The following is a 72089-nucleotide window of genomic DNA, read 5'->3' as shown; positions in this document are numbered from 1 at the left end:
CAAGGATTCCTCTGATATGATGAACAATGACTTTGGGATGAGCATGATGGGAGAACTAAAGTTCTTCTTGGGGCTTCAGATCAAGCAAGAAAGCAAAGGTATATACTTACATTAGCAAAAGTACACCAAAGAACTTCTGAATAAGTTTAAGATGAAAGATACTAGGCCTATAAAACTCGTATGCATGCTTCTAGTTCTCTAAGTAAAGGCAACTTAGGTATACCAGTAAATCAGACAATCTATAGAGGTATAGTGTCTGCTTATGTGCTAGATTTCAATATAATCCTCAACAGTCACATCTCAAAGTTGTCAATAGGATCTTACATTATCTAGTTGACACCACTAACCTTAGTTTGTTCTATAAGAAAAATCAAGATTTCAGGTTAGTAGGATACTATGATGCATACTATGCTGGAGACAAAGTAGAAAGAAAAAACATAGGTGGTGGATGTAACTATGTTTAAACTTGTTTCGTATCCTAGACAAGCAAGAAGCAAAACTCCATTGCTCTATTTACAACTGAGTTGAATATGTGTCTGCTATTAGTTTTGCTCACAACTGCTATGGGCAAAATACCAACTAGAATATTACTCTAGTTTTGAGAATATACCTCTATATTGTGACAACACTAGTGCAATCACCTATCTAAAATCCCCATACAACATTCAAAGGCTTATCATATTGAGATAAGATATCATTCCGTAAGTGATTATGTGAAAAAAGGTGTTTTTGTATAAAAACCCATAGACAAAAATCACCAATGGGCTAATATCTACGTTAAGCCTTTGTCTGAAGATCGCTTGATATGTATAAGGAACATCTAAGTATGCATAAATTATCAGACTAATTATGTGTACTTTTATTCAACAAATGATATCAACATCTTATAAGTCTTCATTAATCTGTTTTGATTAGTGTGTTCAAGTGTACAAATGGTAGGGAAAACATGTTCACAAAGATAAAAACTTTTCATTTCTCTCTTAAAAGACGTGTGTCGCCCTGTTACAACTCGCCTCGTCGCTACGATGTCACTAACTCTAAAACGCGACATTTTGGTTTTTAAATGAAAACTCCATCAAAATTGATTTTGAAAATGAGGTAAATTTTTTTTCGTCATATATATTCACCAAATAATGCACAAATACTTAAATATATATATATATATATATATATATATATATATATATATATATATATATCTTTAACCATTATACATCATTTACATGACAAAAAATTATTTAATTTTTACAAGTATCTAAACCTGGGATTTACATGCCCAGTTCAAAAAGAATTAAGGAACTAACTACGGAAGAGTTGATAACAAAACACAACACTCTCCTAAAATAATTCCAATGTTATCACGTCGGCTTGGTAGCTCCAACAAAGAAACCTCCCTCCATAACATTTACTTATTCTCATCTACTCACAAGAACAAAAGTTCACAATCATCACAGGTACCAACTACATGATACAAAATTGCAAGGGTGATTTTATTATAAAAAAAATCAACTAACACTGGATGACAATGGTTAGCAAGAAAGCAATAACAATAACCATAAACATTCTCAATAACCCATCAATTCATCATACACTTAACAAACTAGTATTCAATTTTTCAACAATTCAATCAATTATGCTCAGAATAATGCATGCACCTGACTCAACTCTCAATTGCAATGTGGTACTGTTCATCAATAAATAGCCTAAGCATGTCCACGTGACACTCTCACTTAGGAAAACTAGGCAGCAAGTGTCGAGGTCACTCTATCATGCACAGGTAACTTCCTCCCATGGTGATTAGCCTGAGTCTTAATGAAGTTCCAAACCAAGTAACATGCCACCAAGTACAAGTATTTTTCCTCATGAAAAACTATGAGTACTTACTGACAAAGTTTATACTATTTCCATGCAATATGAAGTATGAAACATAGGCACCATCAATTCACTAACCGTGGATAGTTAAAGATTCTAAGCCATCTCCTTCCCTCTCCAAGGATGCTTAAAACTCCTTAACCACTCTATCTCCCCCTCCAGGGATATCCAACTTGGTCACTACACCCCCCATGTACATACACAACATACATTAATCACAATGACATCATCAACATCAACATCAATATCATTACATCTCAATGTCATTATCAACATTAACATCATTTCATCTCAATATCATCATCAACCTCAACATCATCTCATCTCAATGACACTATCAACATCATCTCATCTCAATATCATCATAAACATCAACATCATCTCATATCAACATTATCATAAACATCAACATCATCTCATATCAACATTATCATAAACATCAACATCATCTCATCTCTATGTCATCAGTAATCGCATTCTACATGTATACATATAAATTTTGTGCCTGCAAAACAAAATTAAAGAGGAGAACTATGGTTTGCAAAACAACAATCCATAATATCATGAGACTAGTATTTTAGAGAAATTTATAAATTAAAGAGGAAAACTATGGTTTGCAAAACAAACTCTTATGCCCATTTAAAATTTAATAAATAAGTAAATAGAAGAAGAAACATAAAATTGTGGGCAAAGTCTCCTCTGCAGTTAAGACTTTTCCCAAACATTTCAATCGTTACAACAACATCATTCACAATTTCATTCATCAATAACAAATATATCACATCTCATTAGTCAAAAGCACAGTTTTTCTTGAAAACCAGCATGCAACAGGGACAGGCATGCATCCCCATAGTTGGATTCCCTGACCCTAACTATGGTATTAGAAGTTGTAAACCAATAATAAACTCCCTTCGCCTATCAATATCTCTCTGTCAGCTCCTCTTTGCGTTGCTCAGAGGTCTCTCACGTTCACGTCTGTCGATCCAATTACAGAGCTCTATATACCATATTGAAGATAATTTAGTATAAATTTCAAGGACAAGGTTAATATCAACATTTGGAGTCAAATACAGTTATTTCCTGGATCCGAAAGAGAGTACTCGGGTTTTCCCAATAACTAAAAAATATATCATGCTTGAATCTAACTAGGGTTCGCGGTGCATCCAAATTAAAAAGGGGCTAAGGGGTGTTTTGGGGTCTACATCAAAGAGACACCATTTTGAAATTTTGATCATGCCAATGTGACAAGGGTTCAGCGAAGCTCAAGAAAACAACATCAATTTTATAAAAGGGTAACTTTTACAATGTCTCATTTTCAAAGGTTTTCAAAGGAAGTGTTAAAACATCCTATTACGGTGCCCAAATCACAAGAGATACTAAGAGAAGCTCAAAATAACTAGGATAAGACAAGAGAGTCATGGTTACCTCGAAGAAACCACCAAGGAAGGGTTGAGAGCTTCATTCTTTACCAAATCCTTGAGGTGGATTCTAAAGATTCTGCTCCAATTAAAGTGTTCCTATCTGTGTGGTGGTCTAGCAGCAAGCAATGGTGGTCATGGGTGGTGGAGGAGTTTCTAGGGTTTGGGTGAGAGTTTGGAGAGAGAGAAGAGTGAAAATCGTATTTTTCATGTTGAAGAATATATTTATAATATGAAGATCTCGCTTAGCGAGCTTGTCTCGCTAAGCAAAATTCAACTTTTGGAGTTAAGCATGACATTTTGCTTTGAGCGCAAGTTCATTGCTGGTTGGAATTATGCTTAGCAAGCTAATCTCGCTGAGTGAATTATCTCCTCGGGTTGGAATTGCACTTAGCATGCTTGTCTCACTAAGTGAGATGTCCAAAGGTGTTATTTTGTTAAATCCCAACGATCAAAGCATGCAGATATGGGTTAGGAACCTACAACTAAATTTGAAGGTGATCCAACGGTTAATGAGTCTGGGATCATGGTTTTACCGAAACAGGATTTCAATCAAACTTGAATTCTAACATTCCCAACATAAGTCAATCAAACTCCACATAACCTAACATCCACATCCAGCAATTGCATACAGATAATTCAATCAACACCTCAACTAATCCAAATTAATCAAATAATACAAGAAATACATCAAACATCTATTTTCCATTATCAAAATTTTAGGGCGTTACACGTTAGATTCAACTTATAGGTCAAGTGTAACCCAATCATGATGTAGTAATTGATATATCATCTAAGTCATCTCCCAAAGGAATAAAGGAGTGATTTCACATAATTATTTAATTCAGAACTAGGTTTTTGTATTTTTTTGTGATTGTCATGAAATAAATAACATAAAATAAATTGTAACAAAAATTAAATGACAACAAAATAATTAAGTAAAGATAGAAATACTAGACTTGAATGGTGGTGTCGATTTTGATGAATGAATGTCTAGGTTTGAACTTGGAATTCACTCGATCCACTATAACTTCACAATTCTCTACTCATCTATCTTGTTCATCCTTAATTCACTTATGTATTCTACCGCAAGTCCCGTATTGTTACAGATTCGAAACTACTTTCTCAATACCCAATCCCTTGGACATACCGACACAATCAATCAAAATTAATGGTCGAGAATTAGCGAGGTTTAACCAAGATTATTCTATCCCTAGAGATAATCGCAATTAAGTACTTGATTCATGTTCAAGTTTCAACAAGTCTCACTAAAGTGCAAGTCAATTCCTGAATTCATCTATAAGATTGTCAATCAAATAAAATAATTAACTAAGGAAACAAGTAAAGAACTCAAGATGAAGTATTGAATTGATAAAATTAAAGTGAAACAAGGTTCATCCTTTCCTCTCCTAGGTGGAAGGAATTGCACTCATAAAAATAATACAATAAAACCTAGAGTGTCTAATAGAATAATGGAGATGTCTAGTAGGTGGAAGTCTAAAATATAATTCTAAGAATTTCTCGAGACTTTTACACGTTACAATGAATGCCTAGTCTCTTATTTATAGAATTGGGGGCTAAGTTTAATTACGGAGATAATCACAAGATATTACAAACTAATAATATCTCTAATTAATTCAAGTAATTATCTTCTTCTTCAAATTATTTATCCTTTAAAAATATCTTGCTCTTCATTTTCCTATCTTTTATATTCAATTTTGGCAATTTCTTCTTCTAAATTTTTTTGTTGATTTTAGGCCTCTAGAGCTCTGGCAGAATAACATGTTTTTGTTGAAACAATATCAAAAATTCATTAAAAATAACTAAAACATAAAATTCTACCTAAGACAAAGTAAAAACTGAATTTAAAGCTAATTTAGTTCAAACAAGGCCTAAAGTTAACTAAAATGCCAAATAAACGTCACAAAATACATATGAAAATCCGATAAATTTGACATTTATCATTCCCTTTTTGCAAAGATTGAAATGACATTTTTCAAAAAGTATTTAATGTGATTTGAATCATTACTATTCATTTCTCCCTCTTCTTTTCCGAAAGTATAAAAGGCAAAGGCAGGTATTCGAGAAACCCTTTTGAAAACTTGAATTCTCAAAGACTTGTGTCTGGGAAATCAAATTTTGAAAATCTCATCTCTTTCTCTAAAAAGGTTTGATCTTTTTGATATATGGATCCTAAGAAGAACTAAGTGATTGTGATTCTTGGCATCAACAATGAAGATGATGTAGAGGAGGTATTTCCTGAAGACACCTCATCCCTGGACAGTGGGTGAACTTTAACAGTCTTTAGAGGGGTTCCCTATCAAAAATCTCTTTGACCAAATTAGGTGGACGAGTTTCCTGGAAAATTTTAGTGCTTGGCATTATGGTCACTATGAACTATTCATGGGATTGCTCATCGAGACAGCGTCAGCATCAGAGGCACCATCAAAGGTAAAGAGGTGATCATCTCTCCAACAACCATTGTTGTTGCGTTTAGATGTCTGGAAGAGGGTTTGGTGTTTGACATTGAATGGGAGAAGGAAATTTCGTAAGAGGCAATGCACATGATGATTTATGGTTGTCTAAGGCCAATTACAACTAATAAGACTGAGTTGAACATATATTTTAGGATTGCAAATATGTAATACATGTGTAGACTCATCCACGGCATTCTATTCAACATAGAGAAGCCTAGAATCGAGTCCAAAGACTATGTAAGTTATAAGGATAGTTTATGTATGTATAAGGTGATGATAGGGGAGAAGGTAAATCTACTAGAAGTCATTTTCTACTACAAGTTGCAAGCCTTTAAAGACAAATTCAGCCAAAAGAGCAAGAAGAACCCCATCCCCTATGGCATGTTTTTTACTTATATCAAGAGGTATGTTAGAGTGGCACCATCTATTGTAACGACTCAACTGAAAAGGATAACCTTTGTTAAGATAGGGATTGCTAAAAATTTCCCTGAATATGTTAAACAACACATCAAGAAGAAGGCCAAGAATGAACCTATGGAGGAACCACAATCTATGGTAGGCCAAATCGTAGGAACTCAGGATCAACCTGTAGATTGTAAGTCTACAACTACATCTCAACATACAAAGGGGGAGCATGCCCAACCTAAACCTGAACTTGCTCTCAGACTAAACATAGCCAACCCATATTCAAACTACCCACCAAAAGAAAAGACTAACCTCCTCAACCTTTAGACCAATCCAAGAAACCCAGAAAACAACCACCCTCAGATCTTAAACCATCAGACTTTAACACAACCCAAAAGAGAAGTCTTTAGACTTTTAGTATAAACCTGCACCTAAAAGGCCAACCATCAAAATCAAACACTTTGTCCCCTAACCTCAACCACCTTCACCTCCATTCAACCTTCCTTACCCCCAAAGGACCAAGAATCTAATATTGAAATTCTTGAGACTCCAACACCTTAACCCTCACCTTCATTAGCCCTTCCACCTCAATCTCCAACACCTCAATTGATGTTCTCTAAGAATATTGGGTTAGAGATGCAGGAGAAGGCCCTAGGGTTCTCATGAGCCTTAGGGTAGATTTTTGGCCCATGGGCTAAGTATGAGCCCACTTTTCTTTGTAAATATTAGAATATGTTTTCCTTCTTTTGGGCCTTGTATTTTGGACATTATAGGTTTGTAGGGTACCCTACAAATTAAGAACACTCTACCCTACGAGTTAAGGGTACCTTTGTAGTATAGGGTTTTAGCCTTATATTTTTAGGGCATTTTGAGTAGTCTTTGTAGTAGAGACTTTTTGTATTTTCATGTATTTTGGCATGGGGGTGAGCTTAGCTATTGGAGGGGTGTGTGTAGTTCCCCCCTCTAGCTTCTCAGGGAATATGCTAAGATGCCTTTGGCATATTCATGGAATATTCCTTTGGAATATTCTTATGATGCCTTTGGCATATTCATGGAATATTCTTATGACATATTCCTTTCCCATGTGCTAGAGTCACACCTTTCATTCTTGTGGCATCTAAAGGGAATATGCTAAGATGCCTTTGGCATATCCTTGGAATATTCCTGTTAGATTTACATGAAATAAAAATGAAATTCATTTAGTTAGTGACCTAGGCTATAAAAAGAAACATGTGTAACACTTGTCACAACTTCGATGAATGAGAGTCTTGTGAGACACACTTCAAAGTTCAATTTTCCTCCCTTTCTTCCATCAATTTTCTATGTCGCTTTCTCTCTCTCTCTCATTCTCTTCCTTCATTGAAGCTTCCTCTCTAAGCTTTTTATCCAAGACACTCTCTTGGTGGTGAAGCTCCTCCTGCCAAGGCTTATTCCCTAGTGGATGGCACCTCCTCTCACCTCTTCTCCTTTATCTTTCGCTGCAACTCCATGGTTGAAAATCACCATTGAAGAACCTCATTGAAGCTCAAAGTCCAGCCTCCATAGAAGCTTCTCAAGCAAGCTTCCATCATCAACCTCAACCTAAACCTACTTCACCTCCTTCAAGGAAGAAGGAAGTTTCTTATTTGGCTAAAGGCAAAAGAAGTCATTGGTTGCAACAAGGAAGAAGGCCAAGTTTGATAAATCCTTAGACAAGAAGGAAGCTATTGATATGGAGCAAGGCATTTTGCCCTTGGTGGAAGCTCTGTCTAGTGAAGAACATAGGAAGAAGGTTGTTGAGGATGCAAGGCAGGTTGGCTTTGCTAGCAAGGATTCTAAAGAAAATACAAATGATGTTGTTTTGGAATCTTTGAATACTTTCTGTACTAAGGAGGTGATGAGAAAAGTTGCTAAAGAAGCTACGATAATGGATATGGATGGTGAGCCAGTGCCTGAAGCTATCATTTTAGAATCTGCCTAGGCATAGTCTGAATATGAGTAGAAGTGAGCTAAACTTGTATACTTTGAAAGGGTTCAATCTGCAATAGAGCAGGGAGCTAAACATATGTTTTTATATGCTACTAAAAGGGAAGCAGAGTTATAGGCTAGGATGGTTATAGCTTATATGGATCCTGCTGAGATAGAAGCTTTGGTAGAAGCAATGCTTATATATGTTATTGAAGCATTTCTTAGAGATCAAGACAATGATATAGTGGAGGCAGACGTTGAAAGGTTTTATCCATGGCCAGTGTTTGAAGATGATGAACAAATTGTTACTACTGCTCTATCTGATGAAATGGATGAGGACATACTTAGAAGAATGGAAGATGAATATGGAGAGAAATACTATGTTCTTGCAATAAATTTGGTGGAGTGGGCCCCCCACTTTCCAAAAAAAATAAACCAATTAAATCTTAGATCTACACTTGTTCTTGCATTTCTGTGGTTCAAATTTTATAGATCTACTCTTGAATCATGTTTTTGTGTTGATTTTAGGTTCTATCTTTTTTCAGTCATAATCTTCTGGTGTTGAACCTTTAGATCTCAATTTTCTTGCAAAATATTGATTAGAAAAGAAAACAAAAAAATCTAAGTGTAAATCACTTCTTTCATGTTGTCTTAGACTCATGTTTAGTCATAATAATTGTCACATTATGTTCTAAAGTTTGTGTTGAATTTTGATTTTTGTTGATTGAATTCTAGATACATTTTTTCATGTATTCTTGCAATTCTTAGCCTATCATTTGAATTTTGAGTCTAATTCATGCGTGTTATTTAGTTCATAACATGTTCTAAATCAATTCCTAGAAGTAGTCTTGTTGTTGAACTTTTTTTTCTTTTCTAAGTTTCCTATATGATGCCTATGAAGAAATTGAGTTGTGGTGTTAAGTTGTGGCTGGATTTTTGAATCAAAATAAGTCTTACACTCTCTTGAATTATGTTATCTAAAACAATTGAGCAGGAGCAAACACAAATTGTAACTATCCAAGCTTTAAGGAGCATACTACTCTTGATTTCTAGGTTGAAATTCTGGTAGCTGTCAATTATGGCACATTGTCTTCTTAACTCCGCTATGACTTTAATACTTCGAGTTTTAAGCTGAAATTTTAATTGGATAAAATAGACATATGGACAAAAAAATGGAAAAAGAATGAAAAAAAGGAAAAATAAATGAGCAAGAAAAGCAAAAAAAAAATGTGTATGCTTGATTTGCTTGAAAATTGTTCATTATTTTGAGTTGTATTACTATCCTATCTAACTTCTTAGAGTTGTTCATCTTTTAGATAAGTTGCCAAATTGACATAACTAGAATTTTGCTTTGAGTCTTGTTTTTAATTTTTCAATCTAATCTAGTGCCATTCTAGGACTTCCTTTGTGTTCCACTTTGGCTTGAGGTGTTGTCCTTTTGCTTTATTTCTACTTGAATCTCATTGAATTAAAGTCATGTTAAATTTCATTTTGGTTTAGCCTTATTTCATCTTTTGGATTCTTGTTTGTCTTCTTTTTTTTGTTTAAGTGTTGCATGCAATAAGGATTGGAAGAGGAAATAAGGATTGGAAGAGGAAATTGGTGCATTGCTTGAAGGAAAATTTAAAGTCTTGGAGGTTAACCATCCTAGAAGCACCATTGGATTTGAAGCAACCAAAGCCTCACCAAATTTTGAGTGAAACACTTGAGAAAACAAACAAGCATTGAAGACAAATTTGAAGACCTTAATTGCTTTGTTAAATTTTTTGTAATAGAACAATTAAGTGCTGAATTTTTTCTATTGCAATTCCTTGTATTTGTACATTCTTTAGGGGTGCATTGGGAGTCTCCAAGAGATAACCCAAACCTCTAAACCGCCTAGATAGCTTGTTTTTTACCAATTAGCTTTTACCTTATCTTTCACACCTCTTTTAGTGTTTATTTTAGCTAGTTTCAACCATAGTTTTTTTTACCTTTTGTTTTCAAACCCCCAACAAGAAACAACCACAACTTAGTTACCAACATGAGTCTTCATTCTTCATCTAGTGTTAATGGTAAGGGTTCTACTCCTAAGGAACCCTTGTATAGGATATTAGATGAGTTGAGATCCATTAAATTGTGGTAAGAAAAACAAGAGAGAAAAGAAAAAGTAAAAAAAAAAAAAAAGTGGAAGAAATAAGTCAAGATGAAAGAGAGAAAATAAGAGAGGAAGAAAGAAGAAAAATAATGAAAGAAATAAAAAGAGAAAAACATGTCTCCTATAGAAGTCATGACTCTTGCAAGAGCTTAAGTGAAGAACTTAGCAACTATTATGGAGAGTGTTATAGGTCATATACTAAACATCACTCCCAAAGAAGAGAAAAGGATAGAAGGCCTTAAGAGGTTAATATTAGCCTCCCATATTTCCATGGAAAGCATAATTTTAAGGCCTGCCTAGATTGGGAAATGAAGGTTGAACAACTCTTTGATTGTCATCATATTAGTGAAGAGAGAAAAGTTCCATTGGCTACCTTTAGCTTTCAAGGGTATGCCCTCTATTGGTTGACTTCCCTTGTTAGGGAAAAAAAGGATTTGTAGGGATCCTCCAGTAGATTATTGGAATGATCTTAAAAGTGCCCTTGGGAAGAGGCACATTCCATCCTACTATGAAAGAAAGCTTATGGAGATCCAAAGGCGTAGACAAGGGAGTATGAGTGTTGAAGAATATAGACAACAAATGGAACTACTCCTTTTAAGAGATGGACTTAGGGAGAAGGAAAAAATAAGCATAGCTAGTTTCCCTAGTGGGTTAATATGGAAGAGAGGGACAAGGTTGAACTCCTTCCATATAGGGACCTAGATGAGCTACTCCAACTTTGTATAAGAGTAGAGTGACAACTTAAAAGAAAGCCTTCTTCAAAATCTTATGGCTTTTACTCTTATCCAAGGAAGGACCAAGCCCAAGGAATTTTGGGGGCTGCACCTTCAAAACCCAAGGAAGATAAGGGTAAGACCATAGAGAAATCCACCCCTAAGACTAGTTCCCAAGCAAGTACTAGCAATATTAAATGCTTCAAATGTCTTGGGAGATGTCACATTGCCTCACATTTCCTCTCATTGCCCCACAAAGAAAACCATGATTATGAGGGGTTAAGACATTTCTAGTAGTCAAGAGGAGACTACTTCTTCCCCTTCATCTAGTGGAAGTGAAGATGAAGTAAGGGTTGAAAAGTCTAGTGAGAAAGTCTACCCCCATGAAGAAGGTGACCTCCTAATAGTTAGAAGGCTTCTTGGAGGCCATTATTGTGAACTATCCCAATCCCAAAGAGAGAACATCTTTCATACAAGATGCAAAATTTTAGATAAAACTTGTTCTCTCATTGTGGATAGTGGATCTTGCTGCAATTGTTGTAGCACAAGATTAGTTTCCATTATTGTTGCCTTAGGGTAGTTATTTGTGAAGGAATTTGTTGAAATTATGCTAAACTTGACATGTTTGATGTGAGCAAAACTACCCATGTTGATTTAGGGTTTAATAATGATGCTTTGTGATATATGTATGCTTAAAATGTTGATAGAAAACTGGTAGAGATGATGGGGAGAGTTAACTTAGGGTTAAATGTGAGAATGGTAGTGTTGTAAGTGGAAAAGTGTGAGATTTTGAGGGTTAGAAAAGCCAAATTTGGGGTTAGTGAAAATTGGAGTCTAAAGTGAGTTGATTCTAGTTTAGAATGTCAATTAGGACTTGTAGGAAAGCTTGAGCAGAGCAAATGAGAAAAATAAGTGACAAATGTGAAAGAAAAGAGCCATTTCTAGGGTAAATTGGGTGTTGAGAGGTCAAATTTTGAATAGGTAGAGATTTCACCTTAAAACCAGTTTGAGCAAGTCTAAATCAATGTTATAGACTTGATGAAGATGAGAGTTTACCCCAAAATTACCCAATTTTCATTTTCACCTTTCAAACATTGAGAATTCACTAAATTGGTGGGTTTTGGATACCTATATTTTGATTTACCTTGGTTTGAAGTTTGTTTTTGGTTTAAACATGATTTAGACATGGTTTAGGAATTTTAGGATCCAATTTGAGTGAAATTGGATACAAGCAATCTAGAATTCGAAATCTGCCAAATTATGCAGCAAAAGCTGTCAAGTTGTGCAGCAGATTTTACCAATTATGCAGAAAAATGGTTGGGCAGCGCTAGTCACGGGAAAGGTAGTACATCTCGTGTTCTAGATATTTTCTAGCAGATCCCAACGGTCAAAATTTATATTTCTGTATTAGGAACCTCCAGTAAAAGTTTCAAGGTGATCCAATGGTTAACGAATTAGAAAGAAGAGAATGCTACTGGGGCATGTGAGTAGGAAAAACTGTGGAATTTGAATGAGTTTTGTGCAGAGTTTTCTGCCTCCACTCTGTTTTCTTGGTTTAGGGTAGTTTCATGACAAATGGAATTTAATTGTTTGGATATTGTGAAATCTTGGAGGGGATGATGGGGACCCGGTGCTGAGAGGAACGAGGATAAGGGCTACGTAGGAGTGCATGAGCTCAATTTAAAGGTGGGCAACTGGGGATGGTGTGCTTATGCCTGACTTGTGGAAATGGGATAGTTGATTTGCATCATCGCCTGATCGCCACCTAGTACCACATATGATGGGTGCCCCATAATCCAATAAGCTGATGTGTGAAAGCGTGGAAGAGTCAATCTTCCTACTTTTGTTTGTTGACCATAGAGTGGTACCTGGAGATATGTCGTGGGGTCAGGAGACCTTGGGGACGTCAAGTGGGGTGCTATTGCCCAAAACAAAGCTTGGCTAATCCCGACCCAACCCGGGCATAGTCAGTCAATGAGAACCTGTGACGTACCTAAGTAGGCGAGCTCCTGGCAGTCAACCAATAAAAGAACAAAGTCCACGAAGCAAGGAGGCTTGTGTGGCGGCTGGCCAACTATGTATCTTGGGTGGTATCTAAAAATTACCCTCTGGTAATTGATTACCATTCGTGGGTAATCGATTACAGGGTTTAAAAATGGAGACAGGATGTTAAGTAGCTTCTGGTAATCGATTACCAATTGTGTGTAATCAATTACACAGTATGATAGGGCACTGGTAATCGATTACCAGTTGTGTGTAATCGATTACATAGTGCTACCTGCTACTGGTAATCGATTATCATTTATGTGTAATCGATTACACAGTGTAACTTGTAGATTCCAATGTGCAAAGGCTGAGTAATTCATTTTTGGGCACTGGTAATCGATTACATACTTTGGTAATCGATTACCAGAGAGGAAATCCCTTGAAAAAGACATTCTGACTATGCGTAGCCGTTATGGGACGCATTGTATTGTTACCTGTGTAGTTAGATTTCTTGTGAAAGAGTCTACCCTCTTTCTTTCATCTCTTGTAGATCGCGATGGCAACGCAGTTGATCCATGATCGGGTTGTGATGGAGTGCCTAGAGGGTGTTTGGGAGACCCTCGAAGGCAATGAGAGGTGCTGATTCCGTGGCACAATTCGACTCACTGCTACTTCATTAGTACATCCGAAGGAACCCGCACGCACACTTCAGCAGCTTGTGGAGTGGATACTACCTACACCTACTCCATATCGACTAGTTGAGCCGGTTCAAGTGATAGAGGTGTCATCCTCTGAAGAGGATCTTGAAGAGGACCCAGATGAGTTACCTCCTGAACCTGCTATAGACGCCCTTGACTTACCTGAGGATGATGAAGACCCACTCCCTGATGTTGATTCTCCAAAGGATATTATGTTAGCATCTGAGGTAGACTCTACAGAGGAAAGTGGCCCTGGAGGGACAGCGAATAGTGACGACTCTTCATCATAGCAGACGACTCCTTAGACTAGGCGTACATACTTTTTGTGGGTGGATGTATCTGGTTCAGACTGCTAGGTTTACTCTTTTGATTTTTGGGTGGGTAGACCTATTGTATAGAAATTTTGATGATTGTATATATTGTGGCTGAAGCCACCACAGTTGTTACCTTTGCTCTGGATGTCACTATGTTATTTTGCAAACTCCCATATTTTGGACAGTTTTAGATGATAAAAACAATTATGTTTGATCTTGTTATTTGAAAAGGAAATGTTAATGAATTTTATTTGAAAAGAGTTTATCGACCGCATCTTATTATCTTTCACGTGACGACCTAAAATGATGGCTTGTATATTTTTAAAAGAGAAAAATAATTTGGAGGTTATGAATGATCAGAAAGAAATGAATCCGAATAGAGTTGTCAAATGGCCATTCAGGACTCTATAGTGATCATTTTCCTTCTGAATTTAATTACCGTGAAATGAACAACAGTGCGAAAAAAAAAAAGAGAGAAAAGAAGAAAAAAATTCCCATGGTTTCTGCTATTTAATTTATTACTATTAAACCAGTCATTATTTAGGGACGCCACACAATATGTTATTTTCTACTACACACACACACACACACACACACACACACACACACACAGATATATATATATATATATATATATATATATATATATATATATATATATATATATATATATATATTTGCATCTGATAAACTAGTTTATCATATAAGTCTTCTCTCAACTTTTAAAAATTTGTATTTGTTTGTCATCATCAAAAAGGGAAATATCAGATTGTATATCTTGAATTTGTGTCTAAAGTTCCAAATAGGAGCAGATATATTCCATGATCTGATACAACATTTAAGACTTCATTTAATACTCTATTAAGATTTGTTTTGCAAGAACCATATTACAAGATATTCTCCTAGGATTTTTTGAATCCCATGAAGAATAAATGAATCTCAACACTTTGGAGTTTCAAATAAGCATCAAAAGACACCCCTTACTATGACAAACATGCTTTGATGAAAAATAAGTGGTTTCCTGTTGAAGTGTTCTTCAAGGAAGCTAAAGAGAGTAGTTTTCTTACATGAAGAAGGACGTGCACTTAATGCAAGCATTAAATTCTCCAACAACCACAATCTTCAAATGTGAGCTCAGGTGAATATTTCTAATCGTTTAGACAACAGACACTTAAAGAAGAAGAAGGCCTATAAATACTATAAGCTTTGAAGAAATAGGTAACAAACCTACGCACTATCATTTTGAATTCTTCTGTAAAGCTTTATGTAAATTTCAAAATGCTCTCAAAACACCTTGAACATCTTGAGGGAAAATTCTAAGAGCTTAAATTATATATTTGTCTATGAGAAAATTAAGAAATAGTCAGTGAGCCAAACAAACAACAAATCTTCTTATTTGTTTTAGAGCCAGTAGTGGCTTGGTAGGACAAAGAATACCATATTGTTCAAGCTTGATGATAAGCTTGAGTTGTAAGAGCTAGAAGTGACAGTGACAAATACTTGTAACTTTGAGAAATTAGTGGAACTTAGTGGTTTACAAGGAACTAGAAAAAGTCTTAGTGGTTGAGACAACAATATAATTTTTTGTGTCTTATTAGTTTCTTTCTCTTTTTGTGTTAAGACTGACCTAGGGTTCGAATTTGATTTTGTTTTTGAAAATACGTTGTTTAAATATATTTGCCATCGTCTAATTTAGTCTTTTGTAAAATATGATACTTGTCTTTCAAAGTTATCGCAAATGATAGCTTTGTGTTTTCAAAAAAAGGTTTAGAAAATCTAAATCACAATTCAATTCCCTTATTGTGATATTTTCCTTTACAAATTGTAAACATAATACTTATGGAGAATATGGCCATCCATTTAACCTTGACTATCATTTTTCCGCCATCATATAAAATTATATTTAAGTAAAAGCACAATTAAGATCGATGTAACAACAAGTTAATTACACCCTCGCAATAAAGTGGTTTCAACGTCAAATTCCTAACTGAAAAAAAAAGACACTTTCTCATTAGTTCCCCAAAACATCAATCCTTGCTCTTAAAAAGCCAATATAAATTTCACTTATGAACCTTTCAATATTGAACCTTCTACAAATCTTCCAACTACCTTTTATAGTAAGTATTGAATTAAAATTAAATATATTTAATGTATTGGGAATATAAAACACATTTAAAACTTACCATAAAGGTAGTAGGAGGATTTAGAATTATTCAATCTCCAAATGTAAATTTTGGCATAACAAGCCACGAGAAAAAAAAAGTTGGAAGTGCAAGTCCCTTGGCAAATTGGCACATAAAAATCAAGTATGATGGACGTAATTTATTCCTATCAAAAAAACAATTCGTACAATTGTGTATCAATTGATTTTCTCCTCTAGTCGCCTAACAGCAAAGCTTATAAGGAGTGGAGGGGGGCCATGAGCCCGCCAAACTTTTTGTAATTTCTTGTATACTATCAATGTCCTTGTGTTAGTGTTATCATAAGAAGACTCACACAATAATTGCTGAATCCACATCCCTGGTTTTAATTATGACATATTAGCAATGTAAATTGTAAGGATGATAGTGTAAGCATGAAGATATCGTCAAGCTAAGGAAGCCTTTTTTATGTTGTTGATGATGAGTTGTAACTTTTAAACACTAGTCTTTGATTAGGATGATTGTTATTGCTTTAATACTTGATTGTGTGTGAAGTCATGCATACGTGCATCCTAGACCAGGATATGCAATTCAATGTGCTTATTTTGATTGACATATCATTGATCCATGTTGGTAAACCCATCAGAATTGAAACTCTCATAACTTAGTTTTTAAATCTCTAAGTTTCAATTCTTCATCAAGATAATTAACTATATGTTGATATAATCAACTATGTCAAGCCTTTGTATCTCAGAATTGACATTAGCTCACATTCAAATGACTATCATTAGTGCATAATCGATTATTTTAGTTTGAAGGTTATTCCCCTATCGCAAACAATTGATTATATTTTGATATAATCGACTATATTTTCTTTAGAAAACCTAGGTGATGCGAAAAACAATTTAGTTTACTATCTCTAAGGGACAATCAACTATTTTTGTTCTAAGGCTATAAAATGTGTTTTTTGAAGGAGCTCGTGTGTGACACCTATTCTCTCATATTTTCACTCTATTTTTCATTGAGAGATGTTGGAATAACCGGGAATCTAGAAAGGGGGGTTGAATAGATTCTTTTCAAAACTTTTACCTAATCATTATTTGGATTCAATTAAGACATGCACCCGTTAATGTAATCAGGATTTTCTCAAAAACATTGTTAAGAAAGATTATCAAACAACGAAAATAATGAATACAAAAACATATAAAAAATAGAGTTTTATGGCCCTTTCACATTAATTTCATTACCAATATTGATTCACAAAAATAATGTTTAGAGAAAGAGAGAATCACACACAAAATTTATATTGGTTTTGTCCTGAAGAAGACCTACATGTAGATTTTCTAAGACCCCTTAGAACTTCCATTAATAGAGAACGAAGTACAAACACTATGCACATGCAATTCCCTAATATTCTACTCTTCCCTTGAACCTTACAAGAGAAGGATCAAGATTTGAAACCCTATCAACTCACATAAACCCTTGGTAACCTTAACCAAGATTAGAATCTAGAAAGAAATCAAAATTAGATTGAATATACCTTGATGTGTTGATCACAGCATCTTCAAGCTTTTCCTTTGATTATCAACTCATGATCAAGAATGAATGAATGAATCCTGATTAACTTGAATATCTTGAAAAATCCAAACTAATTCCCTTAGATGACTCTATGAATGTTTTTTCTAAAAGATAAGATTGAATCAAGAGTCACTAATTAGAAAGAAGAAGTGAGGGTATTTATAATTTTAATAGCTAAAACTAATTTAATTGATTATTGTCAGACCCTAATTTCATCTGGGGGGCTATCATTCGTTGACATTTTGATTCTTACTAGCCGAATTGAGATACTCGACACTAATTGTTGCGCAAGACGAAAGCTTATTCAATATTTCAGTAAAGAATACGAAAATACCCCAAAGGGAGGGCAAAAGGATCATTTTAAGCTTTTTTCTAACCCCTGGCTCGCCTAGGATAGCCTCTGGCTCGCCTGGGCCCCCAAATAGCTTAGGGGTGAAGTGACCAGCTCGCCTGGGCGAGCAAGGTTACTTCACCTTTCAAAAGTTTAAAATCAACTCAACGCACAACTCTCTTGCTTTTAAAGAACTACCTAGGTCTGAGTTCCTCATCGCACTTGAGGATACGTAGGAGCAAGGGCAACGCTCTTGTCGACCCCAAAAAGATAAAAAAAATATAAAAAAGGAAAAATAAATAAATATAGAAGTCACGATTTTGCACACTCGATTAAAGGCTACCATCCCTTGTGACGGACACGTAGGGTGCTAATACCTTCCCCGCGCGTAAACAACTCTTGAACCCTTATTCTTAAAATTCACAGACCTTTTTTTTGTTTTTCTAACATTTCCCTCAAATAAACGTTGGTTACGACTCCCGCGCGTTCTTTTTTTTTAAGATGCACCCTTGAGCAACTAGTTAATCAAATCGAAGAGGAAGAAGATGAGGATTAGGGATTGCCTCTTGATTTGTTGAGAATAGTGGAGTGGGAAGAAAGAGAGATAAAATTGCATCAAGAGGAAATAGAGGTTTTTAACTTGGGCTCTAGTGAAGAGAAAAAAGAGGTCAAGGTTGGCACTTATGTGTCAGCTGACGCTCGAGAAGAGTTGGAGGCCCTATTACGAGACTACCAAGACATTTTTGCTTGGTCTTATTAGGATATGCCTAGTTTGAACTCAGAAATTGTGCAACACAGGTTACCATTGAATCCCAAATGCTCCCCGGTGAAATAGAAATTAAGAATGAAGCCTGAGATGTCCCTGAAGATAAAAGAAGTGGTGAAGAAACAATTTGATGCGGGTTTTTTAGCCGTTGCCTGGTATCCAGATTGGGTTGCCAATATTGTGCCAATCCCGAAAAAGGATGGAAAGTGTGAATGCGTGTGGACTATCGAGACCTAAATCGAGCCATTCCAAAGCATAATTTTCCTTTACTACACATTGACGTTCTAGTGGATAATACATCCCATTTTTGCCTTATTCTCTTTCATGGATGGGTTTTCAGGGTATAATCATATAAAGATGGCACCAGAGGACATGGAGAAGACGACTTTCATTAGTCTGTGGGGAACCTTCTTTTATAAGGTGAGGTCGTTTGGGCTGAAAAATGTTGGGGCAACATATCAGCGGGCCATGGTGTCATTGTTCCATGACATGATGCATAATGAGATTGAGGTCTACGTAGATGACATGATTGCAAAATCGAAAATGGAGGAGGAGCACTTAGTCAATTTACGGAATTTGTTCGAGTAACTACATAAATATAAGTTGAGATTGAATCCCACGAAGTGCACGTTTGGGGTAAAATCTAGGAAGCTTCTCAATTTTGTTGTTAGCCATAGAGGAATAGAGGTGGATCCAAATAAGGTGAAAGAAATCCTCGAGATGCCCGAGCCACGTACATAGAAACAAATCCATGGGTTCTTGGGAAGGTTTAATTACATCACTAGGTTCATATCACAGTTAACTGCCACTTGTGAGCCACTTATCAAGTTGTTGCATAAGAATCAGTCTGTTAAGTGGGACGATGATTGTCAGGTAGCATTTGAGAGAATTAAACAGTGTTTGATGAATCCTTTTGTGATCATACCACCGGTGCCTATAAGACCTCTTATTATGTATATGATAGTGTTAGATGAGTCGATGGGGTGTGTACTGGGGCAACACGATGAATCGGGGAGAAAAGAATGAGCCATTTATTACTTGAGCAAGAAATTCACAGCGTGCGAGATGAACTACTCATTACTAGAAATGACATGTTGTGCCTTGCCATGGGCAACACACCGTTTGAGGCAGTATATGTTGAATTACACTACTTGGTTGGTGTCCAAAATGGATCCAATCAAGTACATCTTTGAAAAGCCCGCTCTTACTAGGAGAATAGCTCGATGGCATGTTTTGTTGTCGAAGTTTGATATTGTTTATGTCACTCAGAAGGCAGTAAAAGGGAGCACTTTGGTAGATTATCTGGCTTAACAGCATATAAATGATTACCAGTTTATGCATCCTGAATTTCCTGACGAGGATATCATGGCCCTATTTGAGGAAGAGGGTAAGGATGAAGACAAAGAGAAGAGGATTGTATCGTTTGATGGCGCGTCTAATGTATTGGGTCATGGAATTGGGGCAATGCTAGTTTCACTAGATAAATAATGTTTGCCTTTCACGGCTAGATTGTGTTTTGATTGTACAAATAATATGGCAGAGTATGAAGCATGCGCCCTGGGAATCCGAGCAGCAATCGACTTTAGGGTTAAGTTGCTCAAAGTGTATGGGGATTCAGCGTTGGTAATTCGCCAGTTGAAAGGTGAATGGGAAACCAAAGACCATAAGATGATACCTTATCAGACTTACATCAAGGAATTGATGAAGCTCTTCGATGATATATCATTTCATCATATTCCTAGAGAGGAAAACCAAATGGCTGATGATCTTGCCACTCTATCATCCATGTTCAAAATAAGCCCTCACGAAGATTTGCAGTGCATAGAAATCAAATGTCACATTAAGCCAGCACATTGTTGTTTGATAAAAGAAGAGAAGGATGGTAAGCCTTGGTATTTCGATATCAAATGATACAATAAGGACAAGGAGTACTCGCCTGGCTAGTTTCCTTCTAAATGGAGATGTCCTATATAAAAGAAACCATGATATGGTATTGCTCCGGTGTGTGAATATAGACGAGGCTAAGTAGATACTAATGGAGGAGCATGAAGGATCCTTTGGTACCCATGCTTTTGGGCATGCCATGGCCAGAAAGATTCTGAGAGTTGGGTATTACTGGATCACAATGGAGAATGATTGTTGTGTTCACGTGAGGAAATGCCATAAGTGTCAAGCTTTTGCAGGTAATGTTAATGCTCCACCTAAACCGTTGAATTCTTGTTGGCACCATGGTCGTTCTCAATATGGGGCATAGATGTGATTGGGGCTATCGAGCCCATTGGATGCATATGCCAAAAGCATTCTAATGGCTTCTAATCTTGCAACAGGAGCATATGTTTCTTCATAGTCTATTCCTTCTTCTTGATTATACCCTTTTGCTACTAACCTGGCTTTATTTCTAATAATTATACCATGTTCATCTAATTTATTTCTAAAAACCCATTTTGTTCCTATGACAGGATAATTTTCAGGTTTTTCTACCAATTTCCACACATTGTTTCTTTCAAATTGGTTCAGTTCTTCTTGCATGGCAATGATCCAGTTATCATCTACTATGGCTTCTTTTATATTTTTAGGTTCAATCATAGATACAAAAGCCATATTATTGCATAAATCTTTAAGAGAATGTCTAGTTGTTACCCCTTTTGAGATATCACCAATAATGTTGTCGAGGGGATGATCTCTTGAAGCTTTACATTCTCTTGGAAGTTCATCATTGGATTTGACTTCTTCTGGAGGATCTTCATTGTTTCCTTTATCATTTCCTTTGGAATCTTGTTCATGAATATTCATATGTTCTAAAGAATCTGCAATATCATCTAGCATATTCTTTCTTGACAAGATAGCATTAGATTCATCAAAGGTAACATGAATGGATTCCTCGATATTCATAGTTCTTTTATTATATATCCTATATGCTTTGCTTTATAATGAATATCCAAGAAAAATACCTTCATCAGATTTTGCATCGAATTTTCCTAGATTATCTTTACCATTATTAAGCACAAAGCATTTGCAACCAAAAACATGTAGATGAGAAATATTAGGTTTTCTACCATTATATAACTCATATGGGGTTTTCTTTAAAATGGGTCTTATTAAGGCCCTATTCATGATGTAACATGCAGTATTGACAGCTTCAGCCCAAAGATACTTTGGAAGAGAAGTATCATTTAATAAAGTTCTTGCAATTTCTTCCAATGACCTATTTTTCCTCTCAACAACTCCATTTTGTTGAGGGGTTCTAGGTGCAGAAAAATTGTGTTCAATACCATGTTCATCACAGAATAATTCAAAATCTTTATTTTCAAATTCACCCCCATGATCACTTCTAATGGATGCAATCTTAAGATTTTTCTTGTTTTGTATGACTTTAGCAAATTTTCTAAATGCTTGGAATGAATCACTTTTATGTGTAATAAATAATGTCCAAGTATATCTAGAGAAATCATCAACTATAACTAGAGCATAGTAATTTCCTCCAAAACTCATGGTTCTAGATGGACCAAATAAATCCATATGCAATAACTGTAAGGGTTGAGTGGTTGAAACAACATTTTTAGGTTTGAATGAGACTCTTGTTTGTTTTCCCTTTTGACATGCATCGCATAGTTTATCTTTTTCAAATTTCAATTTTGGCAAACCAACTACTAAATCTTTTGAAATTAATTTATTTAAGTGATCCATGTTTATGTGAGCAATTCTTTTATGCCATAACCATGGATCATCATCTTTACTAAGAAAGCAATGATTGTTTTCTTGTTTTATGCTTAAGTCTATCATGTAAACATTATTGACTCTATGTCCTACATGCTTTATATTAATGTCATGCTTATGTTCTGTAAGACATTTCTGAGAATCAAATGATACTAGATAGCCTTTGTCGCATAATTGACTAACGCTAAGCAGGCTGTGCTTAAGTCCTTCAACAGGTAGAACATTTTCAATGGAGTTTGAAGAATTAGTACCTATTTTACCCACTCCAAGGATTCTACCTTTGTTGTTGTCACCATATGTTACATGCCCGCTTTTCTTTGGAGAGATATGTGTAAAATTTGATGCATCTCCAGTCATATGTTTTGAGCATCCGCTATCTATGTACCACTTCTTTCTCAAAGATACCTGCATAATCAAGTTTTTGACTTAGGTACCCAAATTTTATTGGGTCCTTGCATGTTAGTATAAACTGAGGATCCTTTTGGGACCCATATCATTTTAATGTTACTGTAATTTTTCTTGAAGTAGCAAGTTGATATGCCATGTCCTCTTCTTCCACAGTAAAAACAAGTGATAGAATTAGAATTACATTTTTGTGTGGAAGTGGAAATTTTTTTATGAAACTTTTGTTGTTTTTCAGATTTATACCCTAGTCCATTTTTATTGGACACATATCTTTGTTTACTTAAAATAACATCTAAATTATTTTTACTATAAGAAAATTTTGCAAGTGAATTTTTCAACTCTTTAATTTCTTTTACATATTTATCACAGCAACTACAAGAATCTGATATTTTCTTGTCAGAAATAGTGGAGGTATTAATTTTTTCATTTGTTTTAGAAATTGAGACTTCATTTCTAAGAAGATCTAATTCTTTGTTTAACTTTGAAATTTCATTTTCTAAATTTGAAATTGTTTTATTTGAAGATGAAACTAATTTTGCAAGTTTAATTGACTCTTTATGCAGATCAGCAAATGCTTCTTGCAATTCATCAAAAGAAATAGATAAGTTATTTGAAGACGTTACCTCTTCATCGCTTTCATAACTTTTAGCCATAAGGCAGAGATTTATCTCTTCATTTTCTGAATCTTCAGAAGATTCCATATCATTTTCATCACATGTAATGTATGCTTTCTTCAGTTTCTTTTCACTATGATTTTTCTTTTCAGATTTCTCCATCTTTTTCTTGAATATGGGACAATCAACCCTCAGATGTCCAGGTTGATTACATTCAAAGCATTTTAAAGTAGAGGATGAAGTTTCTGTCCTTCTCTTTGATTTAAAATTGGGTCGCCTCTGATTTCCTCTTACTTTAAGAAATTTGTTGAACCTTTTTACAAAAAGACTTAGATCATCATCATCATCTGGATCATTATCCTGATCACTTTCTTCTTGAATTGAGGATGATGCTTTAAGAGAAATTCCTTTCTTTTTCTTGTCATTTTCTTCATGTTGGTGTAATCTCAATAGTTCCATCTCGTGTTCCTGCAACTTTCCAAATAAAGTGGCAAGGGACATGTTAGACAAATCTCTTGATTCAGTAATGGCCGTTACTTTGGGTTGCCATTCTCTACTTAAACATCTTAACACCTTGTTTATGAGATCCTCATTTTGAAATTCTTTACCTAAGGCTGCTAGATGATTTACTATATGTGTAAATCTCTTTTGCATGCTTTGAATATTTTCATTTGCATTCATTCTAAATAATTCATACTCATGAGTTAGTGCATTTATCCTAGATCTTTTAACATTTGTAGTTCCTTCATGTGTTAATCGAAGAGTGTCCCACATTTCCTTAGCACTCTTACAATTTGAAACCCTGAAATATTCATCCATTCCCAGGGCAGATGTTATTATGTTTTTGGCTTTTAAGTTGTATTGTACTCGTTTTCTATCCTCTTCAGACCATCTATCTCTAGGTTTTTCTATAGTTATGCTTTCACTTGATGAACTACCATCTATTGTAACTCTTTCTACTGTGGTGGGTATATAAGGCCCTATTTCTATGGCTTCCCAGATATTTAGATCTATTGCCTCAATAAAAATTTGCATTCGGGTTTTCCAGTAGTGGTAACCCTCTCCATTAAAGATTGGAGGTCTATTGATAGAATTCCCTTCTGGAAATAAGGAATTTGCTGAGGCCATCTTTTTCTTGAAGCTTCTAAACTTTATACAAGAATGAAGCTCTGATACCACTTGTTAGACAAGTGGCCTCAGATATCTTAAGAAGGGGGGGTTGAATTAAGATATTCCAAACTACTTCCCCAATTAAAAATCTATTTCACTTTTTATTCAAGTTATAAATTCCCTTAATAATGAACTTCTTAAATATTGATTCAAATAAAACAATTTGAATATGAATATAAAGCAATAATAAACAAAGGAGATTAAGGGAAGAGAAAGTGCAAACACAGATTTATACTGGTTCGGCCACACCCTTGTGCCTACGTCCAGTCCCCAAGCAACTCGCTTGAGAGTTCCACTATCTTGTAAATTCCTTTTACAAGTTCTAAACACACAAGGACAATCCTTCCTTAGTGTTTAGAATTCCTTTACAACAAGAGACCCACGACCTCTTAATCCCTTAGAGAATGAGGAGAAGAAGAAGAATGAATCTCTCTAGAAAGAGATAGATTTTACAGATTGAGCACTCAAATAATTCCTTAATGAATTGCAATTGAATTGGCCAAGGAATTCTTAAGAGGATAAAATGATTTTGCTCTTTGAGAGGATAAACACTTGTTGTTCTGAAAAACTCTGAGCAAATTCGTGTTATAAGTCACATATATATAGACCATTGGTAGTCATGAATAAAGCCTTTGAAAAATTGTGACTCTTAGAAATATTTTTCTGAAAATCCTGTCTGGTAATCGATTACAGCTTTTAAAATTTGAATTAAAACGTTTATTAACTGCTGGTAATCGATTACCAAAATTGTGTAATCGATTACACAGTCTAAAATTTCGAATTCAAATTTTAGTAGCTGTTATAAAACATATTTGGCCACTGGTAATCGATTACATCCTCTGGTAATCGATTACCAGAGAGTAAATTCTTTGAAAAACACTTTTTAATTTAAATTACTTGGCCAAACCTTTGCTAATTCAATTAGGAATTCCCTTCCTAATATACTAGTGATCATCTTGATGTTGTGACTTGTAATCTTGAAGTATTGTCTTGAATTTAATCTTGAAAAGCCCATTTGCATCAATTGCATCATATCATTATGATCATCATCAAAACACCAAAGGCAATTGCATCTACACATTTCACTCTAATGTTTAAAAATTCACACAAGTTTTAGTACAAAATAAAATAAAAATAAAATAAAAAGATATGAATCCTTATTATGTTTTAAAAAGACACACAAGGGAGGGTTACTTTGTTTAAAAATCACAGAAATTGATATTGGCCCAACCTTACTGCTATTGGCCCGTATAATAATAAGAAAAATACCATTTCACCCTTTCCTCTTCCCTTCACTTTCTTCTAACCTAGATTTGAATTGTGCAACCATCATCACTATTGACCACCTTGCCTCATGTGACTGTCCTACCCCGTCTCCTCCACGCTGCACACCACCACCACTCACCAAATACCAAAAGCATTGTGCACACCCCTACATTGGCTATATTTGCACCTAACCTCCTCACCACATCACCACCTCACCATGCACACGCTATCCCGCCTAGATCTAAACCCAACAACCCTAGTCATATCTGAACCCAACCACCCCTACACGTCCAAACACCACCGCGGTCAATGAGTTAAAGGTGACGACAATTGCAGTGCTTCTCCTTTTTTATGATGGAAGAAGGTTGTGGATATCATAGGATTCCCCCACACAGTGACGTGCCAACGTCGAGGTGAAGCGGAGGACAAAGGTGCTGTTTGGGTTGGGTGTCGCAAAGGTGGTCAACAAAATTATGATTCCATTTTAATTTTCAATAAAATAGAATTGTGTTTCCGTTTCATTGTGGGGGTGTGAAAAAAACTGAACAACGAAAGTGTAATTTCATTGCAAGTGTACAACAGAATCATACTTATGTTGTGCAATTTTTTTTTGCACCCCCACTTGTACAACAAAAGAATGATTTTATCGTACATTGGACAACCGAATCATAGTTCATTGTGTAATTTGTTTTTGTCCCCACTTATACAACGAAAGTATGATTCTTTTGTACAATGTGGGAAAGGGTCGTTTTGGAAATTTAAAAATGTGAGTGGGGCTAATAACAATGCTATTGGGGCCAATAGCAACAACCCCTAAAAATCACATGAGCCCAATTTGTCTAAGACCCACAAGCCCAAACATCAAACATCAGTCATCTCCTCCCACAGGAACCCTAAATCTGAAACTACCTTGACTCCCTGCCACGGTTGAGAAAATAGCGACGCGGATACACACTCGTCTTCACGATCCAGCGATTCTACTCTCCGATGAGTCTTTGCAGGGTGAAGAATCGCGAGTCCAGCCGCCGGTGAAGAATCACGCGATTCGTCTGGAAATCGCGATTCATCCCTGATACAGAGATTCAAGCACGATTCAGGAACAAAAACGAGACAACCTCCGATTCGTATCGGTAGCAGCTGGAATCGTATCGAATCCTGTGATACGTATCGTGAATTGTACAATACTAACTATCATGATTTAGGCTAGTGCTGGAGCTTATTTGACTAGGTTATATAATGTTGTTAAATAGCTGCCAAGTGCTACTGCATTGCCGAATTTCTTGAATTCGCAATCACCACTTCGTCAACTATTGCGGTCGCTATGGGTGTCGTGGGTACAGAAAGCGTCCTGCATCCTCTTGTCATCTTTGGCGAGTCTCCAGCCAATTGAACTTTTGAGCTAATATCTCAATATTTACCTATTTTATTTTCATTTGCATACAACTTAATTCGTTGTACATATATAATTGATATATATCATGTTTGATGTTTCAAGTTTTCAACTGCTATGGGACTTTTGCTATTTGTCCGTGACGCTATCCGCTATATGATATGGCAGATCATTGGCTTTCCGCCACTTTCTGCAATCCGCAGTTGATAATACTGGGTTATATGCATGTATTTACAAGTCGAAGCTCATTTTTCTTTGTTTGATGTTTGTTTCCTGGCTGCAATCATGATTATGTTCTATGTATATCTTCAGTTGTATATTTTGGATTTGAGAACCTTTTGTTTTGTTGGAAAGCCAACACACAAAACATTAAATCATAATGCCGATGTGTTTTTTTTTTTTTTACATATAGAATTTGGATATTACTACATATAAGAACAGAAAATAAATAAATACAAAAAAAATTCAGTTTCTGTATACTGTACATGAATTTGTCTGTGAATATCTTTCAGTGTAGGTATCCTTCTTCTCATGAGCAGTGATGCTGCCAAGACATGTTCAAACTATTGGTAGTCTCCTTGAGAGAGTTATGCAAGTTCATGTTGTGCAGCTCGGAGGTATAAATACACATGTCGACTTGTAATGAGCTGCCAAGAAAGCTCAACAAGTCTGAGAGGAAACCACCTGTGACAAGTTTTAATGATCTTAAGCGTCAAGCTAGACTGAAGAAAAAGGAGAGGCAAAAGGTACATGAGAATACATTACAACCTCCTGAAAATGGTTTATTGGTTGATCATTTAATTCCTATTGCTCATGAAGTATATGCTGCCAGATGTGAACTAATATCTAGTGTTTCAACACTTGTCAACTACACTGCTATTTATACATGCAGGTCACACCATAACTCCAGTATTCTTCATTGTGGTTGTTCAAGCTTTTAGCATGTTGCCTGTAGATCTTCTATTCAACTATGATATCTGATTCAGATCTGACTTTCTATCAAAAGTCTTTTCTTTCTATTTGTTATCTTGTATTTTTGGAATGAACTTGTACTTTTAACTTGTCAAGTAAGTGATTGAATATGATTTTTCATTGTGGGTTTTAAATGGTTTCTTAATGCAAAAACTGAACAGGATCTATTTGAAATGAATAATGTAAACATGTCTCGTAACTTGGGCTTTTCTTTATATGCATAATTTTTTAAGCTTTGGATGCTTTGCAGCTTATGTGGAGAAGTTCATGTTGGTCATGCACCACATAAAATTAGAACATGCGATGTTAGAGGAAGCCCATCAAGCAAAGAACATAGTTGGGCCAAAGTTGGTGTTGAACATGTTCTGCCACTTGTAGATTCATTTCATCTGTATGATAGAATAGGGAGGGCTGTTTCACACAATGAAATGCTTGAAGTGGACCGAATTCCAGCAATTGTTGAATTGTGTGTCCAAGCAGGTATTAATATACCTGAGTACCCTACCAGGAGAAGGTCCTTCCCCTGTTTACACTGTTGCTGGTAGGATTATTGATTTTGAGAAAAGATTTCCAAAAGAAATTTCTCTTGGCGAAGATATAGAAGCACATGGGTTTTGGTTAATGGATGTAAACACAAATTCTATGGCAATGCAATCTGACGATATCCAAGGTTTATGAAAACACACACATTCTTTCCTTTGTTAACTGTGCTGACTATGTGAATGCATTTGTGCAGCTACTGCTGTTCGAGGCATGAAAGCCTGGGAAAAAATGCGTGGAGGAGCTTCAAAACTTATGGGGAAGTATGCTGTCCAAACTTGTGGATATTATCCAGAGGTGCAAGTGGGACCCAAAGGTCATAGAGTACGAAATTGTCAAGCTTTCAAACACCAGATAAGGGATGGGCAACGTGCATGGTAGGGGGCAACAATTGATGATTTGGCACCTCCAGTATATGTCTATCACATCCGAGATGATCAACATAGGAAGCCTTTGGTAAATGAGTTGAAAAGGTACTATGGTATGCTGCCTGCAGTGGTTGAGCTATTTGCCCAGGCTGGGGCACCAGTTGATAAGAATTATGCTTCTATGATGAGGGAAGATGTCGTAATCCCTGAAATGGATGAGGAAAAGTTGGTTGTTTAAAGCAATGGTTTGATTGACTTCATATGCATGGAAGAGGCATTTGGGCAATGGAAGAGTCTAAATATGAAAAATTTAAGGTTTAATTTCTTTCAAATTATAACAGGTTGTATTTGTATATATGCTAAGATAGAGGACCTGTCTAATGTTGGTAATTAGACATATAATAGGATGAAACAAGAGCATTGGGCCACTAAACTATCTCATGTTCTATTGGCAATATAAGGTTGCAGTATTGATTATATGGAACAAATTTACTTTTGGCACTCACTGCATCATCACCTAATTTAGTTATAGATGAAAAAAGACTTGGATTTCTTGCTGGGATTCCTTTGAGAACAACTCTTCATCCCTCTACCGATCTCATTCATCACCTAATTTAGTTATAGTCTGATCTGCTTTTATGCAATATTTTGTATTGGTAGTATAATTTCCTGTTACTAAAACCAAAGAAAACTTTAGCCCACAAGGTTAATTTAGTATCTTCTGGAATACAAGAGGCAGAGGGATGGTCGACAATGCACTAGATAAGGTGGAAAAAGTGTTTTACTTGCCAAGCATATTAGGAAGAGGAAGAAAGTGTAAAAGGAACTTCAAAAATTGGCAACAGTAAAGTAGTTCCTGTGCTCGAGCTCTATCAGATTTTCAGAACAGGTATATCCTCTAGTGTTTTGAAATATCTTTTTCGTAGTTGCATGAATATATCTTGGTTGTGTTGACTGGATGATTGATATGCATTTGTTTCTGAATTGGTTTGCTGAAATTGCTATCACTCCAATATCAAAACACAACATTCATCAAGAAAGGAACTCTACTTAAAAAGACTCAACCCAAATGGAATTGTGTCATTGAGCCACCTTCAAATCCTCTCTGCCATTGAACCACAACACCATTGTGCCGCTTTCAAGCCTTCTAACCACAATAGAGACCATTTAGAGAATTCCATACTCTAAATGCTTCTCCTGTTCCTGCAGACGCTTTTCCTGTGACTCCTTTAACTCAATAAGTTTTGCGGTGTTGACATTTTTTTCCTTCATTACACTTTCTATGGCCGATAGATCGAAATTGTTAGAAGCGCTTGCATCTCCTTTTCCTTTGTTCTTCCTTTTTGCTGCTTTTTGTCCTATTGGACGAGACATTGATGCCATGTCATATTCTTCAACTTCAATGGGTGTCCCTAGGCTAGAAGATGGTAAGTAACCACTTGAGACAGAAACTTTAGATCTCTTTGAAGACTCTCCCATAAATTCTGCTTCGAATCTTGGTTCATCTTTCAACAACTAGGCATGTTCAATTTGAATTTTTTACCCTGTCTTGTGAGTATATCATATGTGCATCAGCCATGACGTCTTTCTCTAAACTCCTACTTCTCCTATGAGTAACTGCTTGTTTGTAGCAATTGCTAAACTTTTGAACTAGAGGGTTGATTCAATTCCATTGAGATTTCAATTGAGTGACCTCCTTTTCTGTAAACTCCCAGCGCTCTTCGTCGTTATTGTACGCTTCCTTGAATCTTGCCTATTATTGGGTTAATGATTGATCGACTCTTATAATTGAATCCTTTGAGACATTGAGTCACGAATAGATGAGAATTGTGTCCTCTTTCACTGAGAATGCTTTACGGTTCTTTTTCTAATTTGAATTTTCTTCTCTCTCATTTAGTCAAATACTTTCTAGATCGATTGGTGATTCCATTTCATTGTTTTAGAGGGTTCAACATTGGATGAAGAAGGCCTATACCTCATGTTGGAGTTGGCTGGGGGTGATGGATACGTACAATATTGTGGATTTTGAGAATTTTCACTGTTAGGAGATGATTGGTTTGGCATATAATAGTAGTGCCTCTGATAATTAAACTGATTGAGATTCATTTCAAATAGAATAAACAAGATTGAGGCTTGATAAGAGAAAAAAAAAAATTAACAGTTCAAAAATGAGTTGCAAAATGATAGGAATTGGACCCATATTTATACTGGTTATTATCATAACAGTAAAAAAAAAAATCCTGCATCACAACGGTCATAAGACATGACAATTCATAGTGTACATTTTTTTTTCAGACTATCAACAGTCATATGTTGTAACGGTAAAAAAAAAAAAAAATTCAGCCTTCCCCACACTAGAGCCTTTCCCACACCAGAACCCATCCTTCTCACACCACACCAGAACCCATCCTTCTATTCTTTTCCTCTACTCAATCTCCCCTCACATTTCTCTTTTTTTCCTCTGCTCGATCTCCCGTCACACGTCTTCGTTGCGCCGGTCATCATGGACAAACGGTCAGTCATCGTGCCACCATCGCTCCATGCACCATCGTCGCAGCCCCTCCCTCACGCAACCACCATCGCAGCCCCTCCCTCATGCAACCACCATCGTTGCCCCTCAATCTGGGGAATCTGGTTTGTATTTTGAGATGTGATTGCTTTGTTGGTTTGTATTCAAGATATGCGGGTTATTCAATTTTGTTTGGTTAAAAATACAATTTTTTTTGTGAAATTTCAGAAAATAAATTTATTTGTGATTCCATTATGAGATGGGATTGTCTTTTGTTGTGAATCCAAATTAATGTTTTAATATTAAGCACCTATTTCTTATATAAGAAGCGCTTCTTATTCTGAAGGAATCCGTTTCGCCATGAAGACAGTCTCCAGTGGAAAGTTTCTTCAAGAAACTGTTTTTACAAATGAAGAAACCCAGAAAGAACCCTCCGTTGGAAATGACCTAATATCATTCAAGTAGAGTTGTGAAAATTTGTTAATTGAGTGAAGAACAATTTCTTTGCTTGAATCTTTTAATCGAAGAAGTCTTTTAATAAAGTACCCTACAATACAAACTATGGATGTGCTAGTTTGTGTTATCATTCTATTCATGATTTTGATTTATCTGGTGATCGGATTGTAATCAGAACAGGTTTTCACCACTTGATCCTTTGTTTCACTATCATATTGTACTTATACCTCAACAGGGAATGTATACTGCTTTCTTCATATTATTTTCCTTCAACAATTTATGCTAACCATAGTCTTTAATTTGGGGTCTTTTCGTTCAAAGGTTCTTATTTTCTATCAGTATTCCTTAATTTGCTGTTTTTTTCAACTGTATCTGTTTGTATAAAGATTTGGGTAGGATGGTGAATGAAATCCTGGCAATTTGTGCCAAATGATTTGACCATATCTCAACTTCTGTGTCCATTAAAATTCATCATATCTATCTTGTGAATCTTGTGAAGCCTGAAGATTCTTTGTTTCCTTTTGAGTAGGGTGTCTTGTTCATGCTTTAATTTGGTTCTGGATTTATGCTTTTTCTTGTAGGTTGTGGCTGGGTTCTTCAGTGTTCCACTTCCAAATCCTTGTTCAGCTGGTGCATCAGAATATTCTTCGAGACTTCATAGAACAGTTGGGAGTTGGGTGCCTTGAACGATAGATTGTTGTTGCTTAATTAAAACAAATTGTATCATCTACATATATCCTACAGTCTTGTAATATATATTATCATCTCGACCTTAACACTTTGTTAATAATTATAACCATGTGTGTTTGTATTCCCAGTTAGAGACAACGAACACCAATTCAACATTTCCTTTCCTTTTCTTTGCCTTGAAAAGTGAAATTCTCCAACACCGTTGAAATGATTTCCAAACACACCCTATATTTTATTCTCTTAAATGTACTACCACACATTTCAATCAAATCCTAAATTGAAATATCATTTTGAAGTCCTATAGTCTTGTATTAATTTATCCTAATCATGTTATATATATAACCCAAAATAAAAAAGATTGACACTAGAAACAACTGTATAGTTGCCTTTTTAATAAACCAAAAAGTATCATTAAATTGGAAATTGAATACAAGAAATACATGTCCTTAATAAACCAAAAAAATATCATTAAATTGGAAATTGAATACAAGTAATACATGTCCACAACCAAAACATAGCAGAATGTTGCGACAATTAAAACATCAGCTTTTTATACACTCAGTCCTCCTACGAATGCTCCCTTCCACAAATTGCTAGTACCCCGGAGATTTACAAACAAAATATGTCATATGTTAAACCTTTTTTTTTCTAATTATATTTTCGGTTTAATAAATAGTTTTTTTAAATGCAAGCCTGGTATACAAACATCACTTTCGTGATAAATTCTGAAGCTATCATGGTCCTCCATGATTTAAGAAATATTATAGACTTAAAAATTATGATCACTTCATTTATCTTTTGAATAGAAAGTAATAAATATAAGTCCAACTAATAGTAGAAAATTTCTAACAAATTTCATGCAAGTGCACACATTTAGTCTAATACATTGATTTTCTGCAGGGTATGTTACCTTTCCTCACTCTTTTTTCTTATTGTTGTTGGGATTAGTTTAAACTTTTTGCATATCTTCTTGTCATGTTTTGGACTTCTGGAACAAGGGAAACAAAGGTGGTAGGAGAGGCTCAAAACCTAAAAGGGTGAATGATAGGAAAAAAACAAAGGTGATATTAATAAGAGGTTCCACGTGGAAACAAAATTAGAAAATTATGGCCATGTGTCAGAATTTTCGGTGGTGGCTTTTGCATGCTTTAGTGACGATCTGAGTTATCCACACATTTTGATCTTTGGCGGCACACGTGGCAAAAGCATGGCGTCACGATGCAATTTTTTGTTATTACTAATATTTTATTTTTGAAAAAAGATAATTTACTAAAATTATAATTAATATCACTATTAAAATTATTATTATAAAATTGTCTGCATTGTGATTTGTTGTTGAATAAGCGTATAAATTAATAATGTTTCTTTTTATACCTAAACTAATAATAATAATAATATTTTATTTTAACTTTTATTTAGATAATTATTTCTCTTAATAATAATAAGAATAATGATTTGGTACTTAAATGCAGTGAGTGAGTGGACACGATTGGAGTGTTGTAAGCAGTCCCTTATCACTCACGATGACACTTTTTGTAAGTCAACATCATGTCGTTCTTGTATGGCTTTCCCTCCCACTCAGGGCACCGCCCCTTTCTGGCGACTGGAGAGAGAGAGAGAGAGAGAGAGTCATGGCATGGGCATAGTATCTCATTATGTGTGGTCTCCTCTTTGATCTTTGATTTCTTTATTCCTATTAATTATTTTGTATAAAACAGAAATCTTGGTAAATAAGAGAATTGCGATAGGTAATATAACCTTTTCTATTAATTATGGGAAGTTAATTCAATTTTTCAAAGATTAAAATTATGGCTATGTTATAAAACACAACTTTTTAAGTATTGATTATGGTTGATATCAACTTAGCAAAAAATAGCGTATAGTAGATAAGTTAGTCGACAATGGATAGCTTATAAATGGTAGTGAATGAGTTTATAACATATAAGCTAACTAGTTGATTTAATTTTTGTTTGGTAACGGTACGTTAGGAGTTGAACTATATAAAATGATATAGAAAGACATGTTTATGTAGGAGTTAATGAAACAAATTAACCTTTTTATTTTTTTACAGAGAAACAAAATTAACCTTAACTATATGAATTTAATGAATTATAAATTAATTGTAGGAATTTGTGAAACAAACTAATCTTAATCTCTGTATCACACCACTCCTTTGAACAATTATGATTTCCCATAGCAATGTAGCATGATTCATCCTAAGCTAGTTTTCTCAAACTTCATAAATTCTCTAAATGCACTAATGTTTCTTTATATTGAGTTATATTTATTTAATTTTCAAAGTTTTTTATATATTCTTTGCTTAATGATAACTTCAAACCGTTGATTGATCACTTTCAACGTAGGAGGTAGGATTTTTTTTTATGAGATATTAGGGGTTAGGATTTTTTTAATTTGTGAGAATAGTACAAGAAACTAATTAAAATGTAAATGCAAAAATATGATATTAATAATTTTACTCAACTCAAACAGAATTATTTCTTATAGTGATATATTTGGCTCAAACAAACAAATGAGATATTAATAATAAAATCTAAAATGCTACTTTAGTATATCAAAAAAACATTAAAAGATAATGAAAACAACACTATATGCTAGTGAGATCATGGTTGTTATCAATATTTTTATTTTGGTAAAAGAAATATATCAAAGTATAAGTTATCTGTTATAAGAAAATGCTATAAACTTGTCGGAACCTATGTGCTAATGTAAAGAGACTTGAATCTCTTAGACTTATTTTTTTTTAATGTACAATGACCACAATGAGATTTGAATTTGAGACTTTGTGTAAATTATTCAAATCTTTCACCACTAGACTAACCTTAATAGGTTCAAGATTTGCATATATTTGTGACCTGACGCCAAAAATTTAATTTGTTTATGGGAAAGTTCGAGTTTTGACTTTCTAACGTTTAGTTTGGCATTGTCTTAATAACAATGTAGAAATAGTTCGGTCATTAAGGTGCATAATTAAGAGTTATGCTGTAAAGCCCTTCGTTACAATAACAATCTATAGTAAAAATATATTATAAAACATCACAAAATAAGAATTTAAAAATTTTAATGGTTCAAAATACTTCTAATATTATAAATAAATGAGTTTTTACATAAATAAGTCACTTTATTCTCAAATATAGATATCTACAAAATTTAACCAATGATAAACTAAGTCTTCAATTTTCTCCTATCGTAAAAATTTCTTCCTCAAACTCTGAAAATAACACTTTTAATAAGATAATAATCTCAGTGAGTAAAATAAGTTCTAAGAGAGTTTGCAAATAATATAAAATCCAACCATGACATCAGTAAAATTAAATTAAAAATAGTATATACATACATATAAACAACCACAAATTATTCACACAACGAAATAACACTCCAGTAAATAACTATCAACACTCCAATGCATTCAATTCTTGAACAAACAAACAAAAATCACGACACAACTCAGTAGTTCTCATAATCACTAGACTCAACCCTTTGATTCTCAGAACTGGTGTGGATCACATATTCTTTAAAAGGTCTATAAGCTATCCACAATTTCTTTCTCATTCCTAATGAAAGTATCTATTATCTCATTCTCATACTAGATGGGTGTATCTCATATCTCTTCCCCATCCTAGATGGAGATGAAAATATCTCATGCATATTCAATTCTCAAAAATAAAATAAACACTGTCACCACTTCCCAGAAGATAATGAACAATTCACACATAATTACAACCCATCAATCAAATAAATACTCTAATTTCAATAACACTAATAACTCACAAATTCATACCCCAAATTATAACATCATGAGTCAATTAATAATTAACTATGAAATAAAACACACACATGTATCAAAATATATTTTAGTTGATATATATATATATATATATATAAATACAAAACTCAAACAAGTTGATTCATAAATTTTCAAATAAATTCCAACATTTAATATGCAATCAGTGAAGATTTGTACATTGCAATACTCTTTATTGTAAAACTAAATTAAACCCCACAAATAGTAAAAGTTATATGTTGGTATGATTATATCAAACACTTAAATAATTTCAGCAAGAATACTACAAAACCTGAATTTTGCCGTCATCACAAGGATTAATTCACCTAAGGATCAATGCATCAATTTTATTGATTTATGATCGGTAAACTCAAAAAGACATGTTTCCAAAGATCTATACCATAAGTTTAGAAAAAGAAAATTGTTTTACTCACCTCTTAAAACACATAGTAATTCACGTGTTTTTCACTTATTATTTCTCTTCTCCATTTAATGGGTCAACAAGATTCTTTTTGTTTTTTTTTCTTTTCAATTCTATATGATCTACTAGTTTTCTATTTTTCGAGAAAGACTGTAAAATTTAAGAAAAATAAAATTATCTATCCTTATATAAGTACAATAGTATGTAATTTAAGATTAGATCACAATATATATTCTCAATAGATTTGACTAATCAAATCTTTCTTTATTTTTTTTTCTTACTCTTTTATCTAGATTTATCTAATTATTAATATGATCTAATATTTTATTTTCTTTCAAGATATATTAAGATAAAATATGATAAATTTAAATCTTCTTAGTGATCACAAATTCAAATATAACAAATATCGTATCCAAACTAAATATGCAATCTTATATTATTTCTATAATAATTATGTTTACAATAGTAATTTTTTAATCCTTTTAATTAGGATAAGAAGCTATCACTCTTTCTTTTATAATTGTAAAATAATCTCAATAATCTTATATGAAGAAACTAATTTTTTTATTGATAAAATAAATATTTAACTGGATCAATTTTAAATAAAATAATTTAAACAAAAATAATTTGTTGTTCAATTATTTCAACAATATTTAATGTATCATAATGCATTTCATATATATATATATATATATATATATATATATATATATATATATATATATATATATATATTATCATAATTATTTTAATTCAAAAAATTCTTATATTAATAATTTTTAAACTAAAACTAATAACAATTATTATATTAAAATATTATATTAAAATTTTAGGATGTTACATATGTAATAAAAGGTGAAATGCTACTTTAGTATATTAAAAAATATTATAAGATAATGAAAAAAAAAACACTATATGCTAGCTACTATATGCTAGTTAAGATAAATTAAGGTTGTTATCAATATTTTCACTTATGAAGTTATCTGTTATAAGCGAATGATGTAAACTAACCGGAACCTATATATGTGCTAATGTAAAGAGACTTGAATCAGACTGATCTTTTTCAGTATACAAAGATTACAATAAGATTTGAACTTGAGATTTTATGTAAATTATTCAAATATTTCACTAGTGGGCTAATTATCTTAGTAGGTTCAAAACTTGCATATATTTATGACTTGTGATGCCAAATTTGCTCATGTAAAAGTATAAATTTTGACTTTCTAACATTTAATTTGACATTGGTCTTGATAACAATGTGGAAATAGCTCGGACATTAATTAAGGTATATAAGTGGGACCTATGACATTTTATCTCTATGAATTAGACTAGGACTTTGGATTCTATTAGACCTAGTATAGGTTCGAAAGACATACTCTAAAATAATTTGAGTATTTTTTTATAATTATTGCTAGTTAGAATTTTTTTTTTTTTTTTTTTACGACTGATTAATCTTATATATACATACAAGCAGGACACCTGAAGAAGAACCTCCAAAAATAATAGTACTTCTAACAAGGTACTACAAATTCAAAGACTAATGTAGTCGTAATTAATTTATTACGATTCTAATGAAACTGGTTGCCTTATCCTCATAATGCATTATTAACTTCAAGAGTTTGTGATCATTATTCCTTGATGATCGACATTAAAATAATACAATGACATTTTTTTTTATTAGAAATTCAACTTAGCTCTAAAGTAGTATATGGTTTAATATAGAATTAATAAACCAAAGAGATACGTACGATTCAGATGCAAAAATAAAATTGTGAATTAGGAATAATTGGATTGGAACAAGTGTAAGTATATAGTCCTTAATCGTGGAGATTATGAGTGCAATAATCCTCTATAGGGATGAAATGGACATTTGGAGTATTACGTGGCGAGGTGTCGTTGATCGAACAATGCTACACAGCTTATCGTCAGGATCCACCAAACCAAACGAGTCCTTTTTGGACAGCGTTTGTTTTTGTCCACACCCTCTCTTTCCACACCTATTTTGTATTGACCACTATTAATTCCTAGCCACAACATAACGGAATTTCTATTTTAGCCTTTCCTCTATACTCAATTTACTTGTATCATATGTGATCATATATTACATATGTAGTATTAATAAATATATATTATATATGTCACGCATCCGTATGATCATTTACTCATTTTCTCAAAGTTCTCTTAAACAACCTTAACCTTGTACAATAAATTGACAGAATCACAGCTAGGTCAGAGATAGATTATTTGTAGTGGATCATTAACAATTTACTGCATCTCTATTTATGCCTTAGTGTTCGTGTTATGAATGTACTTTTATATATTTTGAATATTTATAATGGAGTCTAGACCTTTATTATATAGAGATAGATATATAAACATATATATAATTGTGAATCATGTAGGTTTTGATGATGTCAACCAAAAGTGTTGAGATGTTTAAGCAGACAATGACAATCAAAAGTAACAGCAATTACAGAATCAAGAGATCTCACTAATATGTCTCTTGTTACTATCTTTGAAAAACTTCAAGAATATGAAATGGAACTTATGAGACTCCATCAACATGAAGAGAATGATAAAAAGAGAAAAGGAATAGCACTCAGAGCCTTGTCATCTTCTATTCAAGAAGAAAGTGACAAAGAGGACTTGAATGAAATAGAAGAAGATGATGATTTCAGATTTTTTATGAAGAGATTCAATAAATTTTTGAGAAACAAAAGAAATCAAAGGAAATCAAACATCAATCCAAAGAAGAAAGGATAAGATTCCTCTTTAGCCCCAAAATGCTATGAATGCGATCAACCTGGACACATGAAATTCAATTGTCCTGTCTTTAAAAGAAGAATGGAAAAATCCAACAAGAAGAATTTCAAAGAAAAGAAAGCATGCATTACTTGGAAAGATAATGACTTGGATTCTTCAAGTGATTCAGAAAATGAAATCATAAATTTGGGTCTCATAGCGAAAGACTATGAAAGCGGAGAAGAAGTAATATCTTCTAACTATGACTTATCTATTTTTTTTATGAACTTCAAGATGCATTCAATGATTTGCATAAAGAATCTGTCAAACTTGTCAAATTAGTTTCATATTCTAAGAAAACTATTTCAAGTTTAGAAAAGGAAATTTTGAAATTAAATTTAGAGTTAGAAAATCTTAAATCTAAAGTTAAATTTTTAAATCAGTAGATAAAAATCAATTTTCTACAAAATGCTTAATACAAGAAAACAATAAAAGCATCTCATTCATATGAATATTGTGATAAATTCAAAGAAGAAATTGAAGATTTAAAAATTGCTCTTGCCAAATTTACTCTTGGTAAAAATAATTTAGATATTATATTTGGCAAACAAAGATGTGTTTTTGATGAAGTTGGATTAGGATATAATCCAGAAAATCAACAAAAGATGGATAAAAATTTCTTTGCCTCCACTCAAAAGGCTAGTTCTCCCTTGTTAGCATGCTTTTACTATGGTAAGAATGATCATTGTGCATCAACATGTTATATTAGAAAGAATGGTAGTACCATTGAAAAAATGGTATGGGTTCCAAAAGGATCCTTACTCAAAACTAACATACAAGGACCCAAGAAAATTTGGGTACCAAAATCAAAATATGATTATGTGAATGATGAACTCCTTGAAGCAAAGTTGGCACATTGATAGGGGTTACTCCAAACATATGGTGGGAGATGCATCAAAGTTTATTCATATTTTTCCCAAAGATAATGAATATGTGATCTATGGAGACAACAAACAAAGGTAAAATTGTTGGAGTTGGAAAAATAGGTATGAATCCCTCTACCTCAATAGAAAATGCTTTACTTATTGATGATCTTAAGCATAGTTTATTAAGTATTCATCAATTATGTGATAAAGACCTTTTGATATCATTTGATTCGCATATATTCCAACAAGCGGTAACATTTTCTTTTAGGCCATGAAATGATACTTGAACAATATGACATTCTCTACTCTTTTAATTCGTTATAAATTGCTGAATGCTTTTCTCCTCTCTGCTCATGATTTGTTTTTGATATTGACAAAGGGGGAAAGATAGATAGAAGATAAGATAGTAAGGGTTTATGAGACAGCTTTTTATATATGAAATCTATGAAATCTTTAACTATTTCATATAAGCAATCATTGCAAAATCAAGGGGGAGTAAACTATACAGATAGATATTCTTTTGCTTTTACTCCTAACTTACAAATGGTTGTCATCATAAAAAAAAAGTGAGAGAATGTGAATCATGCAGGTTTTGATGATGTCAAAAATAATATGTTTGATAATGATTGTCATCATCAAAAAGGGGGAGAATGTGAATGTATGAATACATGATTTTGATGATGTCAAAGAATAATCAAACGATGTTGCTTTCAAGGTTACTTCAACAAACATTCAAAGGTCAAGCATTACTTCAAGATTAATACAAGGTTGTTTCAACAAACAAGCATTGCTTCAAGATTAATTCAAGATCAAGCTTTTGCCTCAAAACAAACTGTTTCCAAGAGATTAAGGCTCTGGTAATCGATTACTAGGCAGTGTAATCGATTACCAGAAGACAGATTAATTCAAGATCAAGCTTTTGCCTCAAAACAAAGTATTTCCAAGAGATCAAGGTTCTGGTAATCGATTACCAAGCAGTGTAATCGATTACCAGAAGATAATTTTGAAAAATAAGCTTTTAGAAGGGTTTTGAAATTTGAATTTAAAAGCTGTAATTGATTACCATTGATGTGTAATCGATTACCAGCAACGGAACTCTTGAAATTCAATTTGAAAAGTTATAACCCTTCAAAATATAATTGTGTAATCGATTACCAGAAACTTGTAATCGATTACTAGTGAAGAATTTCAAAAAAAACTTTTTAAAAAGACACATCTCTTCAAACCATTTTGAAAAGGCACGAAGGACCTATATATATGTGTGTCTGACTTCGAAAAGCAAGAGAGAAATATTCTAAGAGAACTTTATTTCCAAATGCTCTTTCAATAACTCTTGGGCAAACACTTGTAAATCTATTGAGAGTTCATCTAGGAACTTCAAATTGTATTATCATCTCTAAAAGAGAGAAATTCCTCTAGGATCTTCAATCTGTATCATCTATTGTAAAGGAGAGAAGTCTTTCTTTTAATCTCAGAAACTCAGTTGTAATCAAGAGATTGATTGTCTCTTAGATTGAGAGAATTGTAATCAAGAGACTGGTTGTCTCTTGGAGAATCTTGAACACAAGGGTGAGAGATCCCAAGGTGTATTCAAAGTCTGTAAAGGATTTATAGAGGTAGTAGAAAATCTCAAGTGGGTTGCTTGAGGGCTGGACGTAGACACGGGAAGTGGCCGAACCAGTATAAATCAAGTTTGCATTTCTCTCTTCCCTTATCTCATTTATGTTATTGCAATCAATTTTGTCTTGCATGTTTAAAAAGAACATTATTAAATTGACTGTTACTTCTTCTTCTACATTCTAAGCATATCATTTAGAAGGAGGTTAAAAGTTTGTTAGTAAAAAATTTTGAAATTTAATTCACCTCCCTCTTAAGTTATTGAGATCACTTGTCCAACAATAACTAGAAAGTGTATAAAAAAACAACAATTTTTATTTTCTTATTATAAAATATGGACACACACAAGAGTTTGGAGTGATTAAATTTTTAGCTTAATATTTAGGATTTAAATAGACTAATGAATCTTTTATTAGATAAACCAATAACCTTATGGATTAATAGACATATCACAAAAACGGATTAATAGATTTACATACTTAAATTTTTAGCTTAATATTTAGGATTTAAATAGACTAATGAATCTTTTATTAGATAAACCAATAAACTTATGGATTAATAGACATATCACAAAAAAGGATTAATAGATTTACATACTTATCACTAAGCAAACAAATAGGTCTGTAAGTTAAGGGACCTAGCTATCGCACTAAGCTAACAGCACAAAAGATATATATATATATATATATATATATATATATATATATATATATATATATATATATAATATTTTATAGTTATTAAAATGATCAGCTTAAGTCAGAAACATAATATTTTTTAAAATAATAATTTAATATTATATATTAAATACTAATATTAAGGTAATTTTATTTATTAGTAGACGCGACTGATCCATCAAATTTATTAGGCTTTTCTTAAAGCTCACAACCTGATGTTATTGTAAAAAAGACTTCTCAAAAAGCCATCAAACTGAGCTTTATTGGAAAAGACCAAACCAATTCCTCCTCTCTTTTTTTCCCCTTTGATCAACTTCAACAACTAACCACTATTTTTTTTGTTAATTCTACCTCTAACGCACTCTATTACTAATTCATATTTACATGGGTCTCACAAATTTATGTGGGTGATTTTGGTGAACATTGTCATAATTAAGAACTTAAATTACATGTATGCATATTTGATACGGTATTTCACTCAAATAAAAATTATGCCAATGGGTTATTAAATCACAATTTGAACTAACTAGTTCTATTTTGGTGCTGTGTGCGAAAACTTGCTGCTATACTTGTAAATCTCTTGCGGTAAAAGCTGAAGCCATGGTTCTACTGGATGCTGTTTCAAGGATTCAAAGCTTGAATTTGCATGATGTTGTTATTGATACTACTACAAAAAACAGTTTTAACATCGGCTTATTAACATTGGTTTTGTCCAAAACCGATGTTAAGTTAAACGCGGTGACATATTTGTAAATAAAGTATCCTTCTTAACATCGGTTTTTCCAAAAAACCGATGTTAACTAATGATGTTAACATCGGTTTTTGGAAAACCGATGTTAACGTATGATATGTTAACATCGATTTTTTGGAAAACCGATGTTAATGCATATACGTTAACATCGGTTTTTAAAAAACCGATGTTAACTAATGATGTTAACATCGGTTTTTGAAAAACTGATGTTAACGTATGAAATGTTAACATCGGTTTTTTGAAAAACCGATGTTAATATAAACTTTTTTGTAATTATTTATATATTTTTAAAAAAGCATATATTGCGTTATTAATTATATTTTAATTAAAAAATAAAAAAAATTAATAAACAATAATAAATTCAAAAAGTAAGAATTTAAAAATTAAACTAAATTTTTAAAATGAATTTTGTAATTTTAATTTTATTATTTCATGATTATCATTTAAATATAATACACATTTATATAAATTATTTGATATTAGTTAATTTGAAAATATAAAAAAACTGTTTTTAATAATAGAATTTAACTTTTATAGAATTTTTATAGAATGTTGGTAAAAATAATTATATCATAAAAAAATTAAAATCTTTTATTAATATATATTTATTTAATTATTATAAAAATAAAAAATTAATTTTTTTCTACGGAGTCAGCGTTAGCGTAATTAATATTTTGAGAAGTCTCCTATTACGGTTTTATTTTTCTGCAAAATTAAAGTCAAATACTGTTTATTAAGATATGTGGTAATAATTATATAATACATATTTATTCACTGACGCACAAGACTATAAAATTACCATTTTTTTTGGAATTTAATTAGATTAGAAATTGACTCCCTCCAAAAATAAAAGGGCTTAAATACAAAATACATGGATTCCTGCAATTTAATATTTTATTTTTTTGTTTTAATTTTTTAAAATGTGTTTGTTTTATTTTTGGTTTTTTAAATATTTTAAATAATATTTTTTTAATGTTTAAAGTGTTATTTAAAATATTAGTTTTAGTTTATTTGACCCCTTTAAGCCATTAAGAATCTCAACTGTTGATTTTTCAATTAGCAATTATTCCTCCACAGTTTACACACTTACTTCCAAATCATGTCATTCACATGCACAAATAATAAATGAATAATTTAGATGCTTTTGTGTGCTTAGTTCCTCCCATCGCAACAAGTCTCGCTGCAAATCCCCTTCGCACATCATCTGCTTGGTCAGGACAAGGCTAATTAAGAGGATTCTGGGAAGCAAATTCTCCAAAGGAAAATATGTTTTTAGATTTAGAAAAGTACATCAATTATAACATTTCATTTCAAATATTGACAATCAAATACAAGAATTATACCACAAATCCACAACTAAAGGCACGTAAATTTAATCCTAACACAAATTGTGAATCGTTAATGATGATGGTGCACAAAATTATGCCATCAAAGTCCCCAATGAAATGGAATGATTTCCATTTCTGTTGTATCGTGGTATTGAGGCAATCGATTTATGGAGTACCATGAGAAGAAGCAAGGTAGCAAGTGGCTCTCTGCTCTTCACTCGAGGCTCCAAAATTATAATCAAAACCAACACTCATCAATGCCAGCGCCAGCAACGATGTACCGCACAACATGCACAAGCATCGAGTTGAGTAGAGTGAATATTCTCATACTTGCTATGCTTAAAAGATAAGCTTGACACAACAAATAGAGATGAAAATAAAATTACTCTTAGTGAATGTGTACGTATCCACCATAATATGCCACTGTCACGGTGTGTTGTTAAGCTTAGATTTGATTTCCTCCCACTTGGGAAAGCATATGCGGGTATATTACTCTCCATCCCACTCCCCTACCCGTCTTGCTACATATATGTTTATAATTATTAATAATGTGGTTATATATAATTTTATTATTATATATTATATTTAATTATTAATTACATAATTATGTAATTATTTCATTTTTTTTATAATTATTAAAATATAAATGAATTATTTCAATAGTTAAATAAATAATTATAGTTATAATAATAATTATAATAAAATTAAAAATTATATATTTAACCAAAAATATAATTTAACTCTTAAATATGTTTGTATTATTTATTTTTTATTAAATTATATATATTGATTAAATTAAAATGTCATTAATAACTTAATCTATAATTTATTTAAAGTATATAAAAAAATAATTTCTTTTTTAAAAATGGGAAATGTGTTTCCCGCAAGTTTCTTTGAATCCAATAAAAAAAGTCAAAACGAGGTTGTTTTTCAGTGTGTGAGCTTTATTTTTCAGTGTGTGAGTGGTAAAGTGCATTTTTGTGAACTCAAAATTCCCAAAAGCAAAGAACACAGCGCCACGAAGAACACTGCGCCACAAAGTGGTAAAGTGCTGGTTTTGTGAACACAGCGCCATTTTACTTAATTTATTTTTTTTCTTCTATAAAATAGATCCAACTTATATTTAACTTTAGTTTTTTTTCTTTTATCTTTAGGATCGAACAGGATATAAAAACTCTTTTGCTGGTTTTGGAGGCTTTGGCACCTTTAGACTTCTCTGGATGGATTGCTAGTGTAGGTGAGTCTCCATTCTGCTACTTGAGGATTATGTAGGTTCATCATTGATATTTATATATGGCGAATGATGATTTTTCTATAGACTCTATGAGAAAAATGCCTCAAGTTAGGGTTTGCATTTTTATGCTGATTTTATTGACTCTGTGAGGAAGAAAATAATATATTAAAAAAATGGTACTATGAGATTTATATCTTTTATATTTTATTTTGATCTAAAAGTTTATCTTGTATTTTATTTTTCTTCTCTGATTCTCTTGTGTAAATCAAACACACCTAAATGGACCATTTATATTTATTTATTTATTCACATTTTGATATGGCATGGCGCATGTACATGGAATTAATTTATAGCATTTACTAAACCAAGCACTATCCATGGCGATGGTGGGTCTCTTTTTATTAATAATAATAAAATCGTACAAAGCTGGATGGGAAGCACCTTGACATGCACACCATAGAAACGTAACCACAAGGCACACACACAAGCATTAGGAAATTGACAACTTTTGTTCCTTGTATATCAATTAGTTAAAAATATCTCCCAGATTCACGTTGCAAGTATATATACATATAGTAATAAAACAATATTTTCATTCCATGCCTAAGCAATGTTGGCATGGCAACCACCTCATATTGTTTTCAATACATTTTCATTGGCATAACTCAACATCAATATTTTAATGTTCCTCATATTCAACACTAGTGCTTTGAAAGGACTTGATGATGCTCCACAACCGAAATCCAAGGCTGCTGCTAGGTGGATTGTTGTTAAGGTAAGTGATTTAAATAAAAGTTATATTTATATATATTTTATGTGTGTGTACACTAATTGTAGTTAACATTTAATTAATATCCAAATTTCATTATGTATTTAGTGTAATAGACAAAAAGGAATCACTGAATGTGGCTACTACGTGATGCACTGGATGTCCACGATAATCTTAGGATCTTTCAGGAATAATTGAGAGACGGTAATTGTTTATTTGAAACAAAGCTGGTTTTCTTATAATTGTTATTACATTATTAATTTATTTTTTTATTTGATCATGCAATATTTTAATGAAGTTAGACCATTGGAAGTAGAGAGATTCAAGACGCTTCACATCTAGTGGGCACAATATTATCTAAAAGTTAGAAATCAAACATAGGATGTTAGGCAACTATGTAACTTTAGGTTACTTAATTAGTTTACATACTTTGCATTACATTTTTTATAATTGTTGTTTCATCTTAATATTGAATAATCTTTGTTGATAGCTAGTTTTTTGCTAAAACCTATTTGAAAACAGAATGCAAATGATATATGTTGTGTGCTGTGTGGTCTGATTTTAAATTTACAGGTTAAATTTTGGTTTTTTTTGTAAAAACAGAGACATTATTTTAAAAAAAAATTCCTGAAAGCAACCGATGTTAATTGTCAATAGTAACACATTCGTTAACATTGGTTTTTTTTTTTTTATAAAAAACCGATGTTAACTGTCAATAGGAACACATTCGTTAACATCGATTTTTTTACAGAAAACCGATGTTAATTGTCAATAATAACACATTCGTTAACATCAGTTTTTTTTTACAGAAAATCGATGTTAACTGTCAATAGTAGCACATTTGTTAACATTGGTTTTTTGAAAAAACCGATGTTAACAGTCAATAGTAACACATTCGTTAACATCGATTTTTTACAAACAACCGATGTTAACTATCAACATTAACAAATTCGTTAACATCAGTTTTTGACAAAAAACCGATGTTAACTGTCAATAGTAACACATTCGTTAATATCGGTTTTTTTTTACAGAAAACCGATGTTAACTGTCAACACTAACACATTCGTTAACATCGGTTTTTTGTAAAAACCGATGTTAACTTTCAACATTAATATACATTTTTTGGGTGTAATTCATATTAGCAACATCTGTTATTTATATAACCGATGTTGGTAATTTTACGTTAACATCGGTTTTTAAAAAATCGATGTTAACGATAATACTATCAGCGCCGATACTTTCAACATCGATTCAAAAACCGATGTTGAAAATCATAAATAATCAATGTAAAAAGCATATTTTCTAATAGTGTGAAACGGACTGCAAACAAGTTGCTGACAACATTTCTACTGATAACTTACCACTGATGCATGGCTAGAGTGTTTGGTAGAGTGAAATGAAATAAAAGTGAATTGAGATGAAGCTAGAGTGTTTGGTAGAGTGAAATGAAATAAAAGTGAATTGAGATGAAGTTTTTAATTAAAAGAATGTTAGAATATGGGCTCCACTTCGTTTTACTGTCTATTTCACTCATTTTCAGCTCTCTTTTGCTACAAATAAACATGACTAAGTTTGGTTCTATATCATCGCCACACGTAGGGAAAAATCTCACTTTTCTACAAAACGTTATTATGCATTTTATTCGGAGGCAAACAAGATCATGTTGCGTACTTTCTTACAAGGACGTCAAGATTGTATTCTAGTCACCATTTTTTTTATTTATTCCTCCATGTATTGAAACTTTGATTATCAATGAAATGATATTATTCTCTTTGGCTCACGAAGTTCTATTTGAGTTTGTAGTGTCAACAATTACTTAGTTACTACTATTTTTTTTTAAGATTCAAAATTAATCAATTTATTCTTATTTTATAGAAAAAAAACTTTTGACTTCGAAATTTGATTGGACTATAAAAGAAAAGGATAGGATGAAAAGAAAAGAAATTTTTTAATCTCTTTTAAGTTTTAAGTTTCATTTTTTTGTCTTTTTATAATTTTTTATTCTTAAAAGTATAAATAGTTTCTTCAATTAATTATAATTTTATTTTATAATAAAATTTTAAATATTATAATTTTTCATTTTTCTTATTTTCAAAGTTATATAGTTCTCCCTGTTTTTTTTTTTAATTAAAATTGTTATAATTTTCCTGCATTTGTTTTTTTAGCAATAGTAACTTAGCACGTTATAACTACAATAATATTAAAATAATAAATTAATTGAAGATGTAGCTTGTTAACATTTTTTTTTAAAAAAAATAAGTGAATGTAAGTTAACAAATTGTGTATGATGTCTGCTAACATGCTAACAAACATTTGTTTAGATATTAGAAGAGGTAAAGTTAAGTTAGTAAATTATAATCATAATTTTTGTAAAATATTTTTTAAAATTGACTTACAAAGATGAGAGTTATCTCAACTTATATACACTTATTTATCTATATTACTGATTTATGTGAGATCTCCACACCTCCCTCAATAAAAAAATAAGACTTCTCAAACAAAATTTGTAAGACTAAATATATCTAGGTAGACAAATAGCAATTCAATAGACATGATAACCTAACACCATATAATTATTATGATATATAGTATGATATCCTCTTAGAATATAAATTATGTATTTAACTCAATCATATAAAATCAATTTATAAGATAACACTTACCTCATCACTTATATACTTTATTTTAATTTTATCTCTAAATAATGTAAAATCTGTAACAAATACATACAAAATATAACTTACTAACTTGCTCTTTCAACATATGTAAGTTAACAAATCTCAAATCACACACACGTGTGTGTGAGTTTTGCGGTAACCCTTCGAGATTTGTACTGCAATTCTTCAACGTACAACAGGGTAACGACAATCAAGTTTATAATTTGGACAGAGTAAATGACAATCATATATATCTTCGAAGGAAGCTTCCTAGAAACTTCGTCTAACACACAGTACAACTGAATTGATCTCACATGCTGAGAGAAAACGGTGGGAAGCAGGACGACATATTAATTAATTAATACTCAACAGCTTCAGTAACGATAATTTGTACTTAATACTAAAACGTAAGGAAAATGTTTGTTTTATGTTTTTTTTAATCTGGTAGAAATCGAAGATACATATAAAAAAATTATAATAATTCACTTATTCTATTCGATTAACCAAATTAGACCCTGGGTAATGTTTGTTTTATGTTAATTATATATTTGTTTTTACACTCACTTTTATGAGAGTTATTCAAGAGTTCATTTGTTTCATTCTTCTTCGATTTATGAGAAATTTCATATTGAAGGTAAAGAAAGGTGTAAGAAAAATTGTGTGAAAATTTAAAAACTGTTATATAAATAAACAAATTCATACATGGGTTTTCTGATTGGTGTATTGACTAGTGACTATTTTTCTTATATCCGAGGCTAATAGTTTTTGTGTAATTTTGTTTAGTAAAAACAAAAAATAAACGCACACAAGTATTTATATATAACGTCGATAGATGTATTGACGTATTTACTTCTTAAGTATATCATTATATGCACTAAGTGAGAAATAAGAAGAAAAAAATGTAATACGTAAAAGTGATGTCATAGAAAATAAGAAAAATAAAGAAATAAAATAATTCATGTATACTCATATGCTAGAATTCTTAGAAAGAAATAGAAAAGAAACAGATGTATGTATAATAAAAAAATATGATGTAAAAAATGAGGAAAGGAATGTCTGATTGTTGAAATTTTCATATATAACTACTCATAAAGAAAAGACAAAAGTACTATTCAAACATATACGTAGATATACTCTGCATCGATGATATGCTTTAATTCAGAATGAAAACGTACTACACATCATATCTTTGTAGTATGCAAAACTCCAAAAACCCTAGTTCCCCGTTGTGCAGGTAATCTCGGTTGAAAGCAAGATCTCAAGTAGTAATGCACGCTGCAGGTCCCTCTCTAACCAATGCAGCAGACAGAACAATTCTTTTATACCGAAATACTCACTATCTTATTGATGGTTTCTCTTGTATTGTCAGACATGATTAATTTTGTTATAAAATTGATAGTTTTATTGAAAATAATTACGAGTGAAAAATATCTTTTAATCACAAAAATATTAATAACTTTTGTAACAGGAATTGAAATGACATTAACATCTATTTATTTATTACCTATCTTACGTAAAATATTATATGGATATAAACTTTTTAATACATCACATTCTTATTTTTTTTATTAAGGTTAATAAGAATTATTTATTTCAATTTCTATTCTTATCACATCCGAGAGAATTCAGTATAATTAATAGATAATCAAATTCTTTAAATGTATTGTCAAGAGTTTAATTTTTAATCATATAAATAAAGAAGATTTTATTATAAATAACAAAATTTAATTCGATAATTTTTACATCTCAAAAGAAATTAGTTTTTGATTATCTATCTAGGAATATTCTTGATGCAAACAAAAAGAAATATAGAATCACGTATTGTATTGCTTCTGAGTTCTGTCCGCATTATACTACTTAATTAGACGGCACATGAGCCATGAGTTGCCAGTACCCCACTCCTTTTGCACATAAGGTTAAACCCCTTCATTAATACCAAAAGAATTCTCTTTGACATCAACTCAACCTCCATCGAACTAGTTGATGGAAACCTCCAAAATCTGAGGAAATATTGCATCAATAATAATAATGATAATAATTAGAAAAAAGGGTTACTACACGCGTGTACGGCAAACATGGCGTTACGCATGCATGGAAGGTCCATGATGTCCCATCATATATATCTACATGTCTCAAGTTCAGTTCTTATCTAAAAAGATGAAAATTGTAAAATATATACTCCAATGGAGGTTGATATTTCCAATGGAGTGCATGGGTATTTTGGTAACTTCACATGGTGCTCTTAATTGCCCTTTATAAGAGGGCGAGTGCTCCACATGATTGGATGTGTTAATTTATCGATTGCTGTTGCTGAGTTGAGCCTTGGTCTCCCATTCCATTTTCGGATCATCCCTAGCACTAAAAGCAACAACTCTTGCATTCTGAAGGTATTGTCTTCTGCTTCTCTGCCCTGTTCATTTTCTAACAAATAAAAAGAAAAAAAAAATGGATCAATTCAACGATACATCTTCCCGTACGATTAGTCTATAAATACACTATGAAATATTCAACGATACATTTTTCTTGTCATAAATTATTACTTCTCGTACTCTAGCAGTACATTACTGATATACATGGTATCACTCCTTCCCTCCTAATCCTTCTCTTTGAAAATAAAAACATACCCAATACTTCTGGTATATTATCTGCCTTTCCACTATTAGCATATAAGTTTTCATGAACTGCTATATCACTGAATTACTATATATCTAATATGAGAGTCGCTATAATACCCGGTATAAGTTAAGGGTTTTAATAAGTTTTTTTTTAATTAATATACTTAAATGAGTATGAACACACTATATCAACAAAAAGAGACGAAGAGAGAAATTCTTCATAACAATACTAAAACTCTTAAATTTCAAAAGGTTGGTAGAATTTATCATCTATTTTCTTATAAACAAAGATTTTATGAACAATTGAGCATAAGGGATGCTCTAATCCAACGAATTTGTCATCTATATCCTAAATTTAAGGATGTTTTGGCTAAATTAACTACGTAAAAACAAATTTATTACATTTTCATCCCGTCTCTCTTTGGCAAACAGTAGGTGACTATGGAGAAAGCAAATACATCACTAGTGAGAACAAAATCAGACCAACTAGTGGAGTCGATGGTGGCGGCCCTGAAGTCGCCAGCATCGAGCGACCACTCCGCGAACGGGGTGGTTGAAGGCGGGGGGACCATCTCCAGGAAGTCGAGCCGGCGGCTGACGGGGGCGTCACCGGGGCGCGGCGGGAAGAACACGCACATAAGGAAGTCTAGGAGTGCTCAGATAAGTCAAATGAAGCTGGAGCTCGATGATGTGAGTAGTGGTGCCGCACTTAGCAGAGCCTCAAGTGCTAGCTTGGGACTCTCTTTCTCCTTCACTGGCTTCACTATGCCTCCTGAGGAAATTGCAGACTCCAAGCCCTTCAGTGATGATGATATCCGTAAGTACATGACAATTTAATTACGTACCATACACTTAATTTGGATAAGAGTGATACTTAAAAGACACTTCTATATATCATACACTTGATTATATTAATTATTTTTTAATGAACAAATGCTAGAAATAACTTTTATAGTGCTCTTTTCTAATTAGATTTAGAGTTTTAGCGTGGGAGATTCACCTTGATGTTTAATCAAAACCTTGAAGATTACTGAACTTAAAACTCCAATTCTAAAAATACCTATTAAACTGCATATACTTTCTACCATATTTCTTATCTCTTAATTTCTATCTTATCATATCATTTATTACTATTATACTTATTCTTTATCTTTTTTTCTTTCTTTCTATATATTGAATAGAATTTGGTGTCTACAAATTTTTCCTTTGATTTATATATACAAAAAATATTAAATCAACCAAATCAAATGAATTAAACCTCTTTTATTGTCTAGATTGATCCTTACTAATCCTACCGTCAATCATTCAATGATGTTTGACTCTTGGATAAGTGAAAATAATGGACTTACATTATCAGTTGTTCATCTTTTATTTATTTATTTATTTTGAAGAAATACTTATCTAAAGAATAAATAACGACAACTACAACTTGATTTTAGAAAGGTTTTGGAAAATGAATTATTCAGATCGACATGCATGCAAATTAAAGCAACAAATTATCTTATAGCTTTCCATGTATGGGTTTGTGAAAGTATGCATTAAGTATACAGTTAAATGTTAGGCACACTTTAGGAAGGGGAAGATTTTGTCATACTAATTAAGAATACAGGTTAATGAACTATGGACATAAATTAACTTTTTTTATTATTTGGTTTGACTCTTTTTACGCTCTTCTTAATTTTAAAACAATCAAAAACATTCCTTTTTAAATAATGGTATTGTTCCTCTTAATTATTTACTTATCTCTTTATTTCTCTCTTTAATATAAACTAACTATAATAATGCAATTTTCCTAAACAAACGTAAACATTTTGTACCAATCTGAATAAAATAATTTGATATGTTTCTTTGTTAATGAAGTATTATTTGAATTTCAGTCATTCAATTTAAAGAGAAAATGCTATATACCATTGGTCTAGATTTGTGTCGTGCCCCTATAGTATCCACAAAATATACGTGGTGAGGTTTGCTCTGTTGTCTGATTTACTACTTTACAGATCTGGGTAAATTTCCTTTTTCTGATTAATAATAATGACACAACATATGCATTTATAAGAATGACCTTTCAGTAAGGGCAAAACAAACTCAAAAAACAAACTCAAGTACATGTGAAAAAGTAAAAATAGAAAAAGTCATTCATTTTTCTATAAGCTGCTATATTTGGAATTATTTTTTTTTACAGGGAGACGAGATAATTTTATTTCTTTTAATTTTGAAAAAAAAATGAAAGATAAAATGATAAAATATAAGATTTTTAGATATTTATATATAATAATCAATATAATACTAATTATTTAATATTTAAGAAAAGGGAACGAATTTAGATCTTTGTCTTGATAAAAAAAATTTGTGAAATTTGTTAACAATGAAAATATTGAAAAGGGTTAGAGGGAGAAGATATAGTAAAGGCCAAAGGGAGATGAAGAGTTAGAGCTCTATTTAAATAATGCAAATATACAAAAGGTAAAAATATGAAATTGAACAAATTAAACTTAAGAACTTCACCTAGATCTCCATTGATTTCATGGCAATATGCCAACTGATGGAAAAAATAAGTCAACACAATAACAAATTCAACAACAAAGTAACAGGCAGCGAAAATAAATTCTTTCAAACTTACAAGAACATGCGAGGAACACCAATAAAATATAGAAAGCAAAATAGATATTAAGAAAAATCACATACAAAAGACATAATTTGTTTAATGTGGAAAACCTCTCAATGCAAAGGTAAAAATCATAAGTAGTCTAGACTAAAGAAATAACTCCAATATAATCAATAAAGATATAAGAGAGTCTCCAACAAGTGCACTACGACGTACTACAAACAACCAAATCAAACACAGATCCCCAATTGGCACAATAAAGACAAGGAGATGAAACCCCAAAATATATAGCAAAAAATGCGAAATACTTATCTCTCCCTCCAAATATCTTTTTGACAATCCAATCAAACAATTTGAAGTATCACATGTGTAGAACATACTGTCCAGAAATAAGTCCGATCCAATGGTTAACGAATCCGCAGTTGCAATATGAAAAACACTCTCTAGTGAGCGTGCAAAAATCACAATGATTTTTCCTCTTCTTTCTCTCTCAATGTTTTGTAACTATTTTTCCCTCTCAAATGAGTCTCTCTTTCTCTCCCTAATCTGACCCCTCTTCACTTAAATAAGTGAGACAAAATTGATCTTCTCATTTGAGCCTTTACTCCACATAGGAAGGGAGCCCAAAAAACCCAACAAATCTCCTCCCTCACAACTATGTGGAGGTGACCGCCAAACTGGAAATCTCACAACAAGCTTCAAACTTCATTTCATCCAGCCATTTTCTCTTTTCTTCACTTTCCACGGCCTCTCTAAAGCACTCAGGTTCTCCATCATCTGTTAGGATCACGTTAATACCTCCTAGAAGGTTGTCTCTCCCTGTTGGACCTCCTGGGTTGAACTTGAGGTGGTTCAGTAGCATCACCAAGATTTTTATCTTGTGACATGTCATGCTCCTCTTCATCATCATCAGAAGGAACATGTACCTCATCTCCAGGTTGTTGGATACAAACATCATTCTGAACATCAATATTCAGATTCTGAATAGGCAGTTGAACTAGTTCAAAATCAATCACACCATTGTCTTCCTTGGGTGTAAACTTCTTCACCTTATCAATCTCTTCAATGGTTTGGTCTTCCATGAATTTCACATCATGACTTCTAGCAAGCTTCTTGTCAACAGGATCATAGAACCTATAACTAAATTCATTCTCATCATAACCAATGAAGATACACTGCCTTGACTTTGCATCCAAGTTGGATCTCTCATCCTTTGGAACATGCACAAAAAGCCTTGCAGCCAAAAACTCTTAAGTGATCATACTTCACATTCTTGCCAAACCAAATTTTGTTCGGCACCTCACTATTCAAAGCAACTGCAGGACTAAGATTGATAACATGCTCCATCGTGTACAGTGCCTCACCCCAAAAGTGCTTAGGTAACTTTGCTTCAGAGAGCATACATCTCACTCTCTCAAATAATGTCCTATTCAACCTCTTTGTCAAACCATTCAATTGAGGAGTTTTAGAAGGAGTTTTCTTATGAGCAATGTCATGCTGCTTGCAGTAGACATCAAGTGATCCACAATACTCACCACCATTATCAGTACAAATGCGTTTCAGTTTCTTGGCTAACTGCTTCTCAACTAAGACATGAAACTCCTTGAACTTCTCAAGAACTTGGTTTTTTGTCTTCAAAGCATATATCCAAAGTTTCCTAGAGCAGTCATTAATGAAGGTAACAAAATAAAGTGCACCACTAAAGGATTTCACCTTCAAAGGGCCACAAACATCTAAATGTATCAATTCAAGCAACTCAGATTTTCTGGAGGAATGATGCTTCTTGAATGATACTCTGGTTTGCTTACCAACCGTGCAATGAGAACATTTCTCTAAGTCTGCATTCTTCAATCCTGAAAGCATATCCTTCTTGGCTAAACAATTCAGCCCCTTCTCATTAATATGACTAAGCCTTCGGTGCCACAAAGATGCCTCCATATCCATAGCATTCACACTGTCTCTAGCAACCAAATCTTTCATCCAATACAACTTTGAAATTTTCTCCCCCTTGGCCACAACCAAGTTACCCTTGGTGAGTTTCCACTTTCCAGAACCAAAGTGGTTATCATAACCAACATCATCAAGTACCTGCACAGAGATCAAATTGAAGCGGACATCTAGAGCATGTTTCACTCCTCTAAGTAGCAACTTCATTTCCGTGTTGGTTTGCAAACAAACATCACTAACACCAATCACCTTGGACACACCATCATTACCTATCTTCAAGACTCCAAAATCACCTGGAGTGTAAGATGTGAATAACTCCTTCCTAGCTGTAACATGCAGCGTAGCACCATTATCAATTATCCAGATGCTCTCATCAGATACAAGATTAAGCGAATCAGGGTCATGGAGAACAACAAGATCATCACTAGTAGCAGTAGTCACACGATCATTATCATGATCCTTCTTGTCTTTACTTTCCTTCTTCCATAGAAAACAATTCCTCTGGATATGCCCTATTTTGTGACAATAATGACACTCAACATTCTTGTACTGAGACCTAGACTTGCTCCTACTCTTGTCTCTATCACCCTTCATTTTCTTCTTTTGGCTTCTTCCCCTATTTTTAGTAACAAACACCTCTGACTAAGAAGAAGTACCTTACGCCTTCCTTCTCATCTCTTCATTAAGAGTACTAGTCTTTGTCATTTGCAAAGGAACAATACCATTGGGGGCAACACTAATCATGGAAACACAAAATGTCTCTTACGAATTAGGTAAAGTTATTAATAGGAACAATCCCAACACATCATCATCAAAGTTGATACTTGCGGATGACAACTGAACACAACATCCTTGGAATTCACTCAAGTGCTCAGTAAATGAAGTTTTGTCCTTGTACTTCAACAAAGTTCTTCAACAGGTACAATTTGTTGCTCCTTGATTTAGAAGCATACAAGGACTCAAGAGTTTGCCACGTAGTTCCCACATATGTCTCATGAGAAATAAGATTATAAATGGGTTCATCTACAAAGTGTCTAATAAAACCACATACACATTCATGTTCAAAACCCCACTCTTCATTAGACATAGAATTTGGCTTCTGTGTGCCAAAGACCGAAAGATGCATATTCTTCACAAATAGCAAGTCCTTCATCTTGCCCTTCCAAAAGTGATAGTTTGCTCAACTTAAGGATACCATCTTCATATGTGCCTCCATCATTCAAGAAAGTAGAAAAACAATCCCTTAACCAAAGAGCTCTAATACCACTCTGATGGGGAAAACAGATGAACGCAATAACAAATTCAATAACAGAGTAATAGGCAACGGAAATAAATTCCTCCAAACTTGCAAGAACCTGTGAGGAGAACCAATAAAATATAGAACGCAAAATAGAAATTAAGAAAAACCACATACAAGAGGCACAATTTGTTTAAGGGTGTTGCTAGGTGCACCCAACGTTATTGCTGGTGCACCCAACATCACTTAAAAATGCCAAAAATGCCCCTGTAATGTTTCGTTGTGCGGATCAAGTTGATCCGTAAAAGACCCATGGATCAACTTGATCCACAAAAGTCTCCCTCGGATCAACTTAATCCGTGCAAGACACACGGACCAAATGCGGATCAAGTTGATCCGCGAGTCTTACATGGATCAACTTGATCCTCAAGTTTTCCACGGATCAACTTGATCCGCAGGAGACTGATTTTTTTTGAAAAGTTTAACTTTATTGAAACTTAATTTTAAATGATATTTGTAATATTAGTTTAACATTTATAATTTACTTACTTCCATTCATAATATGTCGATGAATTTCGAATGAATTTGATATAAATTTCGGATCAAGTAATTTAAACATAATTGACAAAATAACACTAATATTACTAATCAAAATAACTTAAAATATACAAAATGTTAAGTCAAATAAATCATTAAAAACTAATGATATCTAAAGTGTGAATAAACTATTGCTGATTCGAGTGTCGCCTACGTCGAGACCTCACATATACATTGTGGTCTTCTGTGACACCCCTGGCAATCCTGAGGCATTTTTCGATGACCTCTTCATGTGTGGATGTGCCTGGCGCATTTAGATGCTGCTCCAATGCCTCCATGATCGCATGGCAAGCCTCCTATTAAATAGAAAACAAAAGAATTATACAAATTAGGATTAAAATAATTGAAGTAAATGACATACATCTAACCAAATAGTAACACTTACCACTACATGTCGGGCTCGTCCGCATTAGGATCCACATGTGTCGATATCGATGCTGCCTCATGAGGGATATGAATGGGCTACGCTGCATATGCATCTGGAAGAGGATCCATCTGTGGCGCAGTCATGAATGGATGCGATATGGTGAAGAACCAGTCTATGTAGTCAGGCGCACACTGACCTGGCACAACACATAGATCACTTGTTGCTGCCAGATGGTCTGAGTAGTGCGTCCACGTATCGTCCATGTCATCATATGACACCGATGAATGGATAGGGTGTGCAGGAATGCATTGGACGTAGTTGAACTAGCGCATAACCCTCTCTGGTCTGTATCTGACAACAACAGGCCCCAACGGAGCTGTCCCGAGAAGCACGAAATTGGATGAAAGTACTGCATAGGTCGGTGCTCCGCATATGGCATCCAACAGACATCTGGGATCCTCAGACGATCCAGACGCTGCCTATACGTCGTTGTAGATACCTTCTTCACAGTCTTCTTTGTCGCAATCCACCGACATGTACGTCCTGACACCTCGTCGTAGTCTAAATCGGCATTGCACTCCGCAACTCACGAAAAGTGCTCGTATATCCAATACTACAGGGTTTACACGAAAATTATGTGTTAATTAAATATACACTCATTAAAACATTGTTGTAATTAAATTATGAAATACATGTTAATTACTTGTAACAAGGTGATGTAACCAGCAAGCTGTCGGCTGGTGCTGAGACTAGCATTATTAAGCTGATCGTACATATGGACGAGGCCAGCAGCTCCCCATGCATACCGCCCAGCAAGAATGAGGTCACGTAGGGCCTGTAAGTGTGCGACATGAACATGGGTTTCACTCTTATTAGCAAAAAGAGTGCAACCCAAAAGATGTAGAAGATAAGCGCGAGCGGCAGCTGTCCAGTGTTGCGTCTGACATCTATGCTGGTATACGTCTCACAGCCACTGTAGGCATACGTATGGTCCACCACATTGGCCTGTCTCGACCATGGCCACGTCTGCTGAGACCATTAGTAACTCAACCAACAGCAGCATCGCCTCGTCGGTGCACAAAGACTAGAAGTCATGGAATGTGCCAACGATCGGCAGATGGAGAAGAGACGCGACATCGTCCAGCATGATCGAAACCTCCCCCACAGGAAGATGGAAACTAGAAGTTTCCCGGTCTCACCTCTCGACAAAGGAGGATATAAGTCCCTAATAGTCAGTGTCTATCGAACACGCGATCAAAGAACTTAATTCTGTCCCAGCAACCATGTCCTCAATTGCAGGAACAGGCTTGCCCAAGTTATGCACCTTCCTCCCATGGGAGGATAACTTCAACTCAGGACGTTCCTGAATTGAAGTACAAAGGAACACACAATTTGTTCAAATAACGTCAATCAGTAACCAAAAACTCAATAAAAAAGAATACTTAATAGACTTGAATATTATAAATGCCTGTCCAGACCATACGCTGGCCGCAACATGGTCAACATACTCCGTAAGCACCGATAGGTCCCTGGGTCCACCAGGAAATCCCTCAAGCTCATCTGCAGCATCTTGTGCACCAATATCCTATGCGTCAGTCTCTGGACCGGTGTCTTGTGCGTCAGCATCTACCATGGGATCATCGCCAGCTACAGTAGTCTCTGCCTCTGGTACCGCAGGTGAGTCCACAGGTACCGCAGACACAACATCGTCAACAATGACAGGTACTCGTTGCGTGCGTGCCAATGCGGTCGGCCTTCGACATTGGGGAGCACCGTCAGAATCATCACCATCCCCTCTCCCAGACCTCTGGCAACAACCCTACCTAACGCATGACCTAATCCTCTAGTCTTAACCATGATCTGCAAATGTCAACCACAAATTCCATCACTAAAACACACAAATTCCAACCAATCCCTTTATGTGTGTATGGTTTTCGAAATTTCATTTGGTTTGGTTTTGAGAAATTTGGTGTGTTGTGTTTAGGTTTGGACTATTGCTGTTATGTTGGAACTTCTTTAGATGTTTAATGTTTGTTCAATAAATACCACTAGCAGTGTTATAAGCTTGAGAATTAACAAAAGGGTTGTGATTAATCAGGAAAAGCTTTTGCTTGGGAGAAAGAAGGACAACCTTGTAAGATGCCTCGGGCTATAGTGAACTTCATTGTGCAAAGTCTTGGTGATTTGCTCATTCAAGAAGGAATGTTCCTATATGGGGTGGAAGACAAAGTGTTGCAACTGCAAACTAAATTGAGGATGATGAGGTCTTACTTGCAAGTTGCAGATAGAAAGCAAGATGGTAATGAAAGCCTAAGGAATTGGATTTCAAAAATCGGAGAAGCTGCTTATGATTCTGATGATGTCATTGAGTCATATGCCCTCAGAGGAGCTTCAAGAAGAAATTTGACTGGTGTTTTGAGCCTCATCAAAAGGTATGCTTTAAACATCAACAAATTCATAGAAACCCACAAGGTGGGATCTCATGTTGATAATGTCATAGCTAGGATTTCTAGCCTCACAAGGAGTTTGGAAACTTATGACATAAGGCCTGAGGAAGGAGAAGCCTCAAATTCTATGCATGGGAAGCAAAGATCTTTGAGCTCCTACTCACATGTTATTGAAGATGACATAATTGGTGTTCAAGATGATGTTAGGATTTTGGAGTTATGTTTGGTTGACCCCAACAAAGGCTATAGAGTAGTAGCCATTTGTGGAATCGGGGGTTTGGGGAAAACAACATTGGCAAAAAAGGATACAAGAAACAAAATACGAGCTCTCCGCTACTCTAAGCCAACTAAATTAAATTTAACCTATGATATTTTCCTAAGCTTCTCACATGTACCTATATATATGTTTATGTTATCTCTAACTTGATTGCCTTCATATTAATAAGTATGGAGTATCAAAACCAAAGGGCCAAGGAGGGTAGATTCTGTGAGAAATTCTAATTTGTTTTCAGCATCCTTTTGGGATTCTAATCAGTGACTAAATTTGAGGGCTTCAAACACATAAGTAGGTTATAAATAGTTTGTGTTCAAAGTAAAGCTACAAACCAAAAAGCCACAAAACCAAATTTCAAAACAGGATATAAATAGTTACAATTGCATATTCAGTACCATACATGATATAAATAAAGTAAAAAACCACTGAAACCTTCAAAATATGAATGCACACCAACCACAATATCTTAAACAACCATTATAAAACATCATACTCCAGGCTAAAAGCTTCAAAATTAACCCTAAACTCTTATTAAAAACCATTTTTCATTAATTAAAACATAAGTCAAAATTTTTTAAAATTTAAAACAAGCCTGCGTATCAAGTTGATCCACGTGAAGCCTGCGGATCAAGTTGATCCGCAGCCTTCACGCGGATCAACTTGATCCGCAGGAAACTACGCGGCCAAAAACGCATGCGGATCTACTTTTCCCTACTGTGGATCATCTACCTCCTAAGTTGTCTCTACTGCGGATAACCTTAAGCAATCAACAATGGAAGCAATGGAAGAAGGAACCTTACCTCAATGAAGAACGAAAGAATGGAGCTCGCTGAAGAAGAAGAGACACTCGTAGGAAGATAGAGGAAGAAGAAATGGCTTGCGGGAGAGCACCAACAGCAGCCTCGCGAGGGAGAAGAACCAGCAGCAGCTCGCGCGAAAGAAGGGAGAAGAACAGTGCTCGCGGAAGAAGGTACTCACGGAAGAAGGAAATGAAGAAGGAAGCGGAATGGCTGGGTGCACAAGTTTTTTTAAAATATAAGAAGAGCATTTTCGACTTTTCTCTTTAAGTGTTGGGTGCACCAACAAAAATGCTAGGTGCACCTAGGAGCACCCTTTGTTCAATGTAGAAAATCCCTCAATGCAGGGTAAAAACCACGAGTCATCTAAACCAAAGAAATAACTCTACTGTAATCAATAAAGATACAAGAGAGTCTCCAATAAGTGCAATAAAATGTTCTACAAACGGCCAAATCAAAACAGACCCCCAATTGGTAATGAAATCCTAAAATATAGAACAGAGAATGCAAAATACTTATCTCTCTCTAGATATCTTTTTGACAATCCAACTGAACAATTTGAAGCATTACATATTTATAACCCACTTTCCAAAAATCAATTCGATCCAACGGTAAACGAATCTGCAGTTGTAATCTAAAAAACACTCTTCGGTAGATATACGAAAATCACAATGATTTTTCCTCCCCTTTCTCAATATTTTGTAAGTGTTTTTCCCTCTCAAATGAGTCTCTCATTATCTCGCTAATCTAATCCTCTCCACCTTAAATAAATGAGATAAAATAAATATTCTCATTTAGACCTTTGCTTTACATGCAAAAAAGAACCCAAAAAACCCAACACGAAAGTCTTAGGCTACTTGCATTCACATTGATTCAAATACGTGAAGGAAGTGTCAAGTGCCTTTGTCGGGTCCAATCCAACCAGCCACCTCTAACTACAAACCCAGTGATTAACGATCCAAAAAACAGGTAACTCTTGTGGGATCCACGCTACACTACCCATGACTAAAACGACCAACAAGTGGTGCAGGTGCTGTTCAAAGATAAGTGTCATTTTCGTTAGACCAATCATATATACGTGTCATTTTCGTTCGATAAAATGAGTATAAATATATATACACCAAAATATTTTTTTCCTTTTATATATATTCATAGATATACACATATGATACTTATTAAAATTTATAATTATATCAAAGCATCAATTGATACTCGGAGTCAAATTTTTACATTAATGTCACTTAATAACTTTTTCTAAAGTACAAAATTAATCAATTCAACAATTGAATTGAAATTTTTTCTATAATATATGTAGTTTATAATGAATTGTCATACAAATAAAAAAAATAATTAATAATTTATCTTACTACTTTTTTTTATAACAGATAATATATTATTTGAAATATAAATAAATATCCATGACTAAATAAAGTATAAAGTCATGTCTAAATTATGTGAAATTTGTTATATATGATTAAAATAAAAAATAAAATGATTCAACAGCTGGATTAGTCAAATTCATAATCTAAAAAAATTATTAGAGTGTAAATATAATTTATCACCTTATATCAATTATTCATGTCCCTATTTATACGTGCATAGTTTTTTTACGCGCTTAAACACACTTATTTATTCTTTTGTGGACAAAAACACACTAATTTTATCACCTCTCTCTCTATATATATATATATATATATTAACGTCGTTTTAATCAACTGTACTAATTATCTTGTAATGCATGCATACTCACATTTTTCCATTTCTCTGATGTGATTCGTGGGTGGCTTTTGAGGAGACTTCTCATTTTTTTTTTTGGTTTCTTTCCCTTGTTTCCATCCTCATTTATAACAATGTTCAAGCCTTTTTTTTTTCTTTCTCGATCGGAGTACTATTATGCGGGAAACATGATCCATTTTCTGGACTAATATGTCTTTGAAAGACAATTTAGCTCTTAATTATGTCGTACCTATGGGTCCACAACATACAAGTGAACCTGTCTCTTTCTGTGTTTTTTTTCCTTTCTTCCTTTTTTTCTGGGAGAGGAAATTGCCTCATTCTTCGGGCCCCTCAATTAAATTCAGGTTGACTTTTTTTATTTTCACTGCTATGTGGATAACACTTCACTTATTGCTGAACAAGTGGTTGATCTGAGTGGCACCATGTTCAGGTCCCTTAAGCTTGTAGCCAGAGTTCAAATTCTAATTGATGTGTTTAGAGAAATTCTTGTTGGGAGGAAACAATTCACTTATGACGGCTAGCAGATTTCTCGGATGAGAATAAAAATTTTGTGACCAACCAAGGATACTCCTCTGCAATCATATGAGCCAAAAAGAAAAAAGAAAAAAGAAAAAACCCTTCACTTATTGATTTCAATGTTCTAGTCACATATAACCATGGTCCATGCTACCCCACTTTAGTTTTCATGACCAGCAAATGCTGCACCCTTTTAATGGATCATGTAGTGTCAATGACATGAGAAGCATCCATGCATAGTACTTTTTTGCAAATCATATTAAAGATATTTACCCTTCTAGTATAACTCCACCACATACTTAGTCAAGATCAAGAACGTTCATTTTTTATTAATTAATATCTAGTGCACAATTAATTGTGCCAAGTGAAACTAATATATAGTTGCATGCTTGGTATATACTATATAGGCTTCTGATTGTAGGAGCTTCTTTTTCCCACCTTGAATTGTATAAAGAGGGTTTTTTACTATGTATGTTGCAGCTGAGGATATTGAATCTGGACCTAGGACGAAGTTTCAAACAGAACCTACTCTACCAATATATCTAAAGGTAATGTACATTTTTCATATTTTAATACTAAGTTCTTCATTTTCCATGCCTGCACCTACCTCTGCCAGGGTTCAAAACTTCAGATTAATCTTCTATTCAATAATAGAGCATGAGTTTGATGTGGCCCTGTGTATTTGGGCAGGCATGGATGAAGCTTACTTTGGCAATCATTGCAACCAATAGAACACGATCATCAGGTTCAGTCTTGGACAAAGTTTCATTTCATGTGAAATCAATGTACAAGACTATCCCTTCTTTTCAGTTAACCAGATAAATAATTAATAATACTAATACACCTACCTTGGTACTCAATTCTCTTGAGGCTTTGTTGCATGGTTTTACTGAGAAAGAAGGGTATGGAGTATGAGTAGTTAAACACTAATTTCTTAGAAAAAATATATATGTTCTGCTGCATTGAGCTTACTTCTGATGATATGTTTTCTTTTTTGAGTTAGTGATGGATCACACATAATGAGTTTTTTTTTTTCTTATCGTGGAATGTGCAGTTCACGGATGTGACCTACAAGATAGTGATCAAGGGCATGACAACAACTGAGGAGAAGGATATCTTGAATGGGATCACTGGTTCTGTAAATCCAGGGGAAGTTCTGGCATTGATGGGTCCCTCAGGAAGTGGAAAGACAACTCTTTTAAACCTTCTTGGAGGCAGGTTAAGCCATCCTATAAGTGGTGGTTCTATCACATACAATGACCAACCATATTCTAAGTTTCTTAAGAGCAGGTAAAACATAAAAATCTACCACCTTACAAAGTGCATCTAGAACAAACATATTCCAAAGTGAAAAAATGGATGGAGTATTTAAAGAGATCAATTTTTATGCACTGTTAGTATAAAAAAAAACTTTGTTTATGCTAGGTAAACCTTTTATGGTGTTAGTGTTTTTACTATTTTCTCTAGATTAAAGCATAGTGATAGAATTCTTAACAAGTCAAAGGTTACAAGTTTGTTACTGATCAAAATGTTATTTTTTTTATTGAATCAAAATGTTCTTCTATTTAGAATAAGATAGTAAATGATTTTTAAGATGTATCACCACAACTTTGTATATCAGACAATTTTTTTCTATTCAAATGTACTTATATTTGTTTATGAGAATGTGCAAAATGAGCTACTATTTTCACCATTATATTGTACTTACGTGAAGCATGTGGCAGGATAGGATTCGTGACACAAGATGATGTTCTGTTTCCTCACCTAACTGTGAAAGAGACATTGACATACGCAGCCAGACTAAGATTACCAAAGACATACACAAAGGAGCAAAAGGAGAAACGAGCTTTAGATGTAATCTATGAGCTTGGCTTGGAGAGGTAAATGGTTCTATTCCATCCTTAACAATGAAATCTCAAAATTATTATGAGCACAAAAGTCACATTGATAGAAAAAGACATGGTAAGGACTCAAGAGTAGAGCATTATAACCATTTTACACTTGTTAATACTTAAATTTGGCAGCTAATAGTTTATATTTTATGTATGGAAAAGGTGCCAAGACACTATGATTGGTGGTTCCTTTGTTCGCGGAGTATCTGGTGGTGAGAGGAAGAGAGTTTGTATTGGCAATGAGATCATAATCAACCCTTCTCTTCTTTTTCTTGATGAACCAACATCTGGTTTGGATTCTACAACAGCCTTGAGGATTGTTCAGATGCTACAAGACATAGCAGAGGTATTTGTTAAATATCATATACTAAGATTTTAGACCACACTTAATACCTCACATGGTTGAAAGCAAGGAAATGAAAGTCACTATTGCTAATCATCAAGTAGTGCGACAAGTAAACAAACTAAGGTCATGAAAATGACATTACATCCATGACAAATCAATTCGAAATCTTTTGGATCTCTATGGACCTCAAGGCATATACTTTATTCCAATCTAAGTTTTTCTTTTCACATGCACATTTAATTCTATGCTTTGGTGATGAACATGCAAGATATTTTTCCCATGACGAAACCTTTATCACTAACTTGTTAATTGCAATGGTAGGCTGGCAAAACAGTGGTGACAACAATTCACCAACCATCAAGCAGACTCTTTCACAAATTTGACAAATTGATCCTTCTTGGAAAAGGGAGTTTGCTTTACTTTGGAAAAGCATCAGAAGCAATGACTTACTTCCAGTCTATAGGATGTTCACCCCTTATTTCCATGAACCCAGCTGAGTTTTTGCTAGACCTTGCTAATGGAAACATAAATGATGTTTCCCTACCTTCAGAGTTGGAAGATAAAGTGCAGATGGGAAATGCAGAAGCTGAAACACTAAATGGGAAGCCATCACCAGCAGTTGTACATGAGGTAATCATAACCAGCAGTTGTAATATTGTTTAAAATTCATTTCTATGCATTGTAAATGTAGAAAGTTTATATTGTCAACTAATCAGAAATCACAATAACTACGAATTTTAAGATAATTAAGTTAAAATACGTCAAGTTTACCATACATGTTAATTTGTGATTAGATGATAACATAAAAACTTTTTACACTGCACACAGACTATTTACTCTTTTATAAATACCATAGTTTTGTATGTTTTCATGATATAAGAAAAGTGTTGGGAAACACCAGCAGTATCTCCCTCACTCTGTGGACTCAAAATAGGCCCTTGGCAAAAACAGAAAAATAAAAATAGAGAGTAGAAAAATGTCACCAAAAATTTTTAACGTGGAAAACCCTTTCAACGTGAAAGTAAAAAAATCACGGGATCAAGTCAATAAATATCTCCACTATTTAAAAGTAGGATTACAATGACTTTCTCAATACAAGAGAATATCTCTCAATCTCACCCAACAAGGATGATTTATAATTTCTCTCAACTCTGATCAAGTGTGGTGGAAACTAGAACTCTCTTTCTCTCAAACAAGAATACAAGAACTCTCTTTCTCACTCTCACTCTTACATTATTTCTCTTTGGATGGGATGAGATGGGATGATTGAACTCTTCACAAGTCTTCTTATTTATAAGAGACGGGTGTGACTTCTTTCAAGAGTTAGTGATGGATACCAATAAATAAGTTACATTTACAAAGCTTCTTGTAACTCTAATATTCAATTTTCTAAGTGGAGTGTGTAAGTCTCAAGGTCAAAGGAATCAATTCCAAACCCTTAAAAGTGCTTCACAACTTCCTATGCATGCCTTGAAATGTGCTCTTCAATTTTTTATATATTTGAATTTACATGTTTACTTGAATGTGAACCAATCTTAATTGTGGAGGAAATTCCAACACAAAGCTTAAGTAAGTTATTTACTCTTGAATTTTAATAAAGGATCTTGAGAGGAGAAGTTTCCCATCTTATTTTTAAATATGAATTTTAACAGTACCTGGTGGAGGCATACGAAACTCGAGTAGCAGAAACAGAAAAGAAAAGACTAATGGTTCCTATACCCATTGATGAAGCACTGAAGACTAAGGTGTGTTCTCATAAGAGACAATGGGGAGCAAGTTGGGATGAGCAATATTCCATACTATTTTGGAGAGGAATCAAAGAACGGAGGCATGACTATTTTAGCTGGTTGAGAATCACCCAAGTTTTATCCACTGCTGTCATCTTAGGATTACTCTGGTGGCAATCAGATACTAAGAACCCAAAAGATCTGCAAGATCAGGCAAGTTGTTTTTGCTAGTCTTAAAATTTTGACTAAGTCATAAAAATACAAAGCAAAAGAAAGAAAGAAAGACCAATATATACATCTAAAATATTGGTAACCTATTTTTTCTAACACATTCATTATTACTAATTGAAATTCATTGAAACTTTGAAATTATAAATGAGACTCATTCTTTATAATTAATTGAAATTTATAAAATTGTAAATGAGACACATTTTATTTTAAATAGAGCGAGGACTAAATTATTTTGAGTCCATAGAAATTTTAGCCAATAATAACATTGGATAGAATGTATAATAGAATGGGTTATAGCATTTCTCTTTATCAGATGTTTTAACAGCATAGACATTGTAAGATATTCATCTTTGTGGATTGCAGGCAGGATTGCTATTCTTTATTGCGGTTTTCTGGGGATTTTTTCCTGTTTTCACTGCAATATTCACATTCCCTCAAGAGAGAGCCATGCTGAGTAAGGAGAGAGCAGCAGATATGTACAGATTGAGTGCATACTTCCTGGCTAGAACCACAAGTGACCTTCCACTAGACCTCATTTTACCAGTGCTTTTTCTGCTTGTTGTTTATTTCATGGCCGGTCTCAGACTCAGTGTTGCACCATTTTTCCTCACCATTCTTACTGTTTTCCTCTGCATTGTGGCTGCTCAGGTATGTAATTTAACAAATTCAGAAAATATTTGGTTTTTAATTTTTATAAATAATATAAAAATAAAGTTTAATTGTGGTGAATTTTTTATAATATCAACCAATTAAAAATCACTATGAATACCATTTTTAAAGTGATTATTGCAAAACATGATAATTTAGAGTTGGATGTGTCAGTAAATTCTAATTAAATACACAAAAATATCATCCTAATTTTACTTGGGTTTAATTTTCATACAGTATTAGTGTAAAAGAAAAAATTATACTATCAATTAGTAAATACCTTAGATATAATTTCTGAAGTAATTATTATAAAAGTCTACCGACTACAGGGACAATCTATAATTGATAATGTAACTAACTATAGTCTCCAGTTCTGACCATGGCTGGTTGTGATGCAGGGACTTGGACTTGCTATTGGAGCCACACTTATGGACTTGAAAAGAGCAACAACTTTGGCTTCAGTAACTGTGATGACCTTCATGCTGGCTGGAGGATTTTTTGTGCAGGTAAACAAACATAGCAGTTTTTGTTTGGATTAAAAGATTACAAAGAGCACTAGCAGCATACTTTCTAACACATTCCTTATTATTGATTAAAAATTATAAAATTATAATAATAATTTAGAAATCTATAAAATTTGTGATTTTTAATAAAATTTAGTCAATAATAAATTGTACGTTTAAAAGAGTCTGTTAGAAAACGTACTGCTAATATTTCTGAAACATTAAAGCATTCAAGATATTTTCACTAGTATAATAGAGTTTGAAGTAAAGAAAATTGTCCTATAATTGACACAATTTTGAATGTCAAATTCAATTTGTTTTGGTCACTAATTTTATGGTCCAATAGCTGACATGAGTAACCTTTGCATGAAATCATTTAGTAGAAGAATTTAACAAGTTATGCTAAATTTGGCAGAGAGTCCCCATATTTTTTTCTTGGATCCGGTACATGTCATTCAACTACCACACCTACAAGCTTCTGCTCAAGGTGCAATATGAACACATCTCACCAGTCATCAATGGAATGAGAATTGATAGTGGTGCAACAGAGGTAGCTGCTCTAATAGCCATGGTTTTTGGTTACCGTTTCTTGGCATATCTTTCTCTAAGGCGAATGAAACTTCAATCTGGAGCTTAAATTCAACTTGATCACTCTTGCATGTGGGGTGATAATATTAATTAAACAAAGACTCACATGTAAGGAGGACCAATAATTGAAGTACCTAGCACATTAGAGATTGTGGCTTTTTTTTATGTCTTGGGAATATCGTATTTCATTTAATTAGCATGTTGAAATACCACAGTGCAAGCCATTTGTTATGATCATCATAGGCACAACAATATCTGGAGAATTCAGATATTTGTTTTCGAGAGATACTTAATTAACTCTTACGAGAATGTTTAATTGACTGAAGCTTGTAACTAGTACTGTAGTGGAATTATAGAGTTTATCCATCAATTTGCTACGTATATAGCGTAGTTAAGTTGCTTACGCCTTTTCGAAATGGCATTTGTCAAGTAATTAAGATGTAACTTGACATGAAGAAAATGTATGTTTAATTTGACCAAAAAAGAATCTCTCTGCTTTTATTTTGGATTCAAATGGCATTATTTTTAGTGTTATTAGATATGGGTTAATTATCCACTTAGCTGTCATATTAGGAGTATATCCCTATTAACGTATTGTGATATGAATAATAAATAATATTTTTTTCTTAAACATATGATTAGTGATTCAACCTCAAGTCTATATGTAAAAAAAAAATCTTTTAGGAGGTCAGTCCTTTAAATTAATTCAATATTTCAAAAAATTAGACATTCACTTCTAATTAAGAATAACTTGAGTTCACTCAAAAAAGATAAATATATCATTAATTTAGCCATTGTAGACATTAATTGAATTAATTAAACTTTATATATAAATATTTAAAACGACAAATATAAAATTGTTATTATTTTAGGTGAAAACAGAGCATCGGTGGGAAATAAAAAGGTGAAAACACTATATGTAAAGATTTTTTTTAAAAAAAATGGCATGAAACTAGTTAAGAAATCAATAGTAATAAAAATTTAAAATTTAAGTTAAAGCTTACGTTTAAAAAAAAAAAGCCATTCAACTGAAGCACGAGCTACACAACTTTGAGAATAGAAATTCAATTTGCAATAAATGAGACAAGTATAGCATGGACTTGTAACCTGTTAGAAGAGTGAAAATAGAAATTCAAACTTCAATAAATGAGACAGGTATGACATGGACTCTAACTTTCAGTTTGTTAGAAGAGTGAAAATAGAACTTAAAC

At 33.4% G+C, this 72089-nt stretch overlaps 1 protein-coding gene and 1 long non-coding RNA gene across 7 annotated transcripts; both read left to right on the top strand.

Moving 5' to 3' along the window:
- The first annotated feature begins 26821 nt into the window (after positions 1 to 26821).
- On the top strand, positions 26822 to 33077 carry LOC114393232. 3 transcript variants are annotated; one of them, XR_003662502.1, is made up of 3 exons: positions 26823 to 28091; positions 28238 to 30114; positions 32772 to 33077. It is a non-coding gene; the product is annotated as an uncharacterized LOC114393232 (long non-coding RNA). The 3 variants fall into 3 exon arrangements; XR_003662497.1 differs by having other exon boundaries at positions 26827 to 28091; positions 28568 to 30114; XR_003662495.1 differs by having other exon boundaries at positions 26822 to 30114.
- Positions 33078 to 52065: 18988 nt separating this feature from the next.
- LOC114393209 (ABC transporter G family member 22-like) lies at positions 52066 to 71384 on the top strand. 4 transcript variants are annotated; one of them, XM_028354474.1, is made up of 11 exons: positions 52066 to 52191; positions 52855 to 53236; positions 65424 to 65491; positions 65998 to 66233; positions 66668 to 66823; positions 66998 to 67181; positions 67503 to 67811; positions 68834 to 69121; positions 69503 to 69787; positions 70186 to 70293; positions 70706 to 71384. In XM_028354474.1, exons 1-11 carry the CDS (start codon positions 52081 to 52083, stop codon positions 70925 to 70927), a joined length of 2349 nt encoding a protein of 782 aa, XP_028210275.1. In that variant the 5' UTR covers positions 52066 to 52080; the 3' UTR covers positions 70928 to 71384. The 4 variants fall into 4 exon arrangements, with proteins under 4 accessions (XP_028210275.1, XP_028210282.1, XP_028210289.1 ...); XM_028354481.1 differs by having other exon boundaries at positions 52091 to 52191; positions 52852 to 53236; XM_028354488.1 differs by lacking the exons at positions 52066 to 52191; positions 52855 to 53236 and adding an exon at positions 65634 to 65688.
- Positions 71385 to 72089: the final 705 nt, after the last annotated feature.

The sequence above is a fragment of the Glycine soja genome, chromosome 2 (assembly GCF_004193775.1).
Source record: "Glycine soja cultivar W05 chromosome 2, ASM419377v2, whole genome shotgun sequence".
In the NCBI taxonomy this organism is placed as follows: domain Eukaryota; kingdom Viridiplantae; phylum Streptophyta; class Magnoliopsida; order Fabales; family Fabaceae; genus Glycine; species Glycine soja.
The sequence above is the reverse complement of the archived record's forward strand: the minus strand, read 5'-3'. Positions and strand labels throughout refer to the sequence as shown.

Excerpts from the sequence above, each read along its gene's own strand:
- LOC114393209 (XM_028354474.1), top strand. The coding sequence starts at position 52,081 with ATGATTGGATGTGTTAATTTATCGATTGCTGTTGCTGAGTTGAGCCTT. Across the intron at positions 52,192-52,854 it reads ACAACTCTTGCATTCTGAAG|GTGACTATGGAGAAAGCAAA; the intron begins GTATTGTCTTCT and ends GGCAAACAGTAG. Across the intron at positions 66,234-66,667 it reads TCTAAGTTTCTTAAGAGCAG|GATAGGATTCGTGACACAAG; the intron begins GTAAAACATAAA and ends AGCATGTGGCAG.